This window comes from Eupeodes corollae, chromosome 1 (genome assembly GCF_945859685.1).
Source record: "Eupeodes corollae chromosome 1, idEupCoro1.1, whole genome shotgun sequence".
Lineage (NCBI taxonomy): Eukaryota > Metazoa > Arthropoda > Insecta > Diptera > Syrphidae > Eupeodes > Eupeodes corollae.
The window spans coordinates 160,869,375-160,938,830 of NC_079147.1; the positions used below are offsets into that span (position 1 = coordinate 160,869,375).

General features: G+C 34.8%; 3 protein-coding genes across 4 annotated transcripts; 1 reads left to right on the plus strand and 2 right to left on the minus strand.

The window, feature by feature from the left end:
* Positions 1-1,485: 1,485 nt before the first annotated feature.
* Positions 1,486-38,601, minus strand: LOC129941134 (ras-like GTP-binding protein RhoL). Of its 2 annotated transcripts, none has more exons than XM_056049691.1 (3): positions 38,276-38,601; positions 2,431-2,690; positions 1,486-2,368 (listed from the first exon to the last, which is right to left on the minus strand). In XM_056049691.1, the coding sequence occupies exons 2-3, from the start codon at positions 2,659-2,661 to the stop codon at positions 2,045-2,047; spliced, it is 555 nt and encodes a 184-aa protein (XP_055905666.1). In that variant the 5' UTR covers positions 2,662-2,690; positions 38,276-38,601; the 3' UTR covers positions 1,486-2,044. The 2 variants fall into 2 exon arrangements, with proteins under 2 accessions (XP_055905666.1, XP_055905665.1); XM_056049690.1 differs by having other exon boundaries at positions 37,572-38,600.
* A 15,745-nt stretch (positions 38,602-54,346) lies between these two features.
* LOC129941735 (transcription initiation factor TFIID subunit 9) lies at positions 54,347-55,315 on the plus strand. Its single transcript, XM_056050440.1, has 3 exons — positions 54,347-54,554; positions 54,614-54,750; positions 54,808-55,315. The coding sequence occupies exons 1-3, from the start codon at positions 54,398-54,400 to the stop codon at positions 55,264-55,266; spliced, it is 753 nt and encodes a 250-aa protein (XP_055906415.1). The 5' UTR covers positions 54,347-54,397; the 3' UTR covers positions 55,267-55,315.
* LOC129941734 (replication factor C subunit 4) lies at positions 55,276-56,931 on the minus strand. Its single transcript, XM_056050439.1, has 3 exons — positions 56,421-56,931; positions 55,869-56,352; positions 55,276-55,801 (listed from the first exon to the last, which is right to left on the minus strand). The coding sequence occupies exons 1-3, from the start codon at positions 56,552-56,554 to the stop codon at positions 55,328-55,330; spliced, it is 1,092 nt and encodes a 363-aa protein (XP_055906414.1). The 5' UTR covers positions 56,555-56,931; the 3' UTR covers positions 55,276-55,327.
* Between the last annotated feature and the right edge of the window lie 12,525 nt (positions 56,932-69,456).

The window sequence follows — 69,456 nt, forward strand, 5'->3', positions numbered from 1 at the left end:
TAAATTGAGTTCACAAGGTTAGTCAACCAACAAATTTTAGTTCCTGTTGAGTATAGTAATTGGGCCAGCCCTATTGTAATATTGCCGAAAAAAGACGGCGTCATAAGAATCTGTTTTGAATGTAAAGTTACTTTAAATAAGTGTATAGAAACTTAATATTATCTACTACCTCGTATTGAGGATATTTTTGCAGGGTTGTCGGGACACCTAACCAGTAACCATGGACCTGTAAGCATCTTACATAATAAATAATAATATTATAGATAAATCTAAGTGGTTTATTTGAACAAGATTATGTCCTAATAGTATTTACATGATTTTTGTAAATAACAGACGAGGGTAATAGAACTCAAAAATGCACTTTAACTTTGCAATATTAAGCGCCTTAGGGCGCTAGACAATCCAAGCGCAAATCGTTATTCCAATTGATATCTTTGATAAAATTTTGGGCATTATCAAATCACAAATCCCTTCTACTTATCTTAGAAAGTTACATATGTATATTATTTCATATGATATTCAAAAAATCTTTTCTCAGAACTTCATTTAATGTTAAATAAGGACTCGTAACTAATGAGAATTTTCAGAAACAAAGTAAGATAATAAAATGATTTAAATTGTATTTAGACGAGAAAGATTTGTACTCTAAAATATCATACAATTTATGGCTAAGAGATATTTTGTGTTTTAAATAAGCCTTAAAAATCCTGTATTGGTTGTTTTTGGGATTTTTTTTTTAATTTAGCACATCTTAATTATTTAAAAAAAGGATTGTTTTGTTTGTGGCACAACAAAATAAACTTAATTTTGTCCTTATTTTTAATTTAACAAACTAAATTACAATGAAGGTTTGTAAATAAAAGACCTGTTGTTTTGAATCGCGTTTTTCTTAACCCAGCATATCCATCCAGCCCAGCCTGTCTCATGGAATGGTTGTTTCACATCCCTATAAATGTTGATTATTTTCCAATCGAACAAATTGAAGTAAAAGAAAACATAAGTTGGATAAAACCTACCTATCATTATCTAATCAATATCTATAAGAAGTGTGAGTTCAAACAAAACAGATACAATAAATTTCGACTTTAAATAGGTACCTACCTACGACTATCATTGTTTACAAAAAGTAATTTAATTTATTTATTTCTTTATATTGCTTTCTATTTTTGTCTAAATGTTGCTATCCAGAAGTTTTCAAGGCCTCCCCATAATAATTGCATTCATTTATAAACATTTTGGATAATTTGAAAATATAAAAACTTTGCAGATCTTAAAATTTAAATATCTATAATTTGGTATCTTCGTACGTAAACTAAGTGTTGTCGAGATGTTTTGTATACTTTTGTAAACTTATTCGCTTTATGGTTATTTGTTCTTGAGAATAATAATATACATACTTATATTTTGTGTTGCCTTTTAAAAGAGCGCGGAAACTAAAAGAAATTTATTTAAATTTATTTGAATTTATTAATGACTAGTTTAAAATATACAAAATAGTTTATCTTTTTAATTTCAATTCTTTTTTATGAACAATAGTAGATACATTTTTATGAAGTGTTTTCTTTTTGTTGAACACTTTTCTCGAATAAAAATTATTAAATAAATTAAATAAATTCTTTATTTTTTATTCTAATAATGTTATCTACCTATTATCTCCGATTTACTTTGGTATGTTTATGTTAGATATTTATTACAAGTTATGATTTTTTATAAATATGAATCATAAAATATTTTATTATTATTTATAATAAAATTAACAAGTTTGTTAATAATATTTTTTGTTTTTTTTTAACTATCCGCATAGAACCTTGGCTTAAGATACAATATAATATATGGACATGTAAATGGCAGCCAAACTATTTATTTAAAAAAACCAAATTTAACTAAAAATAACAACAAATATTAAAAGAACGGAAATAGTAATAATAATAAATAACAATATAAGGACTTAATTCCATACAAAAAAAGTAAAGATCTTAACTAGGAAAACATAGTACATTATACAAAGCATATATCTTATCTATAAATAATACAAATATTTTGTTTATAGAATAGCACACTGCCTTGGTCGATGCCTTGGCTTCTTTTCAACAGCTCGGACGGCATCTTCAAAGACTTCACCAAGGTTAATCTTCTTTTTTGCTGAACACTCAACAAGTGTATGAGCGTGAATTTCCTTGCGCAATTTTCTGCCCTCAGCTTGGGTTACGAACTTCTCGGAATTGGGAATTCTCAAGTCTAGTTTTGTGCCAATTAGAACCACGGGTACATTATTGGAAAAGTGACGAATTTCCGGCCACCATTTGCTTTTGATATTTTCAAATGATGTACGACTACTTATCGAATAGCACAAAAGAAAACAGTCAGTCTGTTAAATAAAATATTAAATTAAATTAAATTAATTAAAACTCATAATTTATTTGTACCTACATTTGGGTAGCTAAGTGGTCTCAGTCTTTCATAGTCTTCTTGTCCGGCTGTGTCCCAAAGTGTTAGATTGTAGTCTTTGCCATCAACAACTATGTTACACGCATGATTATCAAAGACTGTTGGAATGTACTCGTCGGGAAATTCATTTTGAGTGTAGGTAATGAGGAGACAAGTTTTTCCAACCATACCATCACCGACAATTGTTATTTTCAATGGTCTGAGAGACGCCATTTTGCTTCAATGTCTTGATGAAAGGAGTTCTGAAAAGAAAATGCAAAGTTATATTTTATAGAATTTTTAAAACACATCTGTTTAAAATTTTAATTGAGAGAATTGTAGGGAAAAAGTCGGTGCATGAATTGTAAAATCTTTCTTCTAATTTGACATTTGTGAAGTAAACTTACAAAAGAAACATAACCCTACAATTGTATTTACTATCAAAGATATAGCTTAACAACTGTATTTACTATCCGAGATATAGCTTTAAAACTAGTTAAAAAGCACAAACAAATTTGGATAAAACAAAACAATAGCCGACGAACCGAATTCCGCTATCAGGCAGGATGATCCATTCAATATAGGCAACGAAAGCCAACAATTCCGTCTTCCCGATTTAGAAAATGTAAAAATTGGCATATCGAAGCTACAGTCTAAAAAGCTGCTGGCTTGAATGCCGATCTTTTCAAATCAGCTGCACATAATTTGGTCAGGAGCACGCACCAACTTTTCTTTAAAATATGGTTGGAAGAAAGCATGCCCGGTAAACGCAAAATCAGTATTAGTTGCCCAAAACTGAAAAAGAAGACCCTCTAAAGTGCACCAATTATAGAGGAATCAGTCTACTCAACATCGCTTAAAAAAGCATATCTGCTGTTATATGTAAACGTCTAAAGCACATCGGCAACAACCTCATAGGAACTTATCAGTGTGGTTTTAGACCAAGAGTTCGACTGTATTTACAATGATTATTCTAAGTTTTGACCAGCTTTCTCATTTCCTGAGTTTATCACATGGATTTCATCTTATCTTTAAATAGGTACGTATTATCGTATTATCAAGTTAAATTCATAAGTTATTTCCTTAACCCTTTCATTGACAAATCAGAAGTTCCAAAGGGTAGTCATTTAGGACCTCTTCTCTTTATCTTATTTGTTTAAAATACATTAACAATTTAATCTATGCGGATGATATGATAAAGATGTTCAAATGGTAGACATGTGCATTCAAGAAGACACAAGCGTCCACAGGTTTTTTTCAAAACCCACCTCTGTCTATCAACTCCAACTTTCTCACCTCCCCGTGGTGAACATCGCGTACCTCAACTGGAGATTGGGTTCCAACCCAAGAGGAAAGTTGTTGGGGGCAGCAAACGAGAGAGGGAGAGAGAGGTGTTTCCACTAAGGCACCTCTCCTTATACAGACGGCAGCGGAGGAATTCCAGAGATGGAATCATCGGTGGCGTCTACAGTTACAGTAAGGTTGAACTACTAAGTGAACACTTTATAGGGCTTCTACGACTTATTCGGAGCCCAGGTCTATAAGAAGCAGTTTAATCCTGCTCCCCGTCCTTGGACTAAGAATCTGGCCCACGAGGTTGTGCCGTCGGGGTGACTTCCTGGCCACGTAAAAACATCATAGTTGCGAAGCACCAGCAAGCCTCGGGTACCGACGGATTTACTGTTGACAACCTACGCAAACAAATTAAGGACAACAAACTTCGGATATACACGAGGAATGTTATGTCCCGGGCAAAAAGAGGATGAAAAACTGCGATATTTACTATGGTGACTGCTACCACGAAATCCAACAGCGCTTATTTGGATGCGGCTTTGTCATTGAAGCCAGGCTTAGGAAAGAAGTCTTGAGCTATAGGTGCATCAACGAGCGTCTGATATGCGCGCACGTCAACACAGAAGAGAAGGATGAGAACACCAAAGATATGTTCTTCGAACTTTTAGACAAAAAGATATGAGCAGTGTCCTAGCTACGATATTTAAATTGTCCTGGGCGATTTTAATGCCAAGCTAGGAAGGGAATACATCTTTGGTGAAATAATCGGGAAGAACAGCCTGCACGACAACTCTTCCGACAACCGATTCAGTCTCATAGATTTTGCTGAGGTGGGAAACGTCATGGTACCCCCCAACATCCCCGCTTCCAGCATCATGGATATCCGAACTTTCCGAGGAGCTAACATCGACTCGGACCACTACCTCGTTGTAGCCAAGGTAGAACTTCGGGTTTCCACACCCAAGCAAAACAAGGAGATGCTGGGAGAAGGTACAACGTCGAACGACTACAATCGCAAGAGGTCGCCAAATAATTTTCTGACCGAGTAACAAGTAACCTCTCTCAAAGTTCTCTGCCGCCAACACAATGTATCGAAAAGCAGTGGAAACATTGCCAAGATTCAATCAGAGAAGCCGCCTCTGATATGCTAGGATTCAAGAAACCACCAGCAAGGAACCCCTGGTTTGATGAGGAATGCCGGCAGGCAAATGCAGCCAAGCAACAGGCACGCAAAGTGGCGCTGCATAAAAGGACGAAAGCTGCTCATGAGCTCTATGAGCAGAAGATGCAAGAAGAACACCGACTTCTCAGAATGAAAAAGAGAGGGCATGAGAAGCGTGTGGTCGAAGATGTTGAGAGGTTTAAAAGCAGGAATGAAGTTTAAAAGTCTTATGAACAGGTGAAACGAAATTCACAGGTACATAAAACTAGAGCCGAAGGCTTTGGACTAAGAAAACAATTGAGTGGTAAAGTCCTCTCTTGAAGGATCAAAGTGTCGCTATATAAGACCCTATCATCCCCGTCCTGCTATATGGTGCAGAAGCATGGACTATAACAAAAGCGGATGAAAGCGCCTTGGGTCGGTTCGATGGAAAAGTTCGTATGTATCGAAGGGGAGTGGTGGAGAATATGGAACGATGAGCTGAACAGCGACGTAGACTTAGCCAGAATTGTAAAAGTTCAACGACTAAGATGGCTGGGTCACGTAGAGCCCATGGACACCAACGCTCCGGCCCTGAGAGTCTTCGAATCCACACCTACAGGGCAGCGCAGTAGAGGAAGACCGCGGATCAGGTGGCTCGCACAAGTGGAAAGTGTCCTCACCCAACTTGGAGCTCGAAACTGGAGACATCTAGCTGGCCTTAAGTAAGGATGATATGAAAATATTCAAAAGCATAAAAACTTTAAACTACTGATTACAACTCCGAAAGGATATTAAAAGTTTTGTTGATTGGGATACACCTTTTTCTAATTAAATGTCAGGCAATAACTTTCTCTAAAAAAAAGTACTCCTATTTGGATTGATTATAAAATATCGCCGCGCTCTTTACATCGCATTCATAGTTTTGAAGATCTGGGAGTTTTTTTTTAATCTAATTTCGATTTCACGGATAATATTAATTTGATCGTTATTATGATAGCATTTGTTAAACAATAGTCTAAAGAATTTTAGTATCCCTATATTACTCTCGCTCTATGTAACACTTTGGCCCGCCCCCATCTTGAGCTACGCATCCCAGGAATAGAGTCTGTTAAACGCAACTTCGTACGTTTTGCCTTAAGAGGTCAACCATGGTCTGATCCTTATAAACTTCCTCCTTATGAATATCGGATATAGGCAACCACCTATAAAGCTTCGGTTCCCATCGATCACAGCAATCAAGCATCAGTGAGCGGATTAGTAGACAGATGGGGACCGACCGTCTCGAAATCTAGCGTGCTGTGGTCATGTGTGCTTTCTGTCTGTTGTTCTTGTCTTCTGTCCTTCTGTCTTGTATTAATGTCTTGTATTGTTATCACCTTATATAGTCTTAGTCGCTCAAGGTGATGTGTCTCTACTTTGTACATTTAAGTGCTGAGAAGTATGCAATGTAAAGTAATGTAATGTAATGAACATCGGATAAAGCTTCTTCAAAGGCAGCTTATATTGCAAAGGAGGGTTAATAATGATTAATGTCTTTATTCATCAACTTTTAACTGGTTTAATTAGTGCACCTGGTTTATTAAATTGTATACGTATAAACTACCATTGAAGTGACCACAATACCCGTAGTTTCTAATCAACTCTGATGAGCCAGATAAGCAAAATGTTTGTGTTGAAAAATACAGCTTGTATAAAGTTTTCTACGCCAAGATCTGATAATACTCCTCTATTAATAGAGCCAATTTTAAATATTTCTTTAAAAAGAAAAAGAAAAGAATAACATTCTTCTAAAAAGACTGAATTCCAATTTAATTTGTAGGGTACCTACGACCCTTATAAAGAAGTTCAGTATCATAAACTACGCCCTTTAACCCCACAAACACTATAGTTCAATTGATCTCAATTGATGTATGAATTAACCTATTGCATGCAATAAAGATGGAAATCAAATTATTAACGAACCGATCTTATAACAGAGTAGATATTAATAGGGATCATAATGAGAATGTCAATAAAGACCTTAAATGATGTATTTATGTACCTACTCGTACATTGTACAGTCATAAATGTAATGTATTTTACACTATATTCACACTGATAACTCTAATTAATGATTAGCTCTGCTTCGTTATAAGCCCTGAAGTGCAAACAAAAATTAAAACAGCCTTTTGAAAAATTAAAACGAATTCAATTGGATACTTTATGAAAAGAATGACATCAGAATTTCCCTTTCACATTCTCTGAAGAAAAATTCATCTTCATTTGAATTTGGATTTCAAAAAGTTCCTTATCTCGCAATAAATGCAGAATGCAGAATTTTCGGTTTTTGATAATCTGCTATGAGAAATATGCAGCAGCATTTATTTCGGGTGTTTCCCAAAGGAGTTCTCGAAATGCACCCTAATTTGCGTTTATCAAAAAAAGGCTTCAAACTTTACACATGTGCTTCTTAAAACGTGCATAGTTGTTGTATTTAAGTGATTTCTTAATTCGCACTCTTGACTTTTGTATGTATGTATATCCTGAGTAACATGCGGCGTTTGTTATTTCTTTGCTGTTATGTAAAGTAAATTTTAGTTTTTTTAACGCAACCGGAAGTCGTTGAATCGTCATTTTTTTGATTTGTATGTTTACACAGATGAATATTTACTTAATTTGTTTTTAATTTTGTTTAATAAAATGTTTAAAAGGCACAAAAATTGTGATTTTGTTTGCAATATTCTCTACCTCAAAATCTTTATCTTTTACTTATGTACATACATAGAAGCATACTCATTGCTGTGTTTGATTTATCATTTAAAATTAAACATGGGGTTTTCCTATACAAAACTTCGACTAACAATTTTCTACGATATTACAATTTGTGGTTTTGTGTAAAAACCCGATATTAATGCGGAATAAATAAAAGCAAGTGTCAAATAAACTTATCTCTGGCCTTTTTAAACCAAATGTTAACTAAAATACATATCAAAAAGATATGACTCATGACCTCCTTATTACTACTAAAGGTAGATGTTGGTGGTTTTGAATTCTTCAATATTAAAATGACTTGGAAAGAGAGAGTGTGTACAGGAATTCCACATTAGCGCAGTACGGCTAAAGAGCAAAACTCTGTACTTAACACACAAGTTAAAATAACGGTTAAAATACTGTGAAACGGGCTCAAGTAAGTTGCTCAAGTAAGAGTTATACTCAAGCTTTAAGTCTTGCATATCATATTTTGAGGTTGCAGTTCCACATAAGAAGGAAAGGCATGGGAGTTTGAAAACGAATATGAAAAGCTAAGAATACTATCGTTAGGAGGTCAAGATCATTGATAAAAAGAGGCAATTATATTTTTCTCAAAATTTTACTGAATGTTGAAAACAATATTTCTTATAAGATAAAATAAGTTTGCAGCCATAATCTCAAGTTTTGAAAAGATATTTTGAGTCGAAAATCAATTTTTACCAACTTTGAGTAAAGTTTTTTTACAAATTTATTTTCAGTTTTTTCGATTTATAAGAAAACCGTTAATTGAATTTTTTTTTCAGAAATATACTTGTTTGGTATCACGTTACAATATACTATATAAAATTTAATTCAAGTCTCTAGCGTTTTTGGTTCGTAAATATTTAGGGGTTAACTAAAATGTTCACCTTTTTTTTAACTGCTATGGTAAAAGAACCAACTCACGCAATTTTCTTATCTGTATAAAAACATTTATTGGAAGTCGATATCTCTTCTGGTTGTTGAGCTATGGACGACGAAAAATACGTCGCTAACGTACCGACGTACGAACTTTAGGAGCTTTGAAACGTCGAGAAATGTAAGAATTTTCAATTCGACAAATCGGATTCGTTACAATAACTTCCTATGCGAAGTTAAAAATAAGAAAGAGTGTTGGACATAGAACAGAACCTTGGGGTACACCAGCATTTATTTTGTGATTTTCAGACTTGAATCCTTCCAACACTACTTGTATTAAACGATCCGGAAGGTAATTACTTAAGGAAGATTTTCTGAAAACCGAAAGCACGTATTTACGATATGAAAGCCTGATCCCAAACCCTATAGAATGCGTTTGATATATCATGTGCAGTAATCTTACATTCTCCAAAACGATGTAAAGATTTGGTCAAGTACAGGCGGTCTATGCGGACGACGTTGCAATAGCAGTTTTAGGAAAGCATCTTAACATCCTAAAAGAACTCTTTCAAAATGCCTTGGACAGACTAATACTTTGGGCTGATCGGTGTGGGCTGGGTGTTAACCCACACAAAACCGAACTGGTCTTATTTTCGAGGAGATACAAAATTCCATTTCTCAGACGAAGCTAAATAGGGTCTTGTCTTAGATAAAAAAAAAACTAAATTGGAAAGGCAACCAGGCTCTGTAGCTCTCTTTTCTTGCAAAAAAGCTATTGGTAATATATAAGTCATGCTTTGGTTATACACATCGGTAATCAGACCGATTTTAACGTACGGTGTGTGGTAGTATGGAAAGTCTTCGAATCCACACCCACAGGACAGCGCAGTAGAGGAAGACCGTGGATCAGATGGCGCACAAGTGACCTCACCCAACTTGTAGTGCGAATCTGGAGACATCTAGCTAGGGACCGAGCTAGATGGAGAAGTTTGTTGGGTGAGGCCCTAGTTCCAAAGGACTGTAGCGCCATCTTAAGTAAGTAAATAAAGTGGCAGTATGGTGGACTGCTTTAGGGAAAGGTATAAACAGGGATAAGCTAAATAAAGTCCAACGTTCAGCCTGCCTATGTAAAGGGTGATTTTTTTGAGGTTAGGATTTTCATGCATTAGTATTTGACAGATCACGTGGGATTTCAGACATGGTGTCAAAGAGAAAGATGCTCAGTATGCTTTGACATTTCATCATGAATAGACTTACTAACGAGCAACGCTTGAAAATCATTGAATTTTATTACCAAAATCAGTGTTCGGTTCGAAATGTGTTTCGCTCTTTACGTCCGATTTATGGTCTACATAATCGACCAAGTGAGCAAACAATTAATGCGATTGTGACCAAGTTTCGCACTCAGTTTACTTTATTGGACATTAAACCAACCACACGAATGCGAATGCATCCCGAAAAATGCACTGTTTGGTGTGGTTTGTACGCTGGTGGAATCATTGGACCGCATTTTTTCAAAGATGCTGTTGGACGCAACGTTACGGTGAATGGCGATCGCTATCGTTCAATGCTAACAAACTTTTTGTTGCCAAAAATGGAAGAACTGAACTTGGTTGACATGTGGTTTCAACAAGATGGCGCTACATGCCACACAGCTCGCGATTCTATGGCCATTTTGAGGGAAAACTTCGGAGAACAATTCATCTCAAGGAATGGACCGGTAAGTTGGCCACCAAGATCATGTGATTTGACGCCTTTAGACTATTTTTTGTGGGGCTACGTCAAGTCTAAAGTCTATACAAATAAGCCAGCAACTATTCCAGCTTTGGAAGACAACATTTTCGAAGAAATTCGGGCTATTCCGGCCAAAATGCTCGAAAAAGTTACCCAAAATTGGACTTTTCGAATGGACCACCTAAGACGCAGCCGCGGTCAACAATTAAATGAAATTATCTTCAAAAAGTAAATGTCATGGACCAATCTAACGTTTCAAATAAAGAATCGATGAGATTTTGCAAATTTTATGCGTTTTTTTTTTTTTTAAAGTTCTCAAGCTCTTAAAAAATCACCGTTTATAAGCGGATCGCTTCGCACGACCCCGTCTGCGGCACTGGACACCTTGCAAACAAATAGCTGTAAGCTCTGCTATTCGCCTCAAAGCTTCGTCGCAGTGCACTGACAACAACATTGGCCACTCGGTAATTCCAAATCAATTCCAAATCATACTCTGAACGACTGAAATTAAGTCTCTCATTCCGCCTTCCCAATCATTGTAGCGTGTTCCAGGCGGAACTTTTGGCGATAAAGGAAGTCTTGTCCTGGATTAAAGAAAACGTGATACCAACATCTGATATCCGTATTTTCTCAAACAGCCAGGCCGCTATCAAATGTTTGGATTCTGTCCCTACAAACTCTATAACAGTCCATAAATGTCGATCATCTCTAATGGAGATGACGCAATAGTTTAAAATTCACCTTTGCTGGTCACCGGGCCATAGAGACATTCCAGGTAACTGTAAGGATAATCTCGCCAGGAACGGTACAGTACAGCCCATTCTTCGACGTTTGTCAAGTACTGGCATACCAATCGCTACTTGTAAACAGCTGCTTATGCAAGACGCTGTGAGGAGGGCAGGCACCAGGTGGAACAACATCACCACGTGTCAAGTCACAAACAACATCTGGCCAACACTGGATTTAAAACGTTCAAGGTGCTTGCTCTCTCTAAGCAGATCGCATATAAGCTCGATAATAGGTGTCATAACCGGACACTGTCTAATAGGAAAGCACGCCATGAGACTAGGCGTATTCTCAAATGACTTTTGCAGAAGCTGTATGGACGAGGAAGAGGAAGAAACGGTTCTTCATCTTCTCTGCACATGCCCTGCTCTGGCTCGAAAACGCAAGAATTACCTAGGAGAATTCTTCTTTAACGATCTAAATCATATCAGTATAATCAGCCTCTCACGTTACGTAAGGGACTTAAGCTGGTTCCATTGAGCTAAGGAGGAAGCCTCAAGATTCATGTGGTATCACATTAAACTGTCCTAAGTGTGTCCGTTTCCGTCTTGAACAGCCACTATAACCTAACCTAACCTAACAGGCGGCGTCATAACACTCACTGACAGCGTAGAATTGGCAGCGAACTAGCAAAGAGATTACCTTTTCCTAAAGAGCTAACAAAAGTAGTGTCATTGACAAATAGCATAGGAACCCAGGAAGAGGAAAAATTCCTCAAGTTTCTACAAACGACCAAGAATGTGCACTGCATTTGGGACATTGCAGTATTTTTTGCCGTCATTTTTGATGTGTAAATTTGGTTCGTCGAATATGGGCGTTGCAGGCCTTCCTCAATTGCTTGAACTTTTTCCGGCTTTCTATAATAGGGTTGGCTTTATAGAAACGGAAACTTACTTCTTTGGTCCTGAGGTCTGATGCTTTAAACCCTCTTCGCGATAAAAGTTCTGATTGCCAATTATGTTCATTACATTCACAAACGCAGCCAAAGTCGTCTCATCAAGCTATTATCAGTGTATGAACATGCATATGTATATGCATAATATCGGTGTCCAAATAATTATAATTATTAGAAATAATTTATTTCAAAGTCTCCTGAAGTAACTTAACCTCACCTTACTACAAAGAAAAACAAATCACATTCATTTAGTTTTTATTTTATTATAAACCATGATATGATATGATAAACGAATAATTTACACACCGACTATGTTTAGAGTACCGCTAATAGCCTATGCATTGCAATGACTTGAACATACGGTGAACCTACATTACACGAGTTCTCTATGGGCTTGAAATTGGTGTTACTTTATACTAATTTATAACTTATAAGTGTGATTCGAAGAACTTGACATACTTTTTTTTTTCATAAAGCGGCCTTTTTTGTTGAATAGGAACAAGAGGGCGTACTATTCGCGACAAAGTTGTTTTAGAGTATCATTTTTGACGTCCGGTCCTAAGGGGAAACCTTGTGGTGGCCCTGATAGTACCCTTATATATTTTAAAAATAACCCATTATTGATCACCATTTGGTATCATATCGAATTAAAAACGGTTTTGAAAACGAACAAAAAACTTCACGAAACTCACCTTGTTGAGTTTTATTTCAAAAATGTTACATTTTGTTTGAAAGAAGGACAAATTTTTAACAGCGAAATAAAATCACCAATTGATAATGTGTTTTCATAAAGCTCTGGTGTGGCATATAATCACGGACCACGCATTTTGACATGTGTTCTTATTTTTTGCTGACACATCTCACTTCTATTGCAAAAATACATAATTGTGTTAAAGATTATAATAAAAAAAAGCTTAAACAGGACTTATTTGCTTAACTACCTTTATCAGCTTTTTGTATTTGAGTATTATCACAAACCTTAAATTTTTGTATTTGTTAAAGCTGAGTTCAGTTCAGACAGAATTTGAAAGAAAAAAAAAATAAAACGAAAAATATCGACAAATAAAATAATGTACGTATTTTATCTTTTAGCAAACTTATATTATTATAAAGGTTGTTAGGCTTGGGTGTATAATTTGCTATCTTATCATTATTTTGCTATCATGGGTTGTTGACTGAAATTTTATTTAAGTAGGTACATTATACAATTATAAATAAATACACAGACATACATATATTTCATAATTAGCAACTAAAAAATAATTCCATTTATAGCTCCATTAACACACAAACAAAACTTAGAACGTTGTTTAATCTAAATTTTTTAGGAAAATTTAATTCTTTTTTTTAGCTAGACATTTATTTTGTTTAATTCGAGATTAGATTTTAAAAACATTATTTGAGATACATAGTTTGTCGTTAATAGGAGTCTAGACATATGTACATAATTTTAGCTGATATTTGTATCTCTCAAGTCAAAGTTTAGTATTGTAATGAGACACAGGTAGATAATTTTTACTGGGTATGTACTGTACATATCATGTACTTTCTAGTGTATCAGACAAATTTTAAAGAGGGTATTTGAATTGGGCAACTTTTCTGCTAGAAGTTTCTCTAGCAAAGGGACACCGCAAATGATAAAATAATTTAAATCCTAACTGGTCTGGAGGGTTTCAGAGTGATTGTCGCTGTGAAGTAAGTTGCTATAACGGTTTCAGGAAAGTATTTTAACACCTTAAAAAGATTCTTACAAAACACCTTAGACAAACTAATACTTTGGTGTAATCAGTGTGGATTGCGTGTCAACCCACTGAAATCACCACCCACATTCCAAGAAATTGTTGAAAAAAATCTAGACTAGATTTAAAGCGCTCAAGGAGGAAACAGTTCTTCTGCTCCTCAACGCAAGACTTTTCTAGGAGAATTCTCTTTAGACGATTTAAGCTTAGAATAAAGCCTCAATATTCAAGTGGTATCACAATGGGCCATTAAATTGGTGTGTACTACTCCATTACAGACAGCCACTTTAACCTTACCTAACCGATCACATAGAGCATGCTCTAAACATTCTCTAAACAAAGATTTATTTGAACAAGCTCTAAGTAAAAAAATGTATGTTAAGTTTAAGACATATTCTTCGAACTCTTGGACAAGACTTATGAGCAGTGCCCTGGCTAATGACATTAAAATTATCTTAGGAGATTTTAACGCCTAAGAAGGTGGCGCAATCGGGAGATACACCCTGCACGACACCACCTCCGACAACGGATTCAGGCTGATTCAGGTAGCTAGTATGCGGATCACACATCTCAATATCCATAAGGGGTCATGGAAATCTCCTGATCAATCAGCTTTCAACCAGATTGGCCACATTGCAATCGATGCAGGACACTTCTCCAGGGCCAACATTCACTCGGATCACTACCTCGTTGTAGCCAAGGTACGGCTACGGATATCCCGGTCCAAGCCAAAACAAGGAAGTACCGTTTCGATGTTAGACGTTAGTCTCACAAGAGACTGCCATGTCCTTTTCCGATCGAGTCTCTAGTAACCTCTTAAGGAGTCCTATGCTGTCGGCATTAAGCATTGAAAACCAGTGGGAACATTGCTTTGCAGCCATCAGAGATGCCGCCTCTGAAGTGCTAGGTTTCGCACGGCCACAACAGCGAAACCCCTGGTTTGACGATAAAAGGCGGCAAGCGAACACAGTGAAACAGGAGGCATACAAAACAGCACTGCACTGAAGGACCAGAGCTGCTAGCGAGCTCTACGAGCAGAAGAGGAGAGAGGAACACCAGCTTCTTAGATGGTCAAAAAGAGAGCACGCCAAGCGCGCGATCGAGGAAATAGAGGGATGTCACAACTGGAATGAGGTTCTTAAAATTTACCAAAATGTAAAGAAAACATCCCAAGGTAACCAGCTACGAACCGAAGTTTGTAAGGACGATCAGGGGAACATCGTAGTAGAACCGCAGTCTATGTTGAGAATATGGAAAGACCACTTCTCTAAATTATATAACGGCAATGACGAACCGAATTCTGTTGTAAGGTAGTCAACCTACGCGACGCAGATCAACAATTCCGCCTTCCCGACCTCGACGAAGTGACGATAGCTATATCTTAACTTAAGTCAAACAAAGCTGCTGGAGCTGACGACATCGCTGCCGAACTATTTAAAGCAGCAGGCGTCGACTTGGTAGTGAGCATGCACCAACTCATCTGCAAAATATGGTCGGAAGAAAGCATGCCCGATGAGAGCATAGTATGCCCGATACATAAAAAAGGCGCAAACTAAAGAGGCATCAGTATCTTTAACATTGCATATATGGTCCTTTCTGCCGTATTATGTGAACGTCTGAAGCCGATCGTCAACAATCTGATAGGTCCTTATCAGTGTGGCTTCAGACCAAGAAAGTCCACTATCCCTCTATGTTTTATCTGTACGAATAAAAACCATACCGACTTAGGCCAATTTTATCAGCTGCTGCCCGTCCACTAACAGATTGGAGTCTAATCAAGTTGATATCATCTTTTCAAACACTGCTAAGGAATGTAGATCTACCGAAATTTAAAATCAGAAATTGAATTTTACTGAAAACACTAAAAGTGTTGATTAGAACTATCCAGTACTTAAAAACGCTCATTAACAACTATCGAATTGTCATTGTTCCTTATCAGTTGGTCAAAAAAGAAAAGTAGGCGAAAACTAGACTCGAAGTTTTATTTGCATATATTTTTTAAATTTTCTTCTTAATATCTTAAGGAAGTGGTAAGCATGGAAAGATGTTACAAAAACCCTCAATATTTGGAAAAAATCAAAAAGTATTTTTATAAATGTTTGTGCGTATGCAGTTGAAGCGGAGTGTATGTTTAAAAATATGTATGTATTTACATACATTATCTATTAAACTATGTACCTTGTTTATGGTTTAAAACATGAACACCAACAACAATAGTTAAAATTGCTTTGTTTTCGCCGATTAGGATAAAGGAACAAATATTGTTTATCATATTTTGGAACTTTTTGGCACAATCTTGTTTTTGACAAAATAAGAAGTCCAAAAATAATAAAATACAAAGTATGGTGACTTGAGTTGACAGAAGTCTTGAAAACCGGTGTACGCTATTTAAAGCTTGTTATATATGCTTAAAGTAAGAAAGCTGAGATAAAACATGATTGATGGTTTTTTTTTTATAAAATAACGATCGTCATTAGTTTTTTCCATTCAATTCACGACTTAAAAATAATTGGAAGTCAAAACCCTTGGTTGAAAAATGACTGCACAGAACATACATTATGTGATTTTTTGGCCTTCTTTCCATTTAGCTTTCTGGCTATATTACCATTTCCGCCTGGTATTCCTGGCCAAGGTTAGGTTAGGTTAGGTTGGAGTGGCTGTCCAGATGTCATTGACGCACGAAGACCTCAACGGTCCATTGTGATACCACTAATGAGGTTATTCATGGAAGAGTAATGAATTTAAACAAACCATTTTGTACTTTTAATAAAATTAGAGAGACGTTTTGTGTCAATCGTTGCCAGTTCACTGGTGTTATCGAAGAAGGGATTAACGAGAAAGTAATTCCTTCTAATGGAGAGTGCTGGACATGTACATAGAAGGTGTTGGACCGTTTCCTCTTCCTCCTCGTCCATGCAGCTTCTACAGAAGTAATTTGTGTAGACCCCTAGGTTCAGAGCATTTCTTCCTATGAGGCAGTGTCCCGTTATTACTCCAATTGTAGAGCTTATACTTTGTCTGCTCAGTGATATCAAGCTTTCTGACCGTTTTAAGTCAATACTTGGCCATATTTGCTTGGTTGTTAGGCAGGTGGTACTTTGTGACCATCTAGCATTTGTTGTTTTTAGAGCATCAAGCAAGTGGTGTTCCTAAGTTATATTTTTGTCTAACATGAGGCAGAAGTGTTCCGTTTTTGACGAGCTCATCGGCTTTGCAATTTCCCGGAATGTCTCTGTGGCCCGGCACCCAAATGACGTGAATGTTTAACTGTTCCGTCATCTCATTCAGAGATGATCGACAATCGTGGACTGTTTGAGAATTTGTGGAGACAGACGCGAGAGATTTAAGAGCGGCTTGGCTGTCCGAGAAGATTCGTATATCCTTACAAGATATAACGTTTTCTTTGAGCCAGGATAGTGCTTCTTTAATCGCCAATACTTCTGCCTGGAATACACTACATTGATTGGGAAGTCTATAGGATAGACTGAGATTCAGTTTTTCTGAAAAGATACCACTTCCAACTCCGTGATCTTTCTTTGAACCGTATTCCTGGCCTATTCTCCAAAAAATATTTTCCTTTTTTCCAATTTACAAAAATGTGTCCGCTGTTTTTCCAAAAAATATTCTGGTGTGATTTCTGGAAGCTTTCACTTCTTATATTTTTAGGTTAACACATTCATATTATATTTTATGGGAATTAATTTCAAATGCAGAAGTTTAACTTCCTTTGATTTGATATTAGATACTCAAAGAGCCAAGAGAATTAAGTCCCGGAACCCAGGCTTGAATTCAGTTTCATTGGACTTAATTCCTTACACCATTTCCAAAAATTACCTAAAATAAATTAACATGAATGAGTTTATATAATATTAATGATTTTCTTAAACTTAATAAGGGCAAATTATTGCAATTATTTGGTAGAAGAACAGATCCCATAGATACTTATATTAGTATTTTACATTAATTAGGTTTAACTTGTGTGATATATGTGACATAGAAGACCTATCATTTAATAATTATTAAATTTATAAATTGCGGCAGTATGATGCGCGAGCTTCTTGCAAGACATTTATTGCAGAAGAAATTACAAGAATTCACATGACAATGTAAACGCGACTGCAAAAAACTTCTGCAAGTCTTCAGCGAGTTGACTTGCAAATGGAAACTCGGCCTTAGTGGGGTCCATGAGACTTCTGAATGGCGAATCATAGATGCCATAATATCGAAACGATATAAGTGGTATTTATCTATTAAGAATGAAGAACTTCACACATTTATAAGCTTGAACAAATTAAACATCCTATAATTGTCATTGATCTTACTTCTTATTGTCTTGTAAGTATAAAGTGATTCATGTTTTGGTTTTCAAATTCCATTTAGTTTAGAAATGAGGAACATTTCTTGCTCCGGGGCTCAAAAAAACCTACACCTTATCGAGGAGATGCCTTTGCATTCTGCCAAAGTGAGTTTTTGGTATGCGATATGGTCTAAAAGTGTCATTGGTCATATTAAGTATTAGCTGCGCAACTAATCAATTTTATAGATTTAATGTAAAAAGGTTGTAAGTTCTGCATTAAGTACCCAACATTATGTATGTTACACTTGAAGTTTAAAACAAATTATCATATAATAAAAATGATATTTAAATTTAATCACATTTAATGACAACATCTTACAGATACTTAGTGAATTAATAAAACACAGAATATCTCTTATCTGTAAAAGAACTATGCATGTTCGAGTACATCATTTACATGTCATTAATGCCTTATATGGCGACAGTACCCTCAGCGGCTCGGCGGCGCGGCGGCGGCCGGCGGTCCAATTATTATGATGATGTTTTTCATTACATTATTTTTTAAATTTATATGAACGTCAAAGAATCTTGTCTGACTTAAGGTCAACTACACTGTCTTCGTCTCAATTACATCAAAGAAGAAAAAAACAAGATTGGACATTAATTCTATCTTTAATTACACCGCGCAATGTACTACTTGCAATGTCATTCCGATTGGACCATAGTTTCATTTTGTTTTTTAATCATTCTAAAACAACAAAATAACTTCAGTCCCATCAGTGGAACAATATGGTGATTGATAGATATGCACATTCTTATTCTCTGGCTATCACTTAACTATACATACGTCAGTTGAGAGGTCAAAGCCCTTTAATGCACACTATAGCTGTGAGTGGAAATAGTACTATTATTATACGGCTCTTATCAGTTAAGACTCATTTTGTGTAAGAATTTATACAAAGCTTTGTGGCGGCTTTGGCATCTTCGTCAATGGAAATGAGGAAATTATTAAATATAATAAGCATTTATTTTGTGCATGATATCAATGCCTGCATCCTAAATAGTGGTTTTATTTTGTTATTGAAAATCCAAAATATTTGTATTCCTGATCTATGATCTAATTGTCAAACGACCTAAGGCAAGTTGCTTCTTAAAAATATAGGAAAGTTGATTGGAAATCTAAATATACCTATGTATATAAAACACATTAGGTGGCACAACATTTCGTACAAAAGCGGGGCTAAGTGACTTTTAAACATTCCTGTGTGAGAGTCATGTCTAAATAATACTAAAAATGAGGCGCTCTGCGCCAAAACGGCCTAACCCTCATTTTCAAAAAATTCAAACAGACTATGCAGATCGAACCGGAATCTTTTAAAATATAAATAAAAAAAAAAAAATATATTTATATACAAAAAATCTCTCCCTCTGATATCGTATAAAACTAGGTGAATTTTTATTGGGAAAACTGTTTTTCCTATCTATCAAATTCAAAAATTGTTTTATGCCAAAACGGCCTAAGCTGCTTAGGCCACATTGAATTCTAGAATTTAAACATTTGTGTGGGTTAGGCCAAAATCTCATTCTCATTTAAAGAGTAGGCATATTTTTTGAAAATAAATAATGTTAGCCAATAGGTATTAAAAAGTATGCAAATAGTGCATCACAAATCGAAACGATTGAGTAGGCAATGAAATTCTTATTTATTTGAAAATAATTTATTGGATAATTCTTTGCCTCTCCGCTTTAAGTTCATGCAATTCTTGTTTTGATGTAGACACGCTTGATGCTTTAGCTTTAACTAGTTATTCTCGTTAACAAAAGTTGTTTTTAAATAAATCCACTTGTTTGTCAAAATTTAGTTCGTAGAATTTATTGAAGGATCTTTATTCAAATTGAAAATGTATTAGCTAGACAAAGATATTGTACCTAAGCAATAAGCATGTCTGAGGCTGACTCCATAAGACTTTGAGAACTCTGGATCCGAGTAAGCTCCTACACAAAGTGATTTAACAATTTCATCGCTCTCTTTTGAAGATACATTACCTAGGCCATTGAGAATTGTGGTAACAGAGTCCCAGATAGAATAACCAGAAAATGAAAAGCCAATTGAATCAGCAGTTGAAGTTGAAAGCATAAATGAATTGAAAACACCTACGAGGAAAAGAATTGCCAACAAATCGACATGGAAAAAACACGTAAGTAAAGTTTAGCGAAATCCGGTAAAATTTTATAAGGCTGTAAAAGAAATCGTGAAGCCAGCTATAGAACACTAAATGCACTTACATGTCCATGTCCGTTAAAATGTCATCAGCATTTCAGTGAGAGTATTTTGCGAAGTATTTTTGAAAATTTTTATAAAATTGCTGATGATGCATGATTTGCAAATTCGACAAATTGGAGTTATTGAAACAAAGAGATCTTATAAGAAGTCTTTGGGCTAAAGCCGCAGATTTAGTACAAAAATGTACAAACATCCTGAAGTCAACAATGTCGGAATGATTGTCTGCAAAAGGTTTTTAAAACAGATTCTACAGGTAACTGTTGGTCGTATTACTCGTGTACTTAAGCATAGCACACCTGGAAGACGACCGTTGAAGCTACAGAGCTCGTGAAAGACTTTATTAACAAATTTCTAAGGTATAGCTCTCATTATTCCAGGCAAAAGAATATCCAAAGAGAATTTCTTGCACCGACCTAAAACAGTTGGATTCGAAACTTAACAACAATAAATATGCAGTTATAGCTTTCTATTTGATGAAAACCCTGCTGACGCCAGTTATTTCCACAGGGGTAGCTTACTACAAGAGGCAGCTATGGACCTTTTGCCTTGGTATTCATGACCTTATTACAAACAAATCGTTTATGTACACCTGGAATGAGGGAATAGCTTCAAGTGGTCCACAGGAAATAGGGTCTTGCATTATGCATGCATAGTGACCAATGTGTTGGTCAAAATCGGAACATAAGAATGAGCACTATTTGCACATACATGGTTAACAACTCTACTTTTGAAGTTGACCAGATAGACTATAAGTTCTTAGTATCTGGACACTTATTCCTCCATGTGATCCAGATTTCGGTCTCATTGAAAAGCAAAAGAGATATTATTAGGACATTTTTACACCTGATGATTGGGATCGTGTAATCATCACAGCAAAAAAAAAGCAGCCATTCCACTTAGTCAAAATGACAGCAGATGACTTGGAAAAGCATATCTTTGATTGAGAAACTAGTGACAAACAGAAAAGTATTCACAGACAAGAACTCGAAAGTTGAATGGCTTAATATTCGATGGCTTCGTTTCCAAAATGAGAAGTCATTTATAATTCAATATAAATATTCAAATAATGAAGATGTTTTATTTCAAGAAGTTGACATTTCAAAGCGGAACTCCAGTAAATTCGTAGATGTGGAATTGGAGCCACTATATCCTGGAGGAAGATTCATTGAAGCTGCAAAGTTTAAGGACCTTCAAGAACTGAAGAAATTCAGTTCTTTTTATAATAATTTTAAAACAAATACAAGAGCCGAAGATGAAGATATCCAGGAAGAAGAAGAATGAAGATTTTTAATTAGTTTGTATATTTTTATCAAAACGCTTTTATAATAATATTGCTATTATATAAATGGCCTAACCTTCAGTTGGTATCAATAACAAAATTTTAAATGAATTTCAAAATGGCCTAAGCCCCTGTTTTTTCTTATTTCACTCTTTCTGTTCGTAAATAAACGCATTACTATTAACCACAAACAAAAAAAAAACAAATAGTATTTATCAAAGATTAAAAAAATAAAATATTTTAAAAACTTGCTTTTTTTGATCCTGTTTTTCTCGGTATGATTTTTTTGGGCTTAGGCCGTTTTGGAGCTGATAAGGTCCTTAAAATAAAACTTAAAACGAACTAAAATTAACGATTCTAGCTAAAACCTACTTAAAACTAGAACAATCACAGCAGCAAATCTTACTATTTGTATTCCATAAGCCGACCAAAGCTTTAAAGCGACTACGCACTATCAATTCCGGATTGAAGCCAACAAAACTGGATTTCTTGCTTTACCCTATCAATTCGTTCCCATTAAGACACAGTCCTATTGTACCGAAGGATCTCTTTTCCGTGCTATAACGTCCCGATTGTAAACGAGTCGCCTATCCACGGTTCTTTGTCTGAAGTGGTAGATTAGCGGAACTCCAATCTATTGTCTATCAGACCGCATCTATTTAAAAAGGCGAAAACCTCTGGTTGAATGAAGCCGCTCAAGCGTACACTTTCGAAATACTCGTCGTTCGGATTGATCGCCACGAAAATTAAGTTGTTGGTTAGACACGAACACCTGGAACTTCTGAATCTGGGAAGGGCAACTTTCGACTAGGACAACCAACTGCTGTAAAACAGCAGTTTCTTTAGACCGAAAGCTCCTCTGGCCTTAGTCAGAGTAGCATTTATAGGTCTGTCGAAATATAAATACTGATCTAACCAGATACTGAGGTGCTTTGCTACACTTTTGCTCGTCAATCGCTACGCATGAAGTTCAACGGTGACCATCTTGCGCCAATTCTTGTACGTAATCCTCTTGGCCCTAGCCAACAGAATTGTCCCTGAATTGTGGACGTTTATTTTCATTTTCTAGCCGTCGCAATATTTCTAAATCAGCCGAATAAGTTCCCAAAAGCCTTTCCCAAATCAACCATAACAACACCTGAGAATTGTTTTTTTGTATTTATTTTATTGGATATCAGAACATGTTTAGACACTAATTGAGCTTTGACCCGCCTTGATCCTGAATTTTTTATTTGAAATTATTTTGTTCTCAGCAGACCACTTTGTCAGATCCCTCCTGATTGTCCTCTCGAAAACTTTGCTGATGCTCGGAAGAAAACTTATCAACTGAAGATTTGACGGGTTAGAGTTGTCCTTTTCCGGGAGAGGATGAACCAACATTCCTACAACTCTTCAAATCGACACCAAAAATAACAAATTTGACTCTATTACTCGTTTTAAAATCTCGAAACAAAAATTTCAATGATGAAAACCATTGATAGCTATAACGGGCCAAGTCTTTTTTTATTTAAATGTCAGTTGATAATTTTTTTAATTTTAACTGAAAGTTGAACTTCATAGCTCTGTGGTTTATGCATTTATTTCGATCACTTTTTTAAGTTTTGTTGAGAATGGGTCATTTTGATATTGAAAAAAGAAAATAAAAAGAAAAGGTCTTTTTCTTAATAATTAAAATACAACTTATGATAAACTTATAACCTGTTTAAAGTTTTTTTTGTAGATAATATAATGTTGTAGGTACGTTCTGTAAGTTAAACAAAATCAAGTAAAGTTCTAAGTTTGATATTAATGTCATCTGAAAAATTAACTTTAGCTGCCTTGGTCTTGTTTTGCTTTCAAGGGATGCAGTTGACTGTATATAGGAAGTCCCTTATGTTCTCATAACCTACCCATTCTTTCTCATGATCTAAGTATTTATTGTTGATTTGAAGATCGACAAAGATTCAAAGTTCAAGTTAACATACTTCAACCGCTGCATTCAACTAAATATCAAACCTTGCATCAAGTGGCTACTGGCCTAACAAGAAAATTTATAAATGACAAAAAAGATGTTAATCGAAATTCAAGAGTCAACTCCAATTGATTTCTTGAATGCACTTTTCAAGCCATTTATGTTAAAATCAACTCAATTACGAAACAACATTCATTTTCTTCTGAATCCGAATAAACTTTCACTTTAGTTTGCTGCAAGAAGATTTATTTTATTTGTTTAGGTCATTAAACTTGTTTTTGTTATTTTTGTAAACTATACGACAAAAAAGGAAAAGTCTCGTACCAATCAAGCTGAATTCGCATTCAAGGCTTAATGGTAAACTTATTTGTCGCCTAGACTTTGAGTCTTTTTTAAATGTATACAGCACAAAAGAGATGCGGGCAATAATCGTAATAAAGCATTGCTTGGAATTATTGTACTCATGTTATGGAAAGCTTGAGTCTTGAGATTGTGCATTTTTGATCAAGAGATTCAATTGATAATTGTCATATAAAAAGGTATAAACAGTTATAAGATGAGAACTATTTGAATAATAAAACATGCATTGTGTAGAACACCGTATGAGTATCGGATCAATTGGTCTGTTCGTTTAATTCACAGAACTTCTTAATTCTCGAAATATGAATCCAAATAAATTAATCATTGAATTGTGAATCTATGGAAATATTTTACTGATAGATCTTTCATATATCTCTTTTATGTGGATAGCTCTGTTAAGTGTCAATCACACATCAAAAACAGAGCAAAGCACAACCACGTCGATTGAATTATCGAAATCTCATCGAAAAATACATAAGGTTTAATGGCATTTATACATTTTCTAAATGTTACAATAATTTCAGTATTAAATATCATAATGACAAATCGTATTAATTCTCTGGAAATCCAATTCAAATAAGACATACTCATAAGCATGTACTGTAGAGTACATATCAGCTAATTGGCAATGAGTCATTATTCAAATATTTGTAGCACGGTTTCTGTAATGGGAATAACAGCAATCAAAAGAGAACAGAGAAATAGTAAATTTTTATTAATACATTTTTCCATTTCGTAAAATTAAGATGTACACCAAATTATACCTTGTTCAACAACCTATCTATATATTTTTGTTAATGAAAAAACTATGTATTTATTTGAAAATAATTTTTTGGAATATTGAAAAACACATTATTAAAGTGAATGCCTTCGGTATACCTCTCCAACAGTATCGACATTTTATCGAAATAACTTAACTACTTTTTGAAATATGTAATTTAAACATATTTTAAAAGAAAGTTGACAGATACAGAAACACAAAAAATGGCAATGACACATAATAACACAACATGACAAAAAAGAAATCAATTTTGCATCGTGTTCCTTTGATTTTGAATAAATCAATAAAAATCACATTCTCTACATTGTCATGATGTTCAAATGGTACACATGTGTATTCAAGAGGACACAAGCGTCCACAGGTTTTTCTCAAAACCCACCTCTTTCTATCAACTCTTACTATAACCTCCCCGTTGTGAACATCGGGTGCCTAGTACCTCAACTGGAGATTGGGTTGCAACTCCAGTGGAAAGTTGTTGGAAAGAGGTGTTTTCACTAAGGCTTCTCTCCTTATCTATACGGCAGCGGAGGAATTCCCGAGATGGAATCAACGGTGGCGTCTACAGTTCCAGTAAGGTTGAACTACTTAGTGAACACCTTATAGGGCTCCTTCAATTTATTCGGAGCCCAGGCCTATAAGGACCGGTTTTATCCAGCTCCCCATCCTTGAAGTTATACTCAGAATCTTGCCCTCTAGGTAAGGGGTTGTGCCTTCGTTGTGACTTCCTGACAACGTACAAATTTCATAGATGCGAAGCACCAACATGCCTCAGATACGGATGGATTTACTGTGGACAACCCACGCAAACGAAATAAGGATAACGAACTTCGGATCTGTACGTGGAATGTTAGGTCCCTTAACAGACCACGTGCGGCCGAAGAATTAGCGAAAGCCCTATATACTGCTATAAAGCACATATCACTGCCATCCAGGAAATACGATGGAATGGGCCGGGCAAAAAGAGGATGAAAAACTGCGACATTTACTATGGTGACTGCTACCGAGAAAACCAAAAGCGCTTATTTGGATGCGCTTTTGTCATTGGAGCCAGACTTCGGCAAGAAGTCTTGAGCTATAGGTGCATCATCGAGCGTCTGATATGCGCGCACGTCAACACAGAAGAGAAGGATGACAACACCAAAGATTTTTTCTTCGAGCTTTTAGACAAAACATATGAGCAGTGTCCTAGCTACGACATTTAAATTGTCCTGGGCGATTTTAATGCCAAGCACGGAAAGTAAGGCATCTTTGGTGGAATAGTCTTGGTGGTCGAAGATGTTGAGAGGTTTAAAAGCTGGAATGAAGTTTAAAAGTCTTATGAACAGGTGAAACGAGATTCACAGGTACATAAACCTAGAGCCGGAGGCTTCAAAGACGAAAGTTTAACCGCAGTCAATGCTGAGGATATAGAAGGACCACGTCTGCAGACTGTATAACGGCGACGACGAACCGAATTCCATCCATTCAACATAGATATCGAAAGCTAACAATCCCGTACTCCCGACTTAGACGAAGTAAAGATTGCCATATCTAAGCTAAAGTCTAATAAAGCCGCTGGAGCGGATGGCTTGAATGCCGAGCTCTTTAAAGCAGCTGGAGATAATTTGGTTAGGAGCATGCACCAACTTATCCGAAAGATATGGTCGGAAGAAAGCATGCCCGATGAATAAAACCTCAGTATTGTTTGCCCGATCCTGAAAAAAGGAGACCCTCTAAACTGCACCAACTAAAGAGAAATCAGTCTACTTAACATCGCCTATAAAATTTTCTCTGCCGTAATGTGTGAACGTCTAAGGCCCATCGTCAACAACCTGATAGGTCCTTACCAGTGTGGGTTTAGACTAGAAAAGTCCACTATCACATTGCGATAGATAGTGGGAAAAACCCAAGAACTTCAAACCGACATCTTTTCATCGATTTCAAGGCCGCATTTGAGAGCATCTACATGGACGAGCTGTAATAAGCCATGTCTAGTTTTAGCATCCCTGTCAAACTCATCCGTTTGTGCAGGTTGACCATGGAGAATTCACGCTGCTCTTTAAAGGTTGCAAATAACTTAACCTTTCGATGTCAAAAAAGGTTTAAGACATGGTGATGCGCTGTCATGCGATTTTTTAACATTGTAGTTGAAAGAATAGTGTAGAGTTCGCACGTCAACACTAGAGGCACTATCTTTCAAAAGTCTGTGCAATTACTAGCATATGCCGACGAGATTGAGATAATCGGAAGAACTCAGCGTGATGTCAATGGGGCCTTTGTTAGTATTGAGGCAGAGGCCGACAAAAATGGGTTCAACGGTAAATGATCGCAAAACAAAGTACATGCTGTCGTCAAAAAGAACCTACAACACCGACGTCTTGGTCAAAATGTCACCATCGACAGACGTAACTTTGAGGTAGTCAAGGACTTCTTCTACCTAGGCTCCGCTGTAAACGCAGAAGACAGCACCAGCGCTGAGATCAAACGCACAATAACTCTTGCTAACCGGTGTTTCTTTGGGCTAAGAAAGCAATTGAGTATTAAAGTTGTCTCTCTAGGGACCAAATTGTCGCTATATAAGACCATTATCATCCCCGTCCTGCTATACGGTGCAGAAGCATGGACTATGACAAAAGCGGATACAAGCACCTTGGGTCGTTTCGCGAGAAAGTTCTTCGTGTGATCTACGGTCCCGTACGCATCGAAGGGGAGCTGTATGGGCTGTGCAGCGACGTAGACTTAGCCAGAAGGGTAAAAGTGCAATGATTAAGATGGCTGGGTCACCTAGAGCGCATGGAAACCAATGCTCCGGCCCGGAAAGTCTTCGAATCCGTACCCACAGGACAGCGCAGTAGAGTAATACCGCGGATCAGGTGGCGAGCACAAGTAGAAAATGATCTCACCCAACTTGGAGCGCGAAACTGGAGACATCTAGCTAGCAACAGAGCTAGATGGAGAAGTTTGTTGGGTGAGGCCCTAGTTCACGGAGGACTGTAGCGCCACCTTAAGATAGTAGGTTTGGGAAATAATTTGGTATCGAAGTATAGTTTTTGAATGTGTGTTAAAAGTTTTTGAAAAAACTTTATTTTTTGCTATAGAGAAGACATTTGGTGTGTTGAAAAATCGTTTAAATGCTTTATATGTTTCCTCAAATACAAATTTAAGTGTAGAATTTAATTCCTCTTGTCGAATTTAAATAACTTGACAGTTTTAAGTCAAAGTGAATTTTAGAACCTAAATGATAGGTAATAAGCAATTTTGTTGATTGTTTAAACTTTTGTTATTTTATGTTTTCTTATTAAAGTTTCTAAAAGACCTAATTAAAATTTTACAGAACAGACATTTGTTATGCTGAAAAATCTATGCTATTTCGTCAAATCCTTCTCAAAAATCAAGTCTAATGCATTATATATATCTTTTAATGTTAATAATGCAATATCCTATTGTAGAATTCAAATCACAGCTTGTTTTTTTCGAGTGTCGTAAGCTTTGTCGGCCAGAAGAATGTTTTTTTTTTTTTTTTTTAAAAAAAGGCAATTGAGAAAATGTTCGTTTGTAAACGCGTAGTTCTCACCTTGATGTGTTGGGAGGGCTTACGTCTGACTCTCCAGCAATCCAGACAGTGTTTCAGGCAACGTTATTACCTATTATCTCAAGAGTCGGCAGAAGTTACGGCTGTCGGGGATGGCTTGGCGTCGAAAGAGAAGCCACTTCATGGGCGTTTCATGGACTTTTCTGACTGCGACGATGAGGAGAATTGCCTCCTGGAAGATGCCTATCAGTCCTTCGCAAGCTCCAACACTAATGTCACGGTGGCCAAAAACCTTGCTACAAGCCAACAGCGATCCTGTGCCCAAAGCCCCCATTCCAAAGGGACTGGTGAGGGAATGTGGTATCAATGATATACAGGCCAATAGAGGTAAATGAACAAATCCACCAAATTTTCATTGAAATCGCAAACAACAGGTGGTTAGCTTTTGAAACTTGCGGAGTTCCCAGGAATCAATGGCATTTCAAAGCTAAAACAAAATTCCTTTTGAATCTAGGTAGGACTCATCTGCGCTAACTTATAATAGGTGTCCTAAATGGTCACAATTCAATTGGCACCCAACTGACCAGAACGGTTATCGGCTCATCCGATGTATATGGAAGATGTGAGGAGGAGGAGGAGATGGAGGAAGAAACCTTCCACGTTCAATGCAAATGCCCAATCCTAGCCAAAAGAAAAATTAGGAAATAATTTTTTCTACGAATTATTTGACGTCTCTTCCTTGCCACCTAAAGACATTTTTGTATTTTTCCAGATATCAGGATAATTCTAGGAGGCCCTTTCGACCTGAATCCCCTCAAAGATTCCCATTCCCTATCCAATACTTACCCCTTTCATGGGGAGCACAATTGATCGGAAGAGATCCAAGTGTTTATTAAATACATAATTAACACGTTTTTTTAACCCTGCACAGGATTTTTTGAAGGCCCTTTCTGCACATCTTTATATTTTTATTTGTAAAGTATCTTCCATTTACGATGTTTTTGGATTCTAGCATTTGTATAAATGTCTACTAAAACTCTTTACAAAAATTCAAATCCAAAAATGAACTAACTTAAAGGAACCGGATAAAGCTATCTCCATTTTTGTACCTATTTACTTGTAGAATTTTTTGATAAGATAATCGTATCCATATAATTTGTAAAAGAAATTTATGTTGTCGAATTTTCTTTTTTTGAGTCACGCCATCTACACAATATAAATATGTTCAAGCGTTTTCTTGATGTACTAACAAAACTCTTTAAAGAATTTAAAGAAACAACATCGTCATCAGACTTATGTACCAATAACAATGGACTTTGTGTTGTGTTTTATATTAAGTAATCCATAATATTTTCAGAATGAATCATCAACTTTGATGTTCTCTTATAACTCATTAAATCTAAAGGTAAGTAACAAACAATTTTTGCCCATTTAAATGAAGTGCAAAATGTACATAATTTTAAAGAAAAAGCATAAATAGGACCTTAAGATGTTTAAATAAACTTCTTATTCAGGTATAATGCAAAAACAAAACAAATTAAAAAAAATCGAATTTCTTTAAACAAAAAACTATACAAAAAATCTTACGCGATTCGTTTCAAAACCTTGATTTTCAAATTTGAAGAAATCAACTCAATGGCTGTAGGGGCGAGGACAGCCAGAGGGACGGAATGGGGGACACACTTTTTTCGACTTCTCTACGACGACGGTAATGTCATGTTTGATTAAAGTCTCAAGTTCGATGTTTTTTTACAAATGCAATACAAACCGTTTTGCATACAGTCAACTGCCTCTAAGTCGAACTTTCACAAGATGTCATAACAATTTCGAGCTTGAGGGAGTTTTTAAAAAATAGGAGTTAGCGCAATTAATATTCCTTTTTTTGTGTTGAATATAAGAAAAATAACAATAAATAAACAAAAGCATCTTACTTTTAGTACCCGTAGCGTGATAGTTAGTGCGTTGGACTGTCATGTCAGAGGTCTTGGCTTCGATCCCTGCCTGTGCAACCTAAATAGTTTTTGTCACGGGTACTGCCTCTTGCGAGGAATTGACAAATTCTCCAAGAGTAATTCTTGTCATGAAAAGTGCTTTCCCAAATATGCCCTGAAAACAGTACTCGCACACAGGAATGGTTGAGAGGTTTCAGTCACTAGACCCTAGTTCTCAAACGGACTGTTGCGCCAACCAATTTATTTATTTCGTAAAAAGATCTTCGGTCATTCAAGGACGTTGGTTTATACATAATAAACTGGCAAAGATTTTATTTTATTAAAACAGCGAGGATTTTTTCTTTACCCGATGAATAAGTGCTTAAGCTTTTCTAAGCCTGTCATTTTGGACCCCAAAAGGCATGTTACTCTTTCTCACCTTTCAAAAATGTCTCCCCTTTTTAAAATACAAGGTATTTCGTTTCATTGACATTCAAAATTTCGCCCGATTTAAATCTCGGAGAACTTCTAAAATCTGTTGTTTCCATTTATTAGCTTTATTATTATCAACAGAAGCACTTTTTCCAGACAAAACTTTGCTATGGATACTATGCCTGGTTTTAAGTCTGTCTGATTAGCCAACCATCACTTGCCTTGAAATAAGAATATCCTAAATAAATAAATTGGGTGGATCAAAACTCCTTTGGGAACCAGGGCCTAGTAACTTACAACTCTCAACTATTCCTGTGTGCGTGTACTGTTGTCAGGAATGGAAGGACCTACAATTTTAGGCCGAATCCGAACGGCTAATTTGAGAAGGCACTTTTTCAGGACAAGAATTATCCTTGAAGGATTTGTCAATTCCTTGCAAGAATATCCTAAGCTGTCTGCAAATTATATGGAAAATTGAAGTGAATGCAAAAATATGGCGTCAAATTTTGTGTAAGAGAGAAATTCGACTTAAAAAGAGTTCGACTTAGAGGGAGCCGACTGTGGTTCCTATATGTCACAAGTAAAAAGTATTGATCGATAATGTGTTCTTATTATATGCTTAACTTGTCCAACAATTCTTAAGATGATGATCGATTATTTTGTTCTTTATTTACAAAATATCTCCTGTTTCCTTATTGATAAAGGTTCATGATCAATTTATTGAATGCTAGTTAAAAAAAAAGTTCAAAGATTTTATCACTAGTCTACGGGTTAATATAGGATGATGGATGTTGCATCACGTATTGTTGTATTTTATATTGCTGTTTAGTTAAAAATAACTAAAACAGGTGAATACAATTTTTCAACAATTGTAAAGCATTTCAAAAATTTAAGTGGTAAAACAAGTTAAATCTGAGAGCGAGAAAGTGACATTTCAGGTGTAGGTAAATTGCTAACACTTTTAATGGTGAAGAAAGAGAAAATTCATAATTATTGACGCGTACACGTTTTAAACAACATTGTCATGTCAATCTTTTTCAGTATTTCTATGCAAAACGGTAACACGCCACGCAACAATATTGAACCTGACTTTTATGTGGTTATATCTAAACATATCTTTGTAATAAATTCTCATTTTTTAAAAGATCAAGCTTAATAAAATTTCCAACCAGTTAGAAACAATAACAACAAAACTGGTATTTGACAGCCTGTTGTCATCATCGCAGTCGGTGGGTTGTCATTGTCATAAAATAAAATCCCAAATAAAACCCCAGTAGTTGATTATAATCACTCAAGACTGAAGTTTGTGAGCACATTTTTATGACATGAGTGAGAGCTGAGAAACAAAATGACTCTCGCATCGCGTCAACCGTCAACATGAACAAGTGTTTAATATTTGTCTATGGACGACGACGACGATGATGATTCACGCATATTTATTTGAGAATCTTAATGAAAATTTAATTAGATGTAAGCAGGGTTCTAGTTGGCAAAATAGAAACTTCCGGCGGTGAGACTTTAAATATGGATTAAGAAAAGATTTAGGAGTGAATCATTTAAATATTAACCATTTTTGGAACACTTACTTATATTATACGCAATTATGACTAATTATTATTGTCAAGTTAAGCGGGAATAATATAAAATTAACAACTTATTGATGGCAATTTTATGACGCAGTCGTACGGTTTGGACTTGGAGGAGTGCACATTTGAACAACAAGAACAACAGTTTCTGAGCTCCTTGAATTCAATATAGAAAAACAATAAAAACCATAAAATCAGCATATGATTGCAACGGATGTTTTTTAGACGTATGGTTTTCAATCTGGTAATACTTTTTCGCTGAGTCGGTCTTTTTGACAGCTGTCACTTGATTTTTGCTCAGTTTGGTGTGACATTTCATAGTAAATAGAATTACTCCTAAACAATGTTTGCAAATCGGACAAAAAATTTAGCATAATAATGGTTCGTTTCCCGATATCAACGAAACAATCAATTTATTGAACGAAACTTTTAGTGTACGCATTATCTCCAAGCCATGCTACAGACCCACGTAAAAGAACACCTCTGGACTATTTTTAATGGATTTTGGTGAAGTTGCCTGTCCACGCCGATAAGCTTTGGACATTAGAAAAGTTCAAGTAGCGTTAAAAAAGTATTAAATACATTGCTTTTGTTTGCACCCTTTATTAAATCTTTCGTTCAATTTGCAATGTTTATTGAAATATTAAAGGCCCAACTATAATAGGCATAAGCAAACATAAGATTATGTCAAAAACCCAACGAAAATTCACTTAAGTTTGCAAAATTACTGCATATCCATAATGCAATTTTGCTGTACAGTTATATTAACGAAAATGTAAGTATGTATTCATACAATTTTGTTGGTTTTAAATAATATTTTTCATAATTATCAAGGGCAAAAACAACAAACAAGGCTCAATACCAGAGACTTTTTCAATTAATGAGTGAGAATCCAAATTTGGCCCAAGGATTCACAAAGCTGGAAAAAGAAGAGGTTTACGACTTTTGGGAAAAAGTTAAAGTAGTTTAGCTAATTAAATACGCGCAAAAAGAGCATAATTTTTTTCAAACTAAATTTGTAAACCCAAGATCACAGTTTTGCTTACATAAAACAGCTTTGATATAAAACAGCTGATTTCGAAAACAAGAATGAAAGCGTTCAAAGTGGCAATGCTTTTTTGGATTCCACTCTGATTGTGTGAAGACAGTTTGCGTAGATCGGGGCGTATATGTCAGTGCGGAATTTTTTACCATGGAATTCGTGATAGGGCTGATTGAATATTGCTTGATTTGACTTTCTTTAACTTTAAAACTAACTCTTGTAAGAGTTTGAAATGAAGTTTGTAAATAAAAAATGATTTATAATTCTTCAAGAAAAGTTGTCTTCTCTTTATTTTAAAGCTTTAAATCGAAAATTAACTTGCTCCTGTGATGTTATTTAACAAGTGGTAAGAATAAAGTGTCCAAAAGCACCAAATATAACTAACGAAATCTCATTGGATTTATTCATCAAAAGAGACTGGCCCAACATTTTAAACGATTTGGTAAAATGATAAAGCTATTTTTATTAATTTACTAAGCTTAAAAGGTGGCTTACCCAATTTTAGACCATTTTAATATCTTACTCTATCTTAACTAATTGTAAATGTTAAAATCACGCAACGATGGCTACTTTAACTTTTAGCAATTTTCTAAATCCATTTGACATCTGTACTACTCTTATGCGAGCAGATGGAATGGTCCAGTCAATAGTTTGGAATTCCAATTAATAGGTCTGTTCAAGCGTATTTGCTTTGTTTGTTTACACGAACTGTCCTTTTTCAGACATGTTTGGATGCTCGTTTTTTTTTAATAAAAGTCAATTAGCAATTTACTAGTTAGCTTTTCTTTTAAGAGTTACAATATTTCCTAAATATTTAGCTAATAGCTAACTATTAAATTGTTAAATCTTTAACAATAATAATAATGAATAACTTGGATGGCGCAATAGTCCGTTTGAGAACTAAGGCCTAGTGACTGACAACTCTCAACCATTCCTGTGTGCAAGTACTGTGGTCAGGGATGGAAAGGACCTACAGTTTTAAGCCGAATCCGAACGGCAAATTTGAGAAAGCACTTTTTATGACAAGAATTAATCTTGGAGAATTTGTCAAATCCCAAAAGAGGCAGTACCCGTGTAAAAAACTTTAGGTGGCATAGGCAGGGATCCAACCCAAGACCTCTCGCATGACAATCCAACGCACTAACCATCATGTCACGGGTACCATAATAGTTTGTTTAAAATTTTGTGACACTAACTTTTATTTAGAAATTAGGTATTTCTCAAAGTACGGAAACAGTCAAAATCAGCTGATGTCATTATTTGATTGTAGTTTGTTAACCAATAGTTGAATTCCTTTCCCCAACGCATTTGGATGACAGCTGTCAGATTTAAAGTTCATCGGTTCAACCTCGCTGCTAATCTACCAAAACCGATGAGTGGAAATTTGCTGAACTTCGAATAAAATATTAAACCACGGTTGTTCGTCCAGTAAAGTCACCGTAGATTTTACACACAAATGCTTTAATCGGATTTTTCAAGAAAAGGATGCATTTATAGAGAAATCGATTCTTTTCAATTTCATTCAAAATGGCTGCCAAAGTAAAGTACTCTAAGGAAGATTTTATTCAATCTAAGTTGAAAATAACTTGAGGATTTTCATTTTTAACTATTAATTTTATTTACTTTCACTCAAAGTTGTCGTCGTTTTAAACTTGACATTTTCAACTTTAGAGTTAATCAATTTAAGATTTTCAAAACTCCTGACAAAAATTAAATTTTTAGAGCAAACTTGGATATTGACTTAGAGATATTGATTTGGTCGTGTTCATATTGATATAAATAGACTAGAATTATGTTTTAATAGCTCCTAAGTCAAGTTGGAATTTTGTTATATTAATTGGTTCAAGCCCGACGTATTTATATGCATTGTAGGTTAGGTTAGGTTAGGGTTATGTCCACTTTTTTAAAAATTGAGTTTTAAATGTGGATTTGAAGGGTTGGCAGCATTGAACATATTAAAACTCAACTAAGCAAACACAGTGTTCGGCAATATTTTCTAAGCGACTGGAGCTTTAAACTGCTTTGGAGGCAGTACAACAATGCAGCTGACACCAGTATAATATCACTTTTTCTGGGAAATTTTTCGACGAGACTTCAACCGTAGCTTTGACACACCTGCGACGGATGCTTGTTCGGAGTGCATTAGATTAAAGTCTCTTGTTAAGTGTTCACCAGGAAAAGAAATAGTCTTGACAATTTCAAAGTATGCGGTGCATAAATTGCTCCAAAAATCCTCTGAAGAAATCTTTAAGTTTTCATTTGAAAAAATCAGAAAAAATCTAGTTTTACCAAAAGTTCCTGATCAAGCTGCATATTATTCAAGGCAACTCTATCAGTATAATTTCACAATCTGTATAGGGACATCCAAAAACAAACAAACATCCGACATTGTTAAAGTTTATTCTTGGTCTAAAGATCAACGGTTTAAAGGTTCCAACGAAATCGCATCAATTTTAAATTGAGCTGTTCTAAAATTCAGATATTTTCGGATGGCTGCAATGGCCAAATCAAAAATATAACTGTTATTGGGATGCAGGAAAAATGGCTTCTTGAGCTTTCGCCTCCGAATATAAAATCCATCGAATTCGTTTTTCCAATCGTTGGCCATTCGTATTTACCATCTGACAGGGTTTTCGGTTGCTTTGAAAGGGAGCTTAAGAAAATGAACAATTATTCAGCCAGAAGAATACAAACAAATATTTGCAAAATATGGACAGGTTAAAACAGTTGGAGAATCTTCGACTTTAAATTTCGGTTGCCAAAAATGTTAAACATCCTCAAAACACATCATGCTTTTAAAGCAAAATAAAAATATCGTGGTCAAAGGAGAATTAAATTATAAAGTGGATTCGGGAAGTTTTAAATCCATCACTAAAAAAGGAAAAAGCTTAAGATTTATAATACCAGAATTGCTTGATAATAAGGTCCCAGTAAAAAAAGAAAAGCTAAAAGACGTTGACAAATTACTGGTCAAACATTTATGTAATTTTTGCTCCTGAAAAACAATTTCAAGAAATTCAAAATGATGACGAGGAAACTCCACGAGGAACAAGAAGAGTTCACAATTTAAAAAAAAATATTATTTTCCTTCTGTAACTTTAAACTTATGAATTACAATGTACATATTTCTTTTAAACTTAATGCAATAATTATTAACAATAAACAATAAAAAAAATAAATTATTTATCATAAATAAAGTGTTTCTATTGAATTACCTATTTTAACATTTTTAAGAGTGTTGGTATCAAAACTGTTCATATCCAAATTGTTTTATAATTTTTGCTTTTGAAAACTAATCATCTCCATACATTTGCAGCAAAACTCATCATATCCAAATTAAATATCTAAATAACTTTTAAAAGCAGCATAGGTACAATATATATTTTTTAAGAAGCGAACATTTTAGGAAACCAAGATAATTAAGATTTTTAACTGCGGAGTTAAGAATAAGTTTTAACTTGTATCTCAAGTCTAGAGTTGGAATCAAATCTTAAGTTGATTAACATGAGAGAAATGGTCCTAAATAAGTTATAAATCATTTAAAAATCGATCAGATAGATCTTTTTGAAGTGTTACATTTGTATCTTCTTACAAAGAAGGTAATATTGGCTGCGTTCAATCTCAGACAGATAGGGTATCCGGATACCTTTTTGTTAGTGTGTTACGTGTAAAATAACAGCTGATCAAAAACAGCTGAGATGTCAAAAAAGGAATCCAAAGGTATCCAAGAATTTCGGGGGTGTGTAGGTATCTGACTGAACACTTGAATTTCAAGAAACTTGAAAACTGATTTCAGCTTTTTGTATTTGTTGGCAAACAAGAAGATACAAAATGTCAGTTGAAGTTGTATTTGAGGATGTTCTGTACATAATAGACGATGAAGAAGCTATTTGACTCCAAATTTTAAATGTTTTGTCTTACAACAATTTACAACTTCTCTGCTTTCTGTGAACAGCTAAAAGTTGTTTTTATTTTTTGACAGCTATCTCAATACAGCAATCCAACTCGTTCAACAAGGTATCTACAAATCCACCCTATCCAACACGAGATTGAACGTAGCCATTAAGAAACCCATAAAATGACAGTTTAAAATCGAATAAACTTGAGTTTTGACAAGCGACAAAATAAGCCTCGTCATTTTACTCCATGATTTCTGTTGTAGAACTCCAAAAGAGGAGTAAAACAACAAGGCTGATATTTGTCAATTGTCAACAATTAAATTGATTCTTTTTTAAAATGTCATTTTGACAGTTATGTAATATTCGGACTCATCACAACTATACACACGATATTGTAGTCACTCATAAAATCAATACAAAATGTTAGGTAACACAAATAAAAACCAATTAAATAATTAAAACAACCTATTCAAAATGTATAAAGATAGAGTCTCTTCATTTAATCATAGAAACCTTAGCAACTAAAAAGGCATACAGAAGCATTTTTTTAAATAATAAAAACGATAAACTCACTTTTTATCTCTTTGCTTGATAAATCCTTTAAAGTTTGGTGATTTTTGTATCTGATTGCGCCTTTCTTTTCAATGAATCAGCAACATAAAATATCCACTATCAACAGCAAATTATTATTTTTGAAAATAAGAACAACTTATCACTCGAAGAGCAAAAATAAAGAACAATATTTTTTGTAAGTTAGGGTGCAGCACTTTTAATGCCGATAACCACTTCCTCCCCTTTTGAGTAAACTTATAACGACAATAATTAGATATTTTAAAAATTTATTTCTTTGAATTCGTTTCTTCACTAGAAAGCTATTTGATACATTTTTGTCTTAAGATTTTGTAAGAAATGTGATTGCGACAGTTGAATTTTAAGTAAGTTGAACCAAATACGAAGCAAACTTTTTTAGATATATGTACGACTAGAAAGGTTTAGATTAAGATTAGTCCAACTTTTAATTTATATGCAATAATTGTAGCCGTTTTTGAGTTTGTTCATCTGCATTTAAAGTGATAAAAGTATCTAGGAGTTCAAGAACATAACAAGTTGAACAGAACACCTATATTTTGCCTTGCAAGTGCGCGATCACATTAAATAAATCTACACTCGATCACGTATGCTGAGCAATACCAATGATAATTTTTATTTGTTGTTCGCTTCAACGCGTCAATATTGTAGATAGATATGTGGGTTTGTATCAATAACTGTTAACTAACCTTTGTAACTTTAATAATTTTATATTTTGTTAACTATGATTATCAAACGAAAAGTTTAAACAAAGCCCGATAGGGTGTTGGCGCTATGATCGTTTATTTTGCGAAACAATGATTTACGTAATAAAATCCGAAAACGGGTTAAACCACCTTGATTATATATAAAATATGTATAATCTTTGTATTGATGTATTAAATCATTCAAATTAAAAAACAAAAAAGGTTTATTTTTTGGACCTAAATGTTTTGCTCCCAAGCGACCACCTATTACCAACGCACACACACGAAAAACACAACCGATCGAGGGAACGGCTCGATAGATACTCGAGTTTTAGAGTCAGCTAGAACGCGGGGACTGAGTGAGATACTGCTAATTTGAAATTGACTGATTCATAATTTCGAGCAGCGATGTTATAGGGACATACACTTCAAAAGATGGACGGTACAAAGTAAAAGGGAATTTGAAAAAATTATATTTATACTATATTTATATTTATTTAATATTTTTTTACAGATAAAACCCTAAGAATTTGAAACATTATAATTTATTTTTTGCGTAGAAAAGCTTAATTCAAGCAAAGAATTGACAACGCAAAAAACAAGGGAGAGTAGGTCGCACGAACTTGCTTGCTTCTGTGTCCAAAGAGTCTGTTTTAAAATAGTGGTGCGGAATTTCAAACAACGTATATTTTTTTGTGGAAATTGTTAAAGTAGTTTTTTTATTATATTTTTTAAAAATGCTTTTTCTGTAAAAAAAATTATTGGACCGTTTTCAAGATATAGAATTTAAACAAGAAAGATCCTGGGATGCGACCCACACTGATAAATTCTTTCTGTTTTGTTAAAAAAAAGTTGTCAGTTGAATTATTCTTAAAAAATTAAAAATTACTAACAATATTTTGAAAAATATGAAATAGTTTGATTTTGAAATCTATTTTTGCTAACGAGATTTTTAATCCAAACCCCAATGTTTACCCATTTAAGTAGCATTTCTTAAAATTTGTATTTCTTATATAAAAAAAAATTAAAATTGGATGAATGAAATTAATTTAAAGTCAATATCTTCTATTGTTCACGAGATATCGAGGACCGAACATTTATTTTTACCGAATTTGTGTATTTTTTCCTTTTGTGGAACCGCTGGATTTTTATAAATAATTTAATGAATGTCGAACACACTGTTATCTGTGAGATAAAACAAGTTGGAATCCAATACTTTTAATTTTGGAAATGATATTTGGGTCGAAAGTACATTTTTACTAAGTTTTTGTTTTGTATTGTTTGTATTGTCTTTTTGGGTTTTCATTGTTTGTAAAAAAAACTCAAAATTTTACCAGATTTCAAAAACGTTATTCTTCGTGTAACAAAATTATTTTGGAAGCAAAATCATTTTTTGTTCGTAAGATATTCGAGGTCACAATTTTTTTTTTCAGTTTTTTTTATTTATAAAAAACAATTATTTGGACTTTTTTCCAAAAATATATTTGTTTGGATATATAATTACAATATATAATTTAAAATTGAATTCAATTCTCTAGCGTTATTGGTTCATGAGATATTTAGGGTTAAGTAAAATATTCACCTTTTTTTAAATTGCTATGGTAAAAAAAAACACCGACGAAATTTGTTGAGAGTCATTTCTGCATCTTTTTGCATTATTATCCTTATAACAGAATGTATTTGACGTCGATATCTCTACTGGTTCTTGAGCTATGGAGGACGAAAACGTTGCGAACGTACAAACACACGTACACACAGACATCTCTCTAAAAATCTTTTATTTCGACTCTATTGATCTTTAAACGTCGAGAAATTTTAAAATTTTCAATTTGACAAATCGGACCGATTACAATAGGTACTTCCTAAGGGGAGTTAAAAACTTTATAATTTTTTTTTAAATAAATAAAAAAACAGTTAATGTTTGATTATCAAATATTATTTAGCTGTGGGTTCCTGAGAAATATAAAAACAAAATAAGAGTATTATGGGGGGTACCTTTCAGGAACAAAAAATGTATTACCAAATTTTGTTCTTAAATTGTCTTGGTTTTAGATTAAGTTCTTGTTATTTAGTATTAAAATTGTTCTTGGGCCGAAAGGCAGTAGTTATAAGATAATGGATTAACTTAACTTAGCATAGGGCCAGTAAGATATTTTTTAAGTTTTTGAAATGTACGCTCATTTTTTTAAGAATTTTTGTCCAGCTTTAAGATAGCTTTAAGATTATGATAAAATAAAAAAAAATATATTTTTTTTTTGAAAAAAGCCAAGTTAAGAAACAAATATTACAGTTTGTTTTTTAGTACTCGTACATTCGAATCTTACGTTTTTGACAAAACAAAATTGTTTGGACTATTGTTATTTTTTTAAACTTTCTTTAACACAGATGAATCAAAAACAAATGAAAGGGTTTTTCAATGAACAACTGAAAATATGCCTCTCAATACGCCTTCTCAATCATTAAAGCGTGTTCTAGGCTGAATTTTTGGCGATGAAAGAAGTCTTGCCCTGGCTGGAAGAAGATTCATTGAGCTTAATATTCATGACCAAAAAAGGTCATAAGTTATGATTTTTTTTTTAATTATTAACAAGAAAAAAAGGTCATAAGTTATGACCTTTTTCTTCTGGTTAATAATTTATTGTAGTTTAAGCAGTTACTAAGCAAAAAGAAAAAACAGTAACATAAGTTGAGGAGAATACTATCGTTTATGGCTTCACAATCACAGTTTTGTACTTTTCAAGGCTTCACTCATATAAACACCTGTTTTTTCAAATGAATATCTAATATTGAAATGAATTGATTTCTTTTGTATTTGAAATTAAATTTGCGGATCGCGGGGTAAAAACATTTCTTTCGAAATGCTGTTGTAAAATAATTTGGAAATAAATGAATCGTTTTGTTCGAATATTTTAAAAACAAAATTAAATTGTCAAAGAAATATGTGTAGAAAATCCTTGCAACAACTAGAAGGGTTGGGAATGGAGCCCAATATCGATGTGTTGCATTTATCCACGGAATTAAGTAAGCAACCGCCTGCACTATGCAGAGTAGTTAATCGAGTGGCGAATATTCTCATTAATAATTTTTTCTATTCTATTTTCTGAACACAAAATTCTTCGAACATAGCCTTAAAAAAATACTTAATCTTTATGAAAACAATAAACGATTTACTTTGCAACTTTTCAAAACATAAATTATTGTGAAATTGTATTTTTAATAATTAATGAAGCACTTTGACTTTTCAATTTTTAAATAAAGGCTGAAAAATGAACAGTGCAAAGTTTTGTCACTTTGGAAATAGTGTTAAATGCTTTGAATGCCCCAAATTTTTTTCTATAAATCAATCAAATAAGAAAAAAGAGATTTCTGTGAGATAAAAATTCAATTTCTTTCGTAGTATTCTTTAGCCGAAAAATGTTTTTTTTCGAGGGATCGGTTAGAAATGCTGTATTTTAAAATACTGTATGATCAAAATTCTGTATGATACTGTGCGATACTGTATTGTAATAATACTGTATGATTAATATTCTGTATTTCAAAATATTTTAAATTTAAAATACTGTGTCTCAAAATGCTGTAAAATTGTCAAAAAAAACTCTATCTCATAATACTGCATAATACTGGAAGTTTTGACTGATCATTTAGTTTGGTAAAAAGTTTGTGTGTTATAAAAAAGTGCACACTTTATTACATTGTCAAAACGAATTTTGATATACAGAATTTGAGGTTCAGTACTTTGATCATACAGTATTCCGTAGATACAGTATTTTAAAATACATTATTTTGAGATACAGTATTTTAAATTCAGTACTATGATCCATATAGTATCTCGACACCAGTCCGTTTTTGAGGTTCTTGGAGCTTATCGTGTTTTGTTAAAAAGTTGTCACTTGAGTTCTTATAAAAGATTACCTAAAATTTAAAATTCAATATTTTAAACATGATAAAAAAATTTGATTTCAATTTTTTTTTTTCTAAACAAGATCTTTTTTCTAAAACAATGTTTATAAAGTTTTTATTTCTTATATAAACAAATACGGATTGGGATTTTCTAAGGCCAATACCTTAAGTTAACTTTACAACCATGTTTAGCATAGAATGAAATTATTTTTAAATCAGTACCATTCAAGAGATATCGAGAATCCAATACGAATTTCTAATAATCTTACTTATTATTTTGTGTACATTTTAGTTTTCAATAAAAACACTGAACGTTGGATTCTCATAAAATATTTACTGAATGTCGAAAACAATATTTTCTATAAGATAAAATTAGTGTAAAGCCATATTTCTTAAAAGATTTTTTTAATAGTTTTATATTGAAATTATTTTTTATTTTTAATTTATAAGGTTCCTCTGTTTCAATCCTGTATTGATCCTTATAAAGCCAACTTATAAGCTCTACTCAAGTTAAATTATCTAAAGCAGCAAAGAGAATGTACACTTTTGTATGAATATGAACGAATTTGCTTTATTTCATTGTTTCCCTAAAAAATACAATTTCTATAACATCACTGATTATGAGACCAACTCATGGGCGGGTGGATTTTAAGATACTCTACTCAAATAATTTGAGTGAATTGTAATCGTCGCGTTGCGTTGTTGAGTTGTGAGTTTCTCATTATTATCACATTCACACAAAAGACAAAAACATGGTGTCACTTGAGCTGTTAGTGCTTCGTGCTACTTGTTGATTAGATAAATTAAAAGCCAAGATATCTTTTATACATTTTTTTTTTTTTGAAAACTCTACAACCTACAAACTTCTTGCTTTCATGTGTTGATAGATATTTTTTTCGTGCATACTTCGCATCCGATGTTGGAAAATTAGAATGGTTTTTCTTTTTCGGAGCCAAGTTGAGCACTTAGTCCGGGTTACCCTTGAATCTTGAGAAAATCAGGGAAAATCTTATACGAGTACTTACGAGTATATAAGTTCTTTATCTACACTCAGCTACTATATACTAATGATATCATTAGATTTCTATAGATACTCTTGCACACAGAATGTACATTAGTAGATATTTTGTTTTATTCTTGATTGGAATCTTATCTTTTGAGATAAGGGACTAAATGCAATTTCATTGTTATTTAGAATTTAATAATAAGTAGATGCATTTTCAAACATGGTAACAAATTCAAAGATATTCTACAATTCAAAAGCTAGAAAATTTCAAAGCAAACTCTTTGACATTCTCAAATAAATATATAAATACTTTTATCCACTTCTGTAAATAAAATCTACAAAATAAAGTTAAATAAACAATAAATTGAATCATAGAGTGGTTGTTGTGTGCATAAATGTACACATTTTTGTGAGATCATAGTAATGATGTGTGACGTAAGCACTATTGTCAACGACAATCTTTATCTCCAGCACAAAAGATATAAATCGGCCACCGTACCTCACCGCACCGCACCACCATAAATAAGTGTGGTTGTCATAGACGAACGCAGTATTTTAAGGTAATTGCTTTTTTTAATTTTCGTTAATTTTAAAAAGACAATGTAAGTGGGAACAATTAAGGCTGCATTATTTTGCAATTACTTCAAATCAGTTTGATTTTGAGACTATACACTTTAAACTTGCGGTTACGCATTTAATACTTTAGCAAGTCAAGTTGCTGCTAAAAATTCCAGCCTATAGACCCAATGTTGGACCAATTTTTTAAGTAGGTATGGGGCAATTTTGGGGCTGCATTTGAAATAAAAACACGCCAAATGTTTTATTCCAAGGCATCAAATATCTCGGTTTTATCTGCGTAGACAAACGAATTCACACACCCATACAACTAAGAGGCTGGTATGCGACCCACACTGATAACTTCCCATCCCGTGGTGTGAAATTAGTTTGAAAGATATCAAGAACCGAACATTAATTTTTAAAAAATTTGCGTACTATTTCTTGTAGATTTTATTTTTTTTTATGAAAAAACGGACTGTTGGATTTTTATAAAAAAAACTACTAAATATCAAAAACAACATTTTCTGTGAAATAAAAGAGGTTTGAAGACTTACTTATGTACTTACTTAAGGTGGCAGTACAGTCCGGGGCGGACCTGGGCCTCAACCAACATGCGTCTCCTCTCCAGCCAGCTCGGTCCCTAGCTAGCTGTCTCCAGTTTCACACGCCAAGTTGGTTGAGGTCCTCTCCCACCTGGGTCACCTGGGTACGCCGTCCCTCGGGATTGGATTCGAAGACCTTCCGGGCTGTAGCGTTGATGTCCATTCGCTCTACATGACCTAACCATCTAAGCCGTTGGACTTTAATTATGCTAACTAGGTCACTGTCGCTGTACAGCCCGTACAGTTCGTCGTTATATCTTCTCCTCCATTCTACATCTATGCATACGGGACCAAAAATCACCCGAAGAATTTTTCTTTCAAAGCATCCTAAGATGCTCTCATCTCTCTTTGACAGGTTCCAGGCCTCAGCGCCATAAATGAGAACCGGGATGATGAGTCATGAGTGTCTTATAGATTGTGATTTTAGATGCTCGAGAGAGGACTTTACTTCTCAATTGCCTTCTAAGTCCAAAGAAGCAGCGATTTGCAAAAGTTATTCTTCGTTTGATTTCAGCGCTGGTGTCGTTGTCTGTATTAATAGCGGTGCCTAGGTAGACAAAGTCCTTAACTACTTCAAAGTTATAGCTGTCCACGGTGACGTTATGTCCAAGACGTCGTTGTTCAGTGTCCTTTTTTGATGACAGCATATACTTGGTCTTGCCCTCATTGACCACTAAACCCATCTTCTTCGCTTCCGTGGCAATGCTCAAAAACACTCCACTGACATCACGCTTTGATCTTCCAATTATGTCAATATCATCTGCGTATCCGAGTAATTGCATTGACCTGGAAGATTGTGCCTCTAGTGTTGACGGTTGAGTTTAGCACAATTCTTTCCAGAACGATGTTGAAGAAGTAGCATGACAGTGCATCGCCTTGTCTAAAACCTTTTTTGACATCAAATCCATCGGTGAGATCTTTTCCGACCTCGATAGAACAGCGTGATTCTCCATCGTCATTCTGCGCAAACGAACAAGTTTGAAAGGGATGCCAAAACAAGACATTACTCTGTAGAGCTTTTCCCTATAGATGCTATCGTACGCGGCTTTAAAATCGATAAAGAGATGGTGGGTATCGATTTGAAGCTCCTGGGTTTTTTCCAAGATCTGGCGTAGTGTGAAAATTTTGTCGATAGTGGACTTTCCTGGTCTGAAGCCACACTGATAAGGACCAATCAGGTTGTTGACAAACGGCTTCAGACGTTCACATAATACGGCAGAAAGGATCTTATACGCAATGTTAAGGAGACTGATGCCTCTGTAGTTGGCACAGTTTAGAGGGTCTCCTTTCTTATGTATCGGGCACACTATGCTCAAATACCACTCATCGGTCGTGCTTTCTTCCGACCATATTTTGCAGATGAGTTGGTGCATGCTCCCTACCAAGTCATCGCCTGCTGCTTTGAATAGTTCGGCAGCGATGCCGTCAGCTCCAGCAGCTTTGTTTGTCTTAAGTTTAGATATAGCTATCTTCACTTCGTCAAGGTCGGGTAGGCGGAATTGTTGATCTGCGTCGCCGAGGTTGAGTGGTTCTATCTCCCTTACAGCGGAATTCGCTCCGTCATCGCCGTTATATAATTTGGAGAAGTGATCTTTCCATATTCTCAGCAGGGACTGCGGTTCTACTACGATGTTCCCCTGATCGTCTTTACAGGCCTTGGTTCGTGGCTGGTACCCTTGGGAGGTTTTTTTTTTACCTTTTGGTAAAATTTACGAACCTCATTCCTGTTGTGACATCCCTCTATCTCCTCGATCGCGCGCTTCTCATGCTCTCTCTTTCCATCTAGGAAGTCGGTGTTCCTCTCTCCTCTTCTGCTCGTAGAGCTCGAGCAGCTTTGGTCCTTTTGTGCAGCGCCGTTTTGTATGCCTACTGTTCGCTGCGTCCGCTTGACGGCATTCGTCGTCAAACTAGAGGTTTCGCTGTGGTGGTCGTGTGAAACCTAGCACTTCAGTGGCGGCATCTCAAATGGCTGCAAGGCAATGTTGCCACTGGTTTTCAATGCTTAATGCAGGAAGCATAGGATTCCTTAAGGGGTTGTTAGAGACTCGAACGGAAAAGGACACGCCAGTCTCTTGCGATTGTAGCCGTCTATTGGCATTAAAATCTCTTAAGACAATTTTAATGTCATAGCCAGGGCACTGCTCATATGTCTTGTCTAAGAGCTCGAAGAATATGTCTTTGGTCTTTTCATCTTTCTCCTCTGTTGGGGCATGCGCGCATATGAGGCTTATGTTGGCGAATTTAGCCTTGATGCGGATTGTCGTGATGCAGTCTCTCACACTGTTGAAACTCAAGACTTTTTGCCTGAGTCTAGTTCCAACAACAAATCCCCACCCAAATAGACGCTGTCTTTGTTTTCGGTAACAGTCGCCGTAGTTTATATCGCAGATGGGTCCATCCCATCGCACTTCTTGGATGGCGGTAACATCTGCCTTGCAGCAGTTTAGGGCTTCCGATAATTGTTCGGCTGCACGTAGTCTGTTAAGGGACCTAACATTCCACGTACAGATCCGAAGTCCGTTGTCCTTATTTCGCTTGCGAGGGTTGTCAACAGTGAATCCGTCCTTAACCGAGGCTTGTTGGTGCTACGCAACTAAAGGTATTGTTTACATGGCCAGGAAGTCACCCCGACCGCACAACCCCCAACCTGTAGGGCCAGATCCTAAGTATAACTCCAAGAACGGGGAGCCGGATAAACCGCTCCTTACAGGCCTGGGCTCCGAATATGTCGAAGAAGCCCTATAAGGTGTTCACTAAGTAGTTTAACATTACTGGAACTGTAGATGCCTCCGTTGATTCCATCTCGGGAATTCCTCCGCTGCATGCCGTCTGGATAAGGAGAGGTGCCTTAGTGGAAACACCTCCTCCCCCCCTCTTTCGTTTGCTGCCTCCAACAACTTTCCACTGGGGTTGAAACCCAATCTCCAGTTGAGGTACTAGGCACCCGGTGTTCACCACGGGGAGGTGAGAGAAGGAGTTGATAGACAGAGGTGGGTTTTGAGAAAAACCTGTGGCCGCTTGTGTCCACATGTTGAATGCACATGTCTACCATTTGAACATCGAGGTTTGAAGACAAAATCTTTAATTTTTTGAAAATCTATTTAAGCCGAAAAACTTTTTACATAGTTTAAGTTTTGTTTTTCTTTTGGTTTTTATTTTTTGTAAAAAAAATTGTCAACTAGATTTTTCTCAAAATTTTACTGAATGATGACAACAATATTTTTTAAAAGATAAAAGTATTTCAAAGCCAATATCTCAAAGTTTTGAAAAGATATTTGAGCCAAATACCAATTTTTACCGACTTTTTTTTGTTTAGGATTTTATTTTTTATAAAAAAAAACTGTTAATTCGATTTTTCTCAAAATTTTTACAAATGTTGAAAACAATATTTCTTATAAATTAAAATTAGTTGAAAGCCGTAATCTCAAGTTTTTGAAAAAATATTTGAGTTGAAAATTAATTTATTTTTATCTCTTCTGGTTCTTGAGATATGGACACCAAAAAAAACGTCGCGAACGTAAACACGCACAGACATCTCTCTAAAAATCTTTTACTTCGACTCCAGGGATTTTCAATTTGACAAATCGAACCCATTACAATAACTTCCTACGGGAAATTATAAACTAGTCGCAGTCTGACTGTGACAGAACTGTCGTTGTAGTTAACTGACATCTGTCATAATTGTGTCACCTGTCAATTCCTTGTGTAGTAAAAACTTGTCAAAAAAAAGTCAAGTATGTCAAATTTGTGAAATTGTCACTTGTCAAAGTTTATGAGACAGGGTCCCGATCATCGTTGAACATATAACAATTAAAAATGGGATATCTTCAAATTCTGCTCGTGTTTCTACTTAAATATTGTTTTCTTTCGATTGCACATCAGCGCCAGCGGTACATAGTTGCAAATTGTTTAAATGATCATTTTAAATAAGTGCAGATCGATCTAAAGCTAAACCAAAATCCCATTCAAGCTTCCAAAAGTTTATTTTTAACCAATAAATTTATAAACATCCTCATAATGTTTCTCCATAATTTTCACCTAGTATTTAAAAACAAAAAATAAATTATATTTCTTTCGCTTTGTTTCAGCGTAGCGTTAAAATAAATAAATTAACATTTTTATATTCCACTCATGTAAAGAAGGGGTGCGTATATGGGATGCAGTCTACGTACGTAACGTTTATAAGGCAGATAGGTATTTAAGATCGTTGGTACTGGCGTCCGTCGTTTTCGTTGTCGTCATCGTCATCGTCGGCCGGCGTAGTTATTGTTGATTGTTTGTAGATACTTTTTTAAAGTAAGAAGATGATTATGTCGCCTATTGATGTAATTCTTAGTAATGTTGACCTTTTTTTCATTAAAATACATTTCAAGGGTTTAAGATTAAGATTAAGATTAAGATTAAGAATATAACCTTTTACACCTTTATAGGATATGTGAATTATCTCAAACTAAAATAGGAACCTATTTATAGTAAAAACAATTGAAATTGCTTTCAGCTGTGGAGGCATCTGTTGCTTGAGATGAAGTTCAATGTTCTTTTTGCATTGTTGTCTTCTAAAAGAAGTGCACCATAGGAGTTTTCTCGATGAGATTGAGTTACATCAGGGCAGCAGGTGTCTTGAAGAAGATGTGATATATGAGTTTCTGTTCTTCTATTTTCTAAATTTTATGAATGGAAACTTCTTTGGGTATTTTATTATTGTATCGCGTATGAAGTAGAGCTCCGTATTTTACAAACACCAAAGAATAATTTTAGGTTTTTCAAGTGTGGTCATTCTTCAAGCATGTACTTAGATACTTTTATAGAAGTTGTTTTTTCAAGTGCCTGTTGTGTGGCGTCTAGAAATAGTAGAAAATATTTAGTTACAAATACGAACAGGAAGTAAGAAGTTGAATAACATGACATTTATAAAATATGTTCATAAGTACGCACTAGGGTGCTCTTTTTAGGCTTGAACTTGGTGTAAGGTATTTATGTTGACTAAGTTCAGGGTCTAGGCCCTAGTTCACACAATAGCGCCAGTAAGTAAGTTTAGTGTCTATTGTTCTGGTTAAAGGGTTAGACCAGTCTAGAATTTTTGAAAAATCGTTTTTTAACTCAGAGCCATCTTAGTCGTTGGAGTTTTACCCTTCTGGCTAAGTCTACGTCGCTGTACAGCTCGTCGTTTCATATTCTCCTCCACTCTATTTCGATGCATACGGGACCGTAGAGCACAAGAAGAACTTTTCTCTGAAAACGACCCAAGTTGCTTTCATCCGTTTTTTTCATAGTCCATGCTTCTGCACCGTATAGCAGGAAGGGGATGATAAGGGTCTTATAAAGCGACACTTTAATCCTTCGAGATAGGACTTTTTCACTTTCTTAGCGGAAAGAAACAGCGGTTAGCAAGAGTTATTCTGCGTTTGATCTCAGTGCTGGTGTTGTTTTCTGCGTTGACAGCGGAGCCTAGGTAGACGAAGTCCTTGACTACCTTAAAGTTACGTCTGTCGATGGCAACGTCGGTGTCGTAGGTTCTTTCTTGACAACAGCATGTACTTTGTTTTGCCCTCATTAACCTTTAAACCCATTTTTCCCGCCTCTGCCTCAATACTCACAAAAGCCCCATTGACATGACGTTGAGTTCTTCCGATTATGTCAATGTCATCAGCATATGCCAGTAATTGGACAGACTTTTAAAAGATAGTGCCTCTAGTGTTGACGTGTAAGCTCTGCATTATTATTTTAAGTACGATGTTAAAAAAGTCGCATGACAGCGCATCACCTTGTATAAAACCTTTTTTGATATCGAAAGGGTGGCGTACGAATGGTCGACAAAAAAAATGTCGACTGGCCAACTGAAAACTTTACAGACTCTTAAAATGTCGACTGAAGTTTGATCGCCAAAAAAATGTTGCCCATTTAAATGTCGACTATAAAAAATGTCGACTGAAAAGTTGTCGGTTAAAATGTCGACTGTTGTAAAGAAAAAAACATGAATGTAAGCTTTAACAGTTATCTGAGATTTCACATGCATGCGGCGAATGTAAACATTAACAGTTAACCGAGAGTGACTTGTTGATCGACAGTGACAGTGCGGCGCCGCATGCATGTGAACATCATTCACTTTGTCACTGTCGACCTTTTACTAGTCGATATTTTCAAAATCGACATTATAAGAGTCGGCATTTTGTTCGGTCGGTATTTTTATCAATCGACTTTTCGACAATCGACATTATATTGGTCGACTTTTTTAAATCGACATTTTAAAAATCGGCAAATCGTACCCAACCCATATCGAAAGATTCTGTTAAGATGTTTCCAACCTTTATGGAGCAGAGTGAATTCTTCATGGTCATCCTGCACAAACGAACGAGTTTGGCAGGGATGCCAAAACTAGACAAGGCTCTATACAGCTCGTCCCTGCAGATGCTGTCGTATGCGACCTTGAAATCGATGAAAAGATGGTGGGTGTCGATTTGGTGTTCTTAGGTTTTTTCCAGGATCTGCCGTCATGTTAATATTTGATCGACATTGGTCTAAAACCACACTGATAAGGACCTATCGGGTTGTTGACGATGGGCTTTAGACGTTCACACATTACGGCAGAGAAGATTTTGTAAGCGATGTTAAGTAGACTGATTCTTTTATAGATGGTGGTATATCTTACAGATAAGTTGGTGCATGCTCCTAACCAATTTATCTCCAGCTGCTTTAAAGAGTTTGGCATTCAAGCCATCCGCTCCAGCGGCTTTATTAGACTTCAGCTTAGATATGGCAATCTTTATTTCGTCTAAGTCGGGAGGACGGCATTGTTGGCTTTCGTCGTCTATGTTGAATGGATCATTCTGCCTGACAGCGGAGTTCAGTTCGTCGTCGCCGTCGTCGTCGTTGGTGTTCCTCTGCTAAAGAGCTCATGAGCAGCCACCGTTGATTCAGCAGCTCTCGTCCTTTTATGCAGCTCCGCCGTACCTGTTGTTTGGCTGCATTTGCCTGCCGATATTCCTTATCAAATGAGGGGTTCCTTGTTGGTGGTTTTTTGAAACCCAGCACATCAGAGGCGGTATTTCTGAATGCATCTTTGCAATGTTGCCACTGGTTTTCAATACATTGTGTTGGCGGCAGAGAACTTCGAGAGGTTACTTGTAACTCGGTCGGAAAAGGATTTGGCGATCTCTTGTGATTGTAGCCCTTCGACGTTGTAACTTTTCCCATCATCTTCCTGTTTTGCCTTGGGTCTGGAAACCCGAAGTGATACCTTGGCTACAACGAGGTAGTGGTCCGAGTCAATGTTAGCTCCTCGGAATGTTCGGACATCCATTATGCTGGAAGCGTGTCAGGCGGCGATCGCAATATGGTCCCTTATCGGAAGTGTTGTCGTCCCGATTATTCTTAGCGTGGCATTAAAATCACACAGGACAATTTTAATATCGTAGCTAGGACACTGCTTATAGATTTTGTCTAAGAGTCCGAAGAACATATCTTTGGTGTTGTCATCCTTCTCTTCTGTGGGGGCGTGTGCGCATATCAGGCTAATGTTGTCGAATATAGTCTTGATATGGATAGTCATGGGTGCTTGTTGATGCACCTATAGCTCAAGACTTCTCGCCTAAGTATGGCTCCAATGACAAAGGCGCATCCAAATAAGCGCTGTTGGTTTTCTCGGTAGCAGTCACCATAGTAAATGTCACAGTTTTTCATACTCTTTTTGCCCGGCCCATTTCATCGTATTTCCTGGATGCCAGTGATGTCTGCTTTATAGCAGTCTAGGGCTTCCGCTAATTCTTCGGCCGCACGTAGTCTGTTAAGGGACTTAACATTCCAAGTGCATATCTGAAGTTCCCTGTCCTTAATTCGTTGGCGTAGGTTTTCATTAGTAAATCCGTCCGTATCCGTGGCTTGTTGGTGCCTCGCAACTATGATGTTTTTACGTGGCGAGGAAGTCAGCCCGACGGAAGTCCAAAACTGGGCAGGAATTCAACTTTGGACGAATTTGATGCACTGTCTGAATCCATTCAAAGAATTCTTTCCAATTATCCTCACACTCAAATCCTCATTGTGGGTGATTTTAATGTACAAAATTGTATGTCGAGGTCTTTGTTAAGTTAAATAAATTAACTAAACTAACCCTACTGAGGAAACCAAACAAGCTAAAAAGACCTGCAACAAATAGTACAATGTCCCAAAGGTATTAAACATTTCTGGTCATTTGTGAAAAAACAACACGTCATCCTTGGCTAAAACGTTTGTCCACAATAACACTTGCTATAGAAGCTCGATTGATAAAATAAATTTGCTTGCAGCACAGTTTGCTCTTAATTCGTAAGAGCGCAAACGATTCTATGGGACGCATCTTCTTTTGCACTCGTTCAGTTGCAAGATTACTTAAAGATCTTGGCTTTCGCAAATCCACCCTGTTAGTATCCCCGCTATTGCACTAAAGAAGTGTTCGTTAACACTGCCAAAACTACTGCGTAACCTTTTCCATCTGTCCTACTCTATAGATCACTTTCCGACCGGCTGGAAAACAGCCTATTCCTTAAAAAGGTGAATTCTCCAACCCTCCGAACTATCTCCCAATAACACTCACGTCCCCTTTTTCCAAGCTCTGATTAATTTTCAACTTAAGAAATATCTCTAAGACCGGCAGTATGGCTTTCGTAGAATAGGTTTCATATTCGTTTCTAGATTTACATCTTTATCCTTCGGTTATAGAACTTCATCTTTATCCTTCGGCTATAAAACTTCAACGGTAGCGTTTGATGAGCTCAATAAGTTCCGATTTCGACAGCATTGTCCAATGGGGGCTTCAGAACCGTATAGAATTTAATGCTTCAAAACCTCAATGCTGTCTCCTCTCGTTAAAGCGTAACCCACCCCCAATGTCGCTATCCATCTTATCTGGTTCTAATTTACAAAGCCTTCATTCGTCAAAAACTATAACTTGCATAACTGGACAAGTGCGCCAAAAACAACTTTAAATATCTTGGAGAGAATAAACAAAAATCTTTAAAAGGTTTAAGTTAGGGACAGTCAAAAAAATAAAAAAGCTTACTACGGCTGTTCTATTTTGTAACTAATATTTAGTCGCATAATTGATTTGGGTTAGTTATAAGTATTTCTTTTTGTTTGGGTTGCCGAATGCCCACCAATGCCTAAAAAAGCATCCTTCAAAAGCAAAAGCTTACCTTTAATCACACCTTTCCAGAATGCACAATTTTTTCCGTATAAATTTTCTTTCAATTCGCTCTTAATTGCTTTTGGTATTTAATTTTGTTATAATAATAATGATTGTTTAAATTCTTTCTTCAAAAATAAACAAATTCCTCTTGATTGCAAAGTCAGTTTTGTTAAGATTTCTCGATTAGACAGATCGCATAAGTAATGATTCGGTATTCGAAAAAACTAATCCGAAAAAGGGAAAAAGTATTTAGTACTAATTTTTTCCGTTTCGAATGTCCTATAGAATACGAAATCGAATTCGAAAGAAAAATCACTTTCGAATAGAATAGATTTTCGAAAAGAAAAACAAAGAAGATAAGGTCCCTGTTTCTTGATTATATAACGTTATTAAGCATAAAAAAAAACATTTCAATCAATAATTTTTCTAACATTATATTATAATAAAAGTTCTAGGTTTTAAAGCCGAATAAAAATATGTTTTTTCTTACACTTTTTTTTTATTATAAAACATGCATTGCATGTTTTCTAAAACAAAAATAACGGCTTTAATAGAAGAAAACACAACCTTTTCAAAATGTATAACAGGACAAAGTTTAATTCAAAAACAAATGAAGTATTTTAATTTTAATTAGTACATATTTTCGAGTTCAACACTTTTATCTTTCAATTTATGAAATAATTTCAAAATCATTTTTGAGATACCCAACTTACTTTGCATTGTGTTATTGGATTAATGAATTGAAAATACCATGCGAGATGGTAATACTTTCATCTAGTTAATATGTCATTATTCTATTACATTTCTCATTTGTAACGAAATGTCAAATCTTTGACAGCCCAAATTGTTTTTATTTATTCTGTTTCAGAAATAGTGTTTAGTTGCAGAAAGCAAAAGCAATGGCGTCCGAAAAAGAGAAAACTGAAAAGACTAAAGTAAATAATCAAGTAAAACATGTCCCAAAAGATGCCCAAGTGGTTATGTCTATTCTCAAAGAATTAAACGTAACTGATTATGAACCAAGAGTCATCAATCAATTGCTGGAATTCACCTATCGTGAGTATTTTACAAGGAAAACAGTCGTAAGAGATAAAAGTTCTTTTTATGTTCTTTAGGCTACGTTACTTGCATCTTAGATGATGCAAAGGTCTTTGCAAACCATGCCCGCAAGAAAACAATCGATTTGGATGACGTGAAACTAGCATCTGAGGTTGTGCTAGACAAAGCATTCACATGCCCGCCACCACGACATGTAAGTTTACTTATCTCCGTTTCAAATGAAATCTATGAGTTCAATGTTTATTCTTAGGTGCTAGCTAAATTGGCAGAAGTTCGGAATTCTATGCCGTTGCCTCCAATCAAGCCACATTGTGGTTTGCGTCTACCTCCCGATCGTTACTGCCTCTCGGCCTGCAACTACAAACTAAGGGCAGCCAGTCAGCCCCGAAAGATGACCAAATCCGCTCTGGAGTCACGTTCCACCATCAAGACACAAATAAAGTCTAGTGCTGGCGGCGGCGGCAAGCGACAATCCGCCCTCACACCCAAATCCCAAGTGGTCACAATCCCCAAGCCAGTGTTTAAGTTCACGACCACCGCCAAAACAATTTCTCTCGATAAATCTCAATCCGGTTCAGCAGATTCGCAAGCGAATGCCGATATGAAGATGGAAGTCGACAATGAAGCAACCAACGCAAGTGCAATCGGAAGCATTGGAGGTGCCGTGAAACGAGAACGAGAAGAGGATGACTTCGAAGTTGTGACATAAAATAACCAGTTTAGCGAGGGAAATAAAATTTGTATTTGTAATTAATTAATTTGGATTCGTTTTACTTTTGAAGAGCAATTATGGTGGCACATCCTAGATCCATGATCTGCAGGTACTCAGAGCCCCCATCTTGGAGGCGAAAAGAAGTCTCGCCCAGTTTGTCGCAGATGATGGCTTTCTGCTTGTTTGACAAGTCATTTGATCGAATTACATGATCATTCAGTTGTTCCATCATTTGACCGACACTGTATGCCTCGTAGGTCAAACTTCTAACGAAATCTTCGAGCTTGGCGTAGTTACCGGAACGACAAACGTCCAGAAACGAGGATAAATATTTTTCGGGTATGATTCCTGAGATTTCAAAGAGGTCTTCTGTTGTGATTTCTGCACTGGTCCCCTTGAGATGATAGCAGGACTGCAGAGTTGTGATGGCACGACGCATATCGCCTCCAGATATGTCTACGATTGAATCGAAGGCACTTTCTTCAATCTTCACACCTTCCAATGAGCAAATGTGACGGAGACGTTCGATAATCTAAAAATAAATCAAACAACCCCACATTATAACAGCACACTCTTTTTTCCTGTAATTGGTTCCTTACCTTGTCTCTGCCCAGCGATTTGAAACGAAATTTGGTGCAACGCGACGTAATCGGATCAATGATTCTCGACACGTAGTTACAGACCAAGCAGAACCGTGTACTGCGACTCTCTTTCTCCATCGTTCGCCGCAACGCTGCCTGAGCAGCATGCGTCATAGAATCAGCCTCGTCCAAAATGATAATCTTAAACGGTGGACATGGTTTTCCGTCCGGGCGCACAGCGCTGGCTGTCAATTGAGCGAAGTTCTTAATTTTCGTTCGAACAACATTGATACCCCGCTCATCAGATGCATTCAGTTCCAGAATTCGTTCTTTGAACATGTCGCCAAAGATTTGGCGTGCAGCAGCTAGGATGGTACTGGTCTTGCCTGTTCCTGGAGGCCCATAGAGTAACATATTTGGCAGATCGGCTCCTTCGACACACTTTTGGAGAACAGCAACTACTTCACCCTGTTCGACGACTTCATCAACACGTTTGGGACGGCTGTTAAAAAGTAAGGAGTTTATTGTTGATGATGAACATTCAAAACTGAGTCAGTGCTTAGGACTTACTATTTTTCAACCCATGGAGCAGGGGCCTTGCGTTTTTCTGTAGTTTGTCCAGGTCCATTTGATGAACTTGGAATATTTGATTCAGTATTCAACTTCTCAGTAGCATTTCTACCAGTTTTCAAAAAAGCATGCATTTTAACAACGGTTCAAATAATTAATAACAAATTGATGTTGATGATAAGCAAATATTTTAATCCAAAACCAACTTTCCCGGCTTTTTGTTTGTAACTTCAAGTTTAAATTTTGGCAGTAGTGAGTTTGAGTAGTGGTTTTGTTTTGATGTGTTCACGTGTTTGCAGAAAATAGGTCCGTTCTGAAAGAAACAACATTTTTTCGGGTACAAAAACCTCTTGTGTTTTCTTGTGCCGGAATTTCTGAAATTTTAAATTATTTAAGTTTAATTAGTTTTGAATATTTTATGCGCAAATCTATCTCAATTAGAATTATTTTCTTTCAGAATGTCTGAAAATTTGAGGTGAAGTGTGATTTCTCATTGAAACATGTCAGACGCGAACAGATCGTTAAACGTGTTTGTAGCTGTCAATTTGGTTTGTATGTAAATGCGTTCAATCTCGTGTTGGATAGGGTATCTTGGATAGGTGGATTTTTAGATACCTTGTTGAACGAGTTGGAAAGCTGTCAAAAAATGAAAACAACTTTCAGCTGTTCACAAAAAGCAGAGAAACATTTAATCTTTGAAGTTAAAATTGTGGTAAGATAAAACATTTAATGGATAATTCAACTGATTCGTCCGACGATGATAAATTGATAGGCGCATAACAAACAAAACGAGAACAAAACAAGTCAATTTTGAAGTTTAAAAAATAGACCATTATCACCTTCTAAAATTCAGAGGCAAATAGCTTCTTTATCGTCTATTATGTAAAGAACATCCTCAAATACAGCTTTAACTAACATTTTGTGTCTTTTTGTTTACCAACAAATACAAAAAGGTGAAATCAATTTTCGGCAACTCAACTGTGTTTGATCAGCTGTTATTTTACACGTAAAACACTAACAAAAAGGTATGCGGATACTCTATCTGTCAGAGATTGAACGCGGCCAATATGTCCAACTCAGCAATAGATACGGATTTAAGTATGATTCAATTTAATTTGACAGAAGTCAAGTCTTGTTTGATCGAAATATAATTTTAAGAAAATCAAAACTGATCTAATGTTTTTAACATTTTTTTTTCTTCTTTGCACATGAAATCGCGGTAGCCGCAAGGTGGCGTTGGAAGTTTTATATACAAAAGTTTAGTGAAAATAGCTACAATAACTTATATCACCTTAAGGCCCAATTATAATAGGCATAAGCTAGCATATGCGCTCATAAGTAAACGTGCGAATACAAATAATCTCAATACGAGTGAACATAATGGAGTCTAGCTCCGTTTCGTTCAACTTTTCTTAGTTTCGTTAACTTAAGCAAACTTAAGCAAGAGCGATCCCAGTCGCTCAACGCATAAGTAAAATCTGACATTCAGATACGAGGACAAAATTGCATTATGGCTATCCGAAGTAATTTCACAAACTTAAGTGAATTTTCGTTCGGTTTGGGCATAAGCTTATGTTTGCTTATGCCTATTATAGTTGGGCCTTTAGAAACTAGGGATTTTTATGACCACGTTCGTGTGGCAATCCGATAGGACATCTGAAAAACTCTAGCATATGCACAATAAATATGGACTGCTATTCAATTCTGATGCGCGAATGAGATTAAAAAAGCAACAGCATCGTCAACAACAAACAGTGCGTTGACCAGCAAATATTTTTGAAATATATTGAAAACAACAGCTCCAACTTACAATCAACAGCGAGTAGTGTGTTGTTGTTGCTGTTGCAATCGGTTTCGCTTTATTCCCCCTTAAAAGTGATACTTTCCCTCTTGTAGGCTTGGTGGAAAGAATTAAAACTAATTTTGTAACGCCATCTCTTGTTTCTTTGCTTCATTAATGTTTATTTTTTCAAAGAAACTACATACATCTATTACACTGGAAAACAGCATGTTTGTTGCATGAGATTTCTTAAATGAATCTGAATAATTTTTCCACGCTGATTTCAAAAATATATGCTGTTTTTATGTGGCAGCTCTAGTTTTGGAGTAATGAAGGGATAGGATTTTTCATTGAAAATGCACATATTTTAAGTTTAAAAAATGTATTAAACACATTTATACTGAATAAAATTTTCGTTTTTTGGATTTTCTGGAGTGAGATGTATTATGAGAACTATTTTGAATGCTCCAACAATAATCAGCCATCATATGTTCATTCCAGTACCCCTGATACCTTTCCTCCATAGTGCGAATATCCTGGTGAAAGCGCTCTCCCTGTTCCTCGCTTAGGTCGCCGAGATTTTCAGGAAAATAGTCTAGATGGCTGTGAAGGTAGTGAAGCTTGATGCTCATGTTGCATCCAAGCCGCTGGAAGTGTATCAGCAACTGCTCGACGTGCTGAATGTAGCCGTCAGACTTCCTATTGCCCAAAAAATTCCTCACTACCCAAACAAACTCTTCCCATGCAGATTTCTCGACAGCTGTCATATAGTTGATGAAATTTGTATCATCTATCAACTTCCTGATTTGTGGGCCATCGAAAATACCACTCTTGATTTTCTCACTACTCAATTTTGGAAACACTTTTACAATGTAGTTGAAACATTCACCATCTTTGTTTAGAGCTTTTACGAACTGTTTTATCAACCCCAGTTTTATATGCAAAGGAGGCAATATAATTCGGTCTCTGGATACCAGTGGAGTATTAATTACATTTTGCTTACCGGGAATCAAAGCCTCCCTGGAAGGCCATTCTCTTTTTGTCCAATGTTCAGCTTTAGCTCGGCTGTCCCATAGGCATAGGAAACAGGGGTATTTTGTATAGCCACTTTGTTGGCCCAGGAGAAAATTTACCATTTTTAAATCAACACATAAAACCCAGTTATGTTCCTTGTACTTAATTTTGTCGAGAACTAAAGATATTGTAGGATATTCTTCTTTAACCTTTGTAGAATGAGCAATAGGTAAGGAACCAAGTTTGTTGCCATTATGTAAAAGTACACATTTCAAACTTCGTTTTGACGAATCAATGAACAATCGCCACTGCTCTGGATGATACTCTTTTAATCCCATTGCATTCATTAGACCCGGAATATCAGTACAAAACACAAAATTATCTTTTTTAGTAAAGAAAGGAAGTAAATCTTTTTCCCGGTTACGGTAGTACGATATCTTTGTTTCTCTGGTCAACAAATTTCTTTCTTTCAATCGGGAAGCTAAAATTTCTGATGCCGTTTTAGACAGTCCAAGGTCCCTGATCAAGTCATTTAGATCATCTTGATTTAGTGGTCGGGGACTAACGTAGCAATCAAAATCACTGTTGCTACCATTGCCATCGTTTTCGCTTTGTCCGGTGCACTGGTCTGAATTTTCCGAAGATGTACATGGTTGCTGTGGTGTTGATGTATCACCAATACTCAAAACTGGTCTTATGGCAGATTTTAAGTTGGGATATATCCACTTAGAGCAATTTTTGTGGTTTATTCCTATGATTTTCGTCACACAGAAATAACAGTCGTCATGATGGTTGGATGGTTCACGCCAAATCATAGGAGCTTTGTACTTAAAAGTGGGTCTTTTTTTGTTTGCCCACAGCCGCAAAGATTCAACACAATTTTTACATACCTGACTTGGTATCCAAGGTTTAGCATTTGATGGCAACGGAAACTCAAAGTAGTCGAAGTATGCTTTTTTCACAAAGTCCGACACATTTAAACGAAATTTTTGGAACATATATCCTCCGCAAATAACACAAAAACAATCAGGGTCATTTAAACACGTCCTTCTTGAGGAAGACATAATGAAATTTGTAAAGGAACTACTTAAGTTACACCGCTATTAATAGAAACTATCAACTACTTAACGGTACCCGTATCTCACTAACTAGAGCTGCTACAAAAAATCTGAGAGTAGATTTGAAATCAGAGAACCCAAATTAGTAAACAACGGTACAAAAATGTCATGCAACACAAAAAACGGTTTATTTTGTTTTTCTGTGTTATTAATAAGTTTGGCAAAATAAATAAAATTTCAAAAATGAAATTCAAAAGTTCTCCATATTTCCGTTGAACCTAGAGAAGGGCTAGTAGCGTTACTAACAAGATAACATCAACGTGAAGTTGGTTAGTAGGTCAATGTACGTTAGATATGTTTGTGAACGACCAACACCGGATAGGTTGTTTAGGTTTTTATTTTTTGTAAGAAAACTGTCAATTCCATTTTTCTTAAAATGTTATTGAATTTTGACAACAATTATTTTTAAGCGAAAAAACCAGTGTCTTAAAGCCTTGAGAATACATTTGAGTTGAAAGTAAATTTTTACCAACTTTTATTATTTTTTTTTCAAAAATATATTTGTTTGGTTTCACGTTACAATATATAATATAAAATTTAATTCAAGTCTCTAGCGTTATTGGTTCGTGAGATATTAAGGGTTTACCAAAATGTTCTGCTTTTTTTGCTATGGTAAAAATCTGTATAACAATAATTTATTTCAAGTCGAAATCTCGACGCACAGACATCTCTGTAAAAATCTTTTATTTAGACTCTATGGACCTTGAAACGTGCAGAAATGTCAACATTTTCAATTCGAGAATAACTTCCTATGGGTAGTTAATAAGGAACAAAAACAGACTATTATAGACAACAATTTAATCTGTAATGTTACACAATAAAATTATTAAGCCTAATAGCTGTCAAATTTCAAAAAAAAAAAACTTTCAGCTAATGTATTTATTTAACGTATTAAAACAAAAACTTATTACGTCTTTATATTTTTTAATAATTATAGTAATAAAACTATTGTTTCTGGAAAAAACCTACACGGATAAAATAAATGATTTTTTGTTTAAAAAAGTATTGTATTAAAATATATAATAACTTAAGTTATTTTTCATATGGCACAAAAATGTAACAAATGGCACGATTTTTCAATTCAAGAGTTTTGGCACTTTTTAATAATATTCTCATGAACAAATGGCACGACTTTTCAATTCAAGAGTTTTGGCACTTTTGAATAATACTCTCATGAACAAAAACTTTTAGGGCGACCATCTGCCGCATTATTGGCGTTGGCGTCGCGAAGTAAAGAGATTCGAGGAAGCGAGAAGAAAATATTATGTTCATTCCCATAAGCAGCCAGCAGAGATAGATACCAAACTAGTTCACCAGGCAAAATGTCAAAAAAATGGATCATATTCTCAACCGAAAGAAAGTTTTTGTTTTTGCTGTTTATATAGTGCCCATAAGTGGTGTACAAAATGGAGGATGGTAGCGATGGTTGCGTCGACTGCTTAGCTTTATTTTTACTTGTAGTCCAAACCACTAGGTGGATTGACTTCAAATTTAAAAAGTAAGGGTTTTAGCTGATTCTTTTTTTTTTTCATTTTTTGAAAACTAAAAATAACAATTAGTCCGGTCAAATTAGACCAAAAAATAAAAGTGAAGTCACCTAAATTTCCAACAAGCTGAAAATCAGGAAGATTGTTTGAAATATCATTAAAAACAAAATTTCAAAGTTCCCCATCTTTCCCCTGTAAGGAAAAAAATGTATTCAAAGTCAAAGGTAAAAAACATGAGTTTTTCGCGATTTTCAGCAAAACGGTTAGTTTTATCAAAATTATTTCAAACAAAAATTGTAGATCATAAAATTATCTACAACCAACCTTTTTTTTTATATACTTGCTGTAATAAATGAAATACTGTTAGTCTTGCTGTTTTGAGTTTTATAACAAAAATTTCAGATTATTGTTTTATTTGCGCTAAACTTTTAACTGAAAGCGAAATTACGTGCGTTTTGTTCGCATTTCATAAATAGTAAAGTGAGAAATTCCCAACAAAACGATCCGCAGTGGCCAGATTTTTGTATTTAATTTTAATTTAATTTTGTATTTAAAAATTGGTACAACTGAAAGAAGATCTGTCAAAATAATAATAAAAAAAACTTCAAAAAGGGGGTTGGTTCGTAGACTACTACATTAACATGTGGCGTTGAAGCGAACTTGAAGCTCACCTCAATTCTTTATATACCTGAATCGAGTTGAGATTTATCTATTTTAAACTGAGATAAACCTTTTTTGGAAACATAGCAAAACATAAATCTCTTTTCTTTTGATTTTTCCTGCAAAATAAGCCCAGTTAGTCCATTTTCACTAACAAAACTAAATAATATCAACAGTAATAGATTCGTTTTTTCCGCAAGGGGAAACACGCATGATTCCAAATGCAGAACTACTCAACGAACACATCCATCGAAATACAAATGCAATATCAATCGTACCAACATTTGAAACGAAATCACATAAGATCCATTCGAGGCTTGTATAAATGTCAAAAACCCATCCATAGTGAGATTCTACTCTAACTTTTATCGGTGTTATTCTCACTATGGATATTGTTTTTGTTATTCGTGTAAAATCCTATTTTACTATAGACAGATTTCCCAAAAAAACACGGGTATTGTTACTGTTGAACATGGTATGAAGACATTAATTAATGCAAGTATCGAAAGAGAAGATGAATTTTCAGAGTATCTAAAAAATCAAAAATCTGTGACAATACATGACAATTTAATTGAATGTGCTGAAGTTTTTAAAAATAGTAGTTCTACTCGACAAAAAATTATTACTAACGGCATTCGCTTTCTTCTTTCTATGTACGGAACTACTAAAAAAACTACCTGCTTAGATAAGTATACACCCAGAGAAAAAGACTGTAAAATTGCCTTATTTGCGTAAGTTGAATTTTTTTGTATGGAAGTTATTTTCTAACATAGTTTTGCCTTAGTTCTAAGGCAATTTATGCTCGAAAATCCTAAGCTAAATTTACCTAGAATAGGCTACCGTGCCTTAGATGGATAAGGTAAATATTTTTGTACGGAAAATATTTCCTAACATAAATTTACCTTAGGACTAAGGCAATTAATTGTAAAATTTTAGCCTAGCAATAAGGTAATTTCACCTAAGCCTAAGCTAATTTTACCTAGGAATTTTTTTTACTTAGAATGTTATTTTTCTTACATAATTTTAGCAGAACTAAGGCAATTTATATTAGACTCTTACCTATGATTTTACCTAAGGCCTTGGTCAATTTTACCTAGAATTTTTTTTTGCTAGAATAATAATTTTTTTCTAAAATAATTTTGCCTAGAACTAAGGCAATTTTACCTATGGCCTAAGCTAATTTTTTCCTGGGGAATTTTTTCGGTAAAATTTTATTTTGCTAACATAGTTTTGCCTAGAACTAAGGCAACATTACATACGTTAACTTAAAGTTTTTTTGTTTTGTTCGGCAAAAAATTTTGAATTCTTCCTAAAAAAAAACGAAATATGCTTTAATAACTTAGCGATTCAAATGTCATTATAAAAAAAAAACATTTATTATAGTTTTAAAAAATATACAAATGTTTTTTTTTCCTTACCTTCAAGAAATTTTGTATTGTTATTGTTTTTAACACAGGTTTATTTCCGCAAAGAAAAAAATAATAAATAAATTTTAACTAGGGCCTAAGGTGTTTTCCCACCAAAAGCGCAAAAAGCAATGATTTGAGTTTTGAAGGGAAAATTATAGCTATCATTGAAAAAGCATAATTGGAATGTTTAAATGGATTTTTTAGCTTCACTTCCGCATTTATTCCTAGTTAAAATTGGGATTTTCTATTTCAGTGACAAAATCATCTTTCCGGAAAAAAATTCCGACTGAACTTTTTTTAATGGCAAACAATTATTTTGTTGATTTCAGATCTATTGGTACAAAATTTGCATTTCTCGGCAAAATATAACATGCTAAGAAAACCATTCAAACATTTCAATTTTGCTTTTTTCAATGATAGCTTTATAATATGCGCCTTATAATGAATAAAGCCTTTAACTTCAGCCAAATGCAAATTAAGTATAAAACAAAACACACTTTGATTTATTTTTTTTAATATAAGATTCTATTTCATAAAATAAATCAACCCTGATTAGAGTTTTGGAGGGAAAATTATAGCTATGATTGAAAAAGCATAATTGGATTGTTTAAATGGATTTTTTAGCATGTAAGATCAATATGAAAATAATGATATAATATTTCAAAATTTCAATTAAACAAGTCAGATGTTTTCTTTTTCCAACATGTAATAGGGAAACTTGTAATTAGAACCTAGAAATTAACTTAGGCCTAAGGCAAATTTATGTTAACTCCTAAGGTAAAATCGTTGTCTGGTTGCTTTCGAAGCGTGCTTTACATCATTTACTTTCAAAACTTTTCTAGCCACCTTTTTCCTTTCTTTACCATTACGCACAACAATAATCTAAATTAACGCCCAGCCCACTGAAAACGCCGTATTAGGAATACTTTGGCATACACATTGAGATGCAACGAGATGCAAAAAATTTGCGATGAGCTAAAACAAAACCGCGACTGGGACACCGTTATTAAGCAATGGAAGCAAATTATGTCAATGTGGAGGGATATGATAAGCCAGAGTAATGACATTCAGACAGTCCTCCAGGAATGGCCGCTTTCAAATTTTCACGAGCGCCAGAACTGGTAACAATATTCCTTTTTTTAACTTATTTCTTCACCTTTCTTAAAACAAATAATACATTAATTAATACATTAAATTTTAACATTAAATGTGTTTTCTTCTTTTTATAAACAGATTGCCATGGATTTCGATTTCTTAAGGCCAAACAACGGGTTTGACTTTTCGAAGTGGGAGCAATTTTCAAAAATTGCCATCAAATTCTTCAGTGAGAGGGTGAAATGTAGCGGGCTTAAATCATAACTCAATGAGGTCAAAGAAAATGTTGCTGAATGACTCTATTTTAACACCTTGTTTAATTAAATACTTTTCTTTCAATTGTGTTTTAAATACTATGTTTATTCTATTTTTCTTATGAGGCTTTAATTTATTTTCAGATAATGTTAATTGCTTATGTAACTTTGTTACAATGATTACTGCCGCCATCATCGCAGCAGTTCAAAGGCAAGTTTAAGAAATTTACAATCGAGGACTCCAGGCAATCATTCACTACTGAAATTGAAAATGCAAGCCACATTGAATAGGTCCTTAAACAAAAAGAATGTGCAAAATCCGGCACGAAACTTCAACCCGTTATATTTGTTATTCGTGAGAAATTTAAATACAAAAATTTTGTCGTTTCCTTGGACACCATTAAATTTAAATTGGATACGTACTTGTATTGTATTATTTTTTATTTAAAGCTTGGATACGTTTTAAATATTGAATACTCACTCAATGTTTTTCAGTATGGGTTTTTATTGAATCTTTTTTTTGTAATATTCACGATGGCAAAAAAATTCCTTCTGTTGATTATTAACGATATCAATATATGTATACATATATGTATAAATATTTAAAAACAAATAAATATAATATTCTATTATAAAATTAAATACAAATTTTATTTTTATTTAAAAATTACTTTTTTTCAGCTGACCTAGAAATTAGGTAAAATTTACCTTAGGAAATAGATAGGTAAAATTTATCTTAGGAAATAGGTAAAATTTATCTTAGGAAATAGGTAAAATTTACCTTAGGAAATAGGTAAAATTTGCCTTAGGAAATAGGTAAAATTCACCTTAGGAAAAAGGTAAAATTTGCCTTAGGAAATAGGTAAAATTCAATTTAGGAAAAAGGTAAAATTTGCCTTAGGAAATAGGTAAAATTTACTTTAGGAAATAGGTAAAATTCACCTTAGGAAAAAGTTAAAATTTGCCTTAGGAAATAGGTAAAATTTACCTTAGGAAATAGGTAAAATTTACCTTAGGAAATAGGTAAAATTTACCTTAGGAAATAGGTAAAATATGCCTTGGGAAATAGGTAAAATTCACCTTAGGAAAAAGGTAAAATTTGCCTTAGGAAATAGGTAAAATTCAATTTAGGAAAAAGGTAAAATTTGCCTTAGGAAATAGGTAAAATTTACTTTAGGAAATAGGTAAAATTCACCTTAGGAAAAAGTTAAAATTTGCCTTAGGAAATAGGTAAAATTTACCTTAGGAAATAGGTAAAATTTACCTTAGGAAATAGGTAAAATTTACCTTAGGAAATAGGTAAAATTTACCTTAGGAAATAGGTAAAATTTGCCTTGGGAAATAGGTAAAATTCACCATAGGAAAAAGGTAAAATTCGCCTTAGGAAATAGTTAAAATTTACCTTAGGAAATAGGTAAAATTCAATTTAGGAAAAAGGTAAAATTTGCTTTAGTAAAAGGGGTAAAAATTACCTTAGGAAATAGGTAAAATTTACCTTAGGAAAAAGGTAAAATTTATCTCAGGAAATAGGTAAAATTTACCTTAGAAAATAGGTAAAATTTACCTTAGGAAATAGGTAAAATTTGCCTTAGGAAATAGGTAAAATTCACCTTAGGAAAAAGGTAAAATTTGCCTTAGGAAATAGGTAAAATTCAATTTAGGAAAAAGGTAAAATTTGCGTTAGGAAATAGGTAAAATTTACTTTAGGAAATAGGTAAAATTCACCTTAGGAAAAAGTTAAAATTTGCCTTAGGAAATAGGTAAAATTTACCTTAGGAAATAGGTAAAATTTACCTTAGGAAATAGGTAAAATTTACCTTAGGAAATAGGTAAAATTTACCATAGGAAATAGGTAAAATTCACCATAGGAAAAAGGTAAAATTCGCCTTAGGAAATAGTTAAAATTTACCTTAGGAAATAGGTAAAATTCACCTTAGGAAAAAGGTAAAATTTGCTTTAGTAAAAGGGGTAAAAATTACCTTAGGAAATAGGTAAAATTTACCTTAGGAAAAAGGTAAAATTTATCTTAGGAAATAGGTAAAATTTACCTTAGAAAATAGGTAAAATTTACCTTAGGAAATAGGTAAAATTTGCCTTAGGAAATAGGTAAAATTCACCTTAGGAAAAAGGTAAAATTTGCCTTAAGAAATAGAAAAAAATTACATTAGGGAATAGTTAAAATTTACCTTAGGAAAAAGTTAAAATTTGCCTTAGGAAATAGGTAAAATTCACCTTAGGAAAAAGTTAAAATTTGTCTTAGGAAATAGGTAAAATTCAATTTAGGAAAAAGGTAAAATTTGCGTTAGGAAATAGGTAAAATTTACTTTAGGAAATAGGTAAAATTCACCTTAGGAAAAAGTTAAAATTTGCCTTAGGAAATAGGTAGAATTTACCTTAGGAAATAGGTAAAATTTACCTTAGGAAATAGGTAAAATTTACCTTAGGAAAAAGGTAAAATTTGCTTTAGTAAAAGGGGTAAAAATTACCTTAGGAAATAGGTAAAATTTACCTTAGGAAAAAGGTAAAATTTGCCTTAGGAAATAGGTAAAATTTACCTTAGGAAATAGGTAAAATTTGCCTTAAGAAATAGGAAAAATTTACATTAGGAAATAGGTAAAATTTACCTTAGGAAAAAGTTTAAATTCACCTTAGGAGAAAGGTAAAATTTTCCTTAGGAAATAGGTAAAATTCGCCTTAGGAATAAGGTAATTTGCCTTAGCAAATAGGTAAAATTTGCCCAATTAATAAAGTGAGTCATGTTAGGAAATAGGTAAAATCTACCTATTTGCTAAGTAAAACTTCGGAGGGGAAATTTTTAAATAACCTTAGGGAATAGGTAAAATAGGTAAGGTTTATGTTAGGATAAAGGTAGATCTGAAGATTTTCAAATCACCTTCGGAAAATAGGCTATCGTAGCCTATTCCTAAGCTAGCTCAAAACGGCCTCAGGCCTAACGTTAAATCAGCCCCCGAAATAGGCTTATTTTACACCGACTTTTCTCTGGGTGTAGAGATGCATGTTTCGTTAAAAACACCAAAAGTAAAAAAACAAATACAATAAGCTTGTCTCCCTCCAACCTCAGTTGCTGCCCATCAACATCTTTTTAGGGTTTATTACCAAGTTCAAGTGTAGCTTGGCTATCATCTAGACCCTACAGACTGGTTTTGAAAGTTGGTCAACAATTTATTAGAACCAATGCAGACTTTACTTCCACCTGCGCCGGAAAAACTGCTGAACTCGTTTTTTTGCAACTGCAAAAAGGGATGCAGTGCTAAATGTGGTTGAAAATAAGTCGGACTGTTCTGTTCTCCGGCATGTACACATTGTCAAGGCCGGTTGTGCTCTAATATTGAATTACCAACAGTAGAGGATCCGTTTGATTCCAGCGAGGCAACATTCGACACATCGCCATCGATGTGTCATTTTGGTTTGCCTACAAGCTGAAACGTCAATTTTCACGCACCCTTAAGTCTAACATCAATTCCCCACAGCTAAAGTCAATTCACCACCCTCTAAAGTTAAACATTTTTGATAGGAAAATACAAACATTGGAACTCACTTGGACGTGTTCTTATAATTTTTTTTATTTTTACAAAAAAGTGTGAATGCAACGTTCTTGCTTACACATCAAGGATTCCAGCAAGGTATACAAAATTTTGGCGACATATAATTTTGTTTGAACGTTGAAATTGGCTGCGGTAGTTTCTGCACGTTTACGTTAGTTAAAGAACTATAATTTATGGAAAACAACATTTTTTGAGGTTTGTCGCCATAAAATGAAATTATGTACAAGCAAGAAGTTCTCATTTGGTATCAATTTTAATTCTGTTGCTTCTACGGTCAAAGCACGGAGTGTCCTTTAATTTTTATAAATACGCCACAATTTGCAATGAAATTAAAAAATTGAAATTTCAAAAGAAATTCTAACACCATTTTGGCACTCTTCGTGCATTATCCTAAGCTCGGCAAGCCCGAAAATAAGAAGTAACAGCTTCTACTTCTAGTCCAAAGTAATTTTCCTTTAACCTTGTCAAATGAGTAAGCTTTTCTTTAAAGTGCAAGGCGTACAAGTAATTTTTTTTAAATTCACTCAGGGAAATATATTTGAAAAGAAGAACAAGAATGTTAAGTGGAGACACAAAATATTAAACACAACCAATTAAACTAAGAACTATTAAGCATAAAAGCTTACACCAGGTCATCATAATTAACATATGTT

What these genes read in the sequence shown, in the direction of transcription:
- LOC129941134 (XM_056049691.1), bottom strand. Translation starts at nt 2,661, where the DNA reads ATGGCGTCTCTCAGACCATTGAAAATAACAATTGTCGGTGATGGTATG. An exon ending in GACCACTTAGCTACCCAAAT is followed by an intron (nt 2,369 to 2,430) that starts GTAGGTACAAAT and finishes TTTATTTAACAG; the next exon opens with ACTGACTGTTTTCTTTTGTG.
- LOC129941735 (XM_056050440.1), top strand. Translation starts at nt 54,398, where the DNA reads ATGGCGTCCGAAAAAGAGAAAACTGAAAAGACTAAAGTAAATAATCAA. An exon ending in ATTGCTGGAATTCACCTATC is followed by an intron (nt 54,555 to 54,613) that starts GTGAGTATTTTA and finishes TATGTTCTTTAG; the next exon opens with GCTACGTTACTTGCATCTTA. An exon ending in CATGCCCGCCACCACGACAT is followed by an intron (nt 54,751 to 54,807) that starts GTAAGTTTACTT and finishes GTTTATTCTTAG; the next exon opens with GTGCTAGCTAAATTGGCAGA.
- LOC129941734 (XM_056050439.1), bottom strand. Translation starts at nt 56,554, where the DNA reads ATGCATGCTTTTTTGAAAACTGGTAGAAATGCTACTGAGAAGTTGAAT. An exon ending in GCTCCATGGGTTGAAAAATA is followed by an intron (nt 56,353 to 56,420) that starts GTAAGTCCTAAG and finishes ACTTTTTAACAG; the next exon opens with CCGTCCCAAACGTGTTGATG. An exon ending in AATCGCTGGGCAGAGACAAG is followed by an intron (nt 55,802 to 55,868) that starts GTAAGGAACCAA and finishes ATTTATTTTTAG; the next exon opens with ATTATCGAACGTCTCCGTCA.